Source organism: Panthera pardus, unplaced genomic scaffold (genome assembly GCF_024362965.1).
Source record: "Panthera pardus isolate Hobbes unplaced genomic scaffold, ASM2436296v1 HiC_scaffold_27, whole genome shotgun sequence".
NCBI classification, from domain to species: domain Eukaryota; kingdom Metazoa; phylum Chordata; class Mammalia; order Carnivora; family Felidae; genus Panthera; species Panthera pardus.
In genome coordinates, this window is record NW_026526843.1 from 125,615,962 (window position 1) to 125,678,390 (window position 62,429).

The window sequence follows — 62,429 nt, forward strand, 5'->3', positions numbered from 1 at the left end:
GTTGTTCCACTCTTTGTGCAATTCTTTGCCACCATGGTCACAGGCCACCCTAACCTTTTGGTGGTCCTTACATATGGGGATTAGCCATCTCCTGCTGACCAGGATTCATCTCAACTGGATATCCTTGTTGGCTAATCTCAGGCGAGTCAAAATTTTCATTTTCAGGTGGGCTCTTTGAGATCCTGAGGATTGGGAATAATCACCAAGGGCTGACTAATCCCCACAGCAGGATTCAAACCCCAGTACTGGGCTTAGTCAACAATTAATAAATTGACCATTGGAGGGTTGCCTCCTCTATGTCTTTGCACAGTTTTGGGGTGTGTGATCCCTTCCCACACACAAACCCTTAAGTTTGGGGGAAGCTCCTTTCTCTCAGGTTCGGCACTGGTCAGGATTTCATTTTCTTCTGAAGGCTGGGGCTGAATCAAGCTGTATCCCTTCCGGTTTTCCCCTTTGTTCCCAGTCCTCAAAATCTCCCTTCTCCTTTTACCAGATTTCCAGATTGGCAATACCTTGTCCATCCCTCTCCAGGACTTCCCTCTGGGATGCCTCCTTAAAAATCTCAAACCGCACCCCCCCTCCCCCAAATATCACTTCCAATTAGAACAAGACATTTGGCCCGAATTTCTTATTTTCTACTGCAATACAGCCTGGCCACAATATAAATTAGATGACCAGGAGGTCTGGCCGGAGAACGGCTACCTTAATCACAGCAGTCTTCTCTAATTGAGTTTGTATTGTCATTGCCTGGGTAAGTGGTCCGAGGTTCCTTATGTCGAAGCTTTCTTCGAGCTTGCTTGTTATCCTGACTGTTGTGCTGCCTGTGGTATGCTCCTTCTATCTCTCCAAAAGACCCCTGTCCCTCCCCCAAGTTCTCCTGACTCGGACCTTGACCCTGCCTTGACCCTGCCGACCAATCTCTGCCTTTCCACTCACCCATAGTCGATCCCTCACTTCGCACCTCCACAGCAACTACTCCTTCCCCAGCTTCCCCTCAAGACCCTTTGGCACCCCATCAACATTCCCCTTCAGCCCTTGCCTCCATCTCCCGATCCTTCTCCAGTCCATCCTCATTCTGGCCACTCTTTCCAACCTCCCCATGCTTCTGCCACCCAGTTCCCTCTTTGAGATGTGGCTGGGCCAGAGGGCATTGTTTGAGTCCTTGTTCCCCTCTGCTTGCCAGATCTTTCTCATATAGAATGTAAGATTGGCTCTTTCTCAACTGATCCTGCCAGGTTTACTAAAGAAGTTGAATATCTCGCCCTTTCCTATTACTTATGGTGGAGAGACCTGTATGTTATTCTCTCCACCTATATACCATGCCAGAGTAAAACAAACAAGCAAAAAAACACGCAAACAAACAAACAAAAAAACCCACCAAGATTTGGTCCAAGGCTACTGAATATGCTGATGATTTAAACCACAGACAGCCTGTACCATATGCTCCTGGAAATGCAGTGGTTCCCCTAGTTGAGACCCATTGGAATTACCAGCCCCCTTCTGGAGACAAGGTCGAGCACAACCACATCGTCACCTGCCTCAAAGAAGGCACAAAAGGGACAGCTTCTAAACAGGTCAATGATGAAAGGTCAAGGGAGATCACCCAGAGATCAGATGAAACCCTGCCCTTTTTCTTACTTGTCCATCTGAGGCTCTTTAAAAATTCACCAGGCTTGATCCCAAGTCTCACAAAGGAATTGATCCTGGCTGTGGATTTCATCTCCCAGTCAGCTCCAGACATTAGAAAGAAACTTCAAAAACTACATGAAAGCCTCAGATTCCTCAATCTAACTACTAGACCTGGCCTTGAAGCTTTTTAACAACAGAGAGAAGGGGATCACAGAGAAAAAGAGACAAAGGGATCAAAAGTGATCGCAAGTTTATTAGCTCCTGACTACTGCCCTTAATGGAACTATTCAGGAAAAGTCTTACCCAGCTTGCCTGACCCAAAGGTTCAATAAGCTCCCTCCAGGGCCTTGTTGCACCTGAGGTAAGGCTGGCCACTGGTATGAACACTCTCCCAATAAAAAACTTCCACTAAAGGGGCACCTGGGTGGCTCAGACGGTTAGGCAACAGACTTCAGCTCAGGTCATGATCTCCTGGTCTCGGAGTCCGAGCCCCACGTCAGGGTCTGTGCTGACAAGCTCAGAGCCTGTAGCCTGCTTCAGATTCTGTGTCTCCCTCTCTCTGCCCCTCCTCCACTCACATCTCTGTCTTTGTCTCTGTCTGTGTCTCTCTCAAAAGTAAATAAACGTTAAACAACAACAACAACAACAACAACAACAACAACAACACCCAACTTCCACTCAAAACCCCTTGCCCTGCCTGTAAGCAGGAGAATGGGAGCCTTCTCCATTGGGAGAATGATGACCCACCTTCAAAGTAGGGGGGCGGGACCCACTTCCCTCAAACCTGTCTTTGGGGCCCAAATGAGGGGGAATTAGCTGTATCCCCAGTGGTGGATCTCTTGGGACTTCTTCAGGACAGACTGATACATCTCAGGATTGGAAAAGGTTCCCGTGCATGTCCTCTCCAAGGCCAAGACCAGGGTAACTCTCTCCGTGAATTTTCAGGACCCTCTTTTCTCTCCCCCATCCCTGTTGTCGACATTGACAGCATTTTTTCTCAACCCTTAGCTCCCCCCCTTAGCTCTTTTCATGTGCCCTGACAGATCAGATATTTAGCCATTCCTTTCTTGTTCTGCTACACTGTCCCATCCTCCGTCCTAAAATGAGACATCATGACCAAACTAGCAATCACCTTCATCTGCAACCCATAATCCCCAATCCAATTACTGGGCCTCCTTACTGGACCACACACCCTGCTCCCACTTTACTCTCTCCAGTTATGACTTCAGTTCCCTCATTTGTATAGAACACCTCCAAGCCAAGGAAGCTTACTTGCCTCACCTCCGTCACCATATGCCTCAAGGATCCTACCTTTTCCCTTTCTAAACCCCAATATCCCCTCAAACCTGAGGCCTTGTGAGGCTTACAACCCCTCATTTCCAAATTCCTTACCCCCAATATATTGAAACCTATTAACTCTCCTTCAATATTCCAATCCTTCCAAGTCAAAAAGCCTTCCAAGTCAAAAAGTCATGTAGACTAGTTGAGGATCTGAAAGTCATCAGTGAGGTAGTCATCCCTGTCCACCCCATCATCCCCAATCCACGCACCCTTCTCTCCACCATTCCAGTCTTCGCCATGTACTTCACTGTCTTCAATCTTAAGGATGTGTGTTTCACTATTCCCATCTTCCCAGAATTCCAAGACCTTTTTGACTTACCTGAACTGACCCCGACACCCAACACCCAACACACATGACTGTTAATATGGACATTTCTCCCACAGGGTTTTAGGGACAGCCCCACCTCTTTGGACAAGCTCTAGCATCAGATCTCTCTAACCTCTCCCTTCCGATTGTTCCCTTACCCAATATCTGGACAACTTTCTCTGCTGTAGCCCTTCTTTGCCCACTTTTATTTCTGACACTATCATTCTTCTCACCTTCATACACAAAAAAAGTTGTGGAGTCTTCCTCCCCAAAGCCCAACTTAATCAACAATCTGTCCACATACCCAGGACTTGCTTACACTGGGACACAGGGTGACTGCCTCACAACAAAAGCAACTCACCTTTAATTTATAGTCCGCATCATCCAAGAAGGAACTTCACACCTTTAGTTACTTAAGAATGTGGATTCTGAAAGATGGTCTCATAGCCAAACCTCTCCATGAGGCCCTTCAGGGTCCTGAACATGAACCTCTAGGTTGGCACTCTCCCTCCCTCACAACCCTTCAAACCTTAAAACAAGCCCTCCTCCAGGCTCCAGCTCTGGCCCTTCCCAATCTTCAAAATAATTTTCTCCTATACACAACAGGGGAGGGATAGCTCTAAGACTACTGGGACCAAAACATGGGCCAGACTTGAAAATGCTGGGTTTTCTCTGAAAAACATTAGATAATACCACCAAGGGATGGCGCCCATGCCTCTCAGCTTTAGCAGCCATGGCCCTATTAACTCAGGAGGCTAACAAACTCATATATGGACAACATACAGATGTCATTTCCCCCGCACCAGGTTACAGATATCCTAAACCACAATGCCTAACACTTTCTTACAAGCTCCCAGGCTCACACAATAACAAACAGTTCTTCTGGGGAACTCTGACATCACCATTCTAATACCCTAAATCCTGTCACCCTTCTCCCTACAACAGAGCCAGTAGAACATTCATGCCTGCAGATCCAAGAATACTCCTGAGCAGTCTGAACAGATCTGACAGACCTTCCCCTTTCAGACCAAGAACATTCATGGTTTATATATGGGAGGAGTTTTATATCAAATGAAGAAAGAAAGGCAGGATATACAATTACCACAACCACACAAATCATACAGAGTTTACCCCTACCACCAGAGACGTCGACAAAAAAACAAAAAACAAAAAGCAAAACAAAACAAAAAACAGCAACAACAACAACAAAACAAAACAGAGCTCATTACTCTCACCAGAGCTCTTATCTTCAGCAAGGATAAAAGACTCAACATTTGTGCTGGCTCTAAGACGCCTTCCACATCCTGCACTCACATGCAGCCACAGGGGAAGAAAGGAGGCTCCTGACCACAAAAGACTCCCTCATCAAACATGCTTCCCTTATCTACCAACTCACTCATACCTACACAAGTCCCCACTCGGGTGGCAGTCATACACTGTAAGGGATATCAAGAACATACTTCTCGAAGATATGGATAGATGCTTTTCCAAAGAAGACATCCAGATGGACAACAGACACATGAAAAGATGCTCAATGTCACTCAGCATCAGGGAAATACAAATCAAAACCACACTGAGATACCACCTCACACTGGTCAGAGTGGCTAAAATGAACAAATCAGGAAACAATAGATGCTGGCGACGATATGGAGAAAAAGGAAACCCTCTTGCGCTATTGGTGGGAATGCAAACTGGTGGAAAACAGTCTGGAGGTTCCTCAAAAAATTAACGATAGAACTACCCTCTGACCCAGCAATAGCACTACTAGGAATTCATCCAAAGGATACAGGAGTGCTGATTCATAGGGGCACATGTACCCCATTGTTTATAGCAGTGCTTTCAACAATAGCCAAATTATGGAAACAGCCTAAATGCCCACCAACTGATGAATGGATAAAGAAGATGTGGTTTATAAACCCAATGGAATACTACTTTGCAATGAGAAAGAATGAAATCATGCCATTTGCAGCAACGTGGATGGAAGGTATTATGCTGAGTGAAATAAGTCCATCAGAGAAGGACAGATATCATATGTGTTCGAGAAACTTAACAGAAGACTGTGGCAGGAAGGAAAGGGGAAAACATGGTTACAAACAGAGAGGGAAGGGAGGCAAACCTTTAGAGACTCTTAAATACAGAGAACAATCTGAGGGTGGATGGGGGGTGGGGGACAGGGGAAGTGGGTGATGAGTATTGAGGAGGGTACTTATTAGGATGAGCACTCCCTTGTTTAATCTCTGAGTGGGCGGGCGAGGAGCACAAGTGGTACTTAGAATATTTTCATGAAATTTTCCAAAACAAGAAATTTTAGTGAAGAAGGAGTGGAAAATTAGGCAGTGATGAGAGCCAGAGCAAGTTAAAGACAAGTGTGTAGGAGATGGAGAGCAGGAACAAAGAGCTAAGTGCTCACACCTCTTGGTGCCACTGCACTGCCAGTCCAGTGAAATTATTTACACTACCCTGCAGCCCATGGTTGCCAGTCCTCTTAGTTCCCAATGGTTCTATTACAGGCAGGGCCTTTGGAGGCACTTGTCTGGCCAGTCCTTTAAAAATTTTAGAGGGAAAAACTGAGGTGCGGAACTAACCGGAAAAACACTAACTCTTCAACACCTCCTCAGAGCTTCCAATGGGAAAGCTGTGGCATGCTGAGCCCCAGCCAAAAACCCTTAGGACAATGTCCTCATCCCAGGTAATCCCAGCACGTGGAAGGAACCTGGGCTGCATATTAATCAGTGCTACCTCCTCTCTTGTTCCAAACCATGAAACAAGTGTCCAAATAAACAGAAGTAACACTGCAAAGCCCAGACAAGGTAACAGATGCTGAGCGAAGTGAGAAGGACAGAGAACAACTTCCAAGGATGGGAGTCTATTTTTAATAACAGCCCCATTTAAATGCCCTCCATACACAGAATTCGGCCAGCAACACCAATACAACATCTGCAGTGTCTGTTTTCAGACCCACAGAAGTGTTAGTCAAGTGTGTCTGACTCAAATAGTCAAGTGTGTCTGCATTCGATACCCACCTATTTTTCTGAAATGGGGCTTCCTTATTTTTACTGACAGCCCAGGAACTTCTCCAGGAACCAAATACCACTTGTCCTCCCTTACATCGTCCCCTCAAAAGGAGGGAGCGGAAATCCAGCTGAGATCCAGCTGTCTTCTTTCCTCCCCAGAAATATTTGAGTATTCTACTTTCTTTTTAACATTTGTTTTGAATACACTTGTCCTCGTACTTCAATATACCCCTTTAAATAACCGCCTCATTCTTTTTTTCTACAACCTAATCTGCACACGGTGCTGGCTTGTGCAGGCTCTTACCCTGTACATGGAGAGCACCATGTTTCCTGGGAAAAGCTTATTAACTAAAGACTATGTCTTACATAACCCTACCCTGTAAGCTAAAGGAAGTTCCTATCACCAGAAATCGGGAAAGTGCCCCCAGCCACAAGGAACTCAGGCGGGCTGGGTGAGCATGGGGGTTCCGCTACTATCCTCCACCCCTGCATGTCTTCAGCCTTCCCACGTGGTACACCCCTATTCTGCCTCCAACTGTTGGGATCTTTAAATTAAAATTCAAAACAGCAACGCCTCGAAATGGAAACAATATGCACTTACCTATATGTCTAACCCGATGGCGGATCAACCGAATGGGAACTCCTTAGTGTGTTGTTGCCTGGTGGTTGTTTTTTAAGTCTAAAAGAACCACACTTTTTAGAGCAACAGGAGAAAACCCAAGTCTCGCCACCAACACTGGGTTACGAATGTGCTGGCGTCTGCAGATCTAATACTGGAAGCCTCAGAACCATGCACGCATGCGTGATAGCTTGAATTAGGGCGGAAGTACCTGCAGGCATACCAGGGAAAGCTGCGTGTTGTGCGCTTTCATCCCAGGCCAGAAACAGAGCGTAACGAAACCCGCTACACGCTGTATACCGCTCCAGAGAGAATTTCGCAGGACTTCCCATCCTCCATCTCCCCTCTCTTTCCCCCCAGAAAAACGTCTCCCGCGACATTTCAGTAGCTGAAAGTGGCAGGCTAACGTCCTTTCACACACTTATCTCCCTGGTAACTACAGGAGCTGCTTAGTTGGCCGCATTTTAATTAGTTACAGCTATGAAATAAAAACTAACGTGAGTAATGCAGCCCATGGGAAGTAGGCAGACGAAGGCTTCGCAGGGTAAGTGACAATAAACCTAGACAGGAGCCCCAGGGAAGGCAGCCAACTGCTTCTGGCAACACAGCAGCCCACCACCTGACTAGCGGGATTAACCTGTAATCCTCAAACAGGAAGGAAGTGGAAAGTGTTTGAGATCGAAAATTTGAAGGTTTCATGACAATTCAGAAGTAGCGAAAAGTGCACGGAGAGGACTGTTGCGTGACTGGGGGAAGGTTTGGAGAATGGGAACAGAGACTTTATGGAGCGGACAAGCCCGGCTGACAAGGACTAGGGACAGCCCAAATTAGGCGCCAGTGGATGCCCCCGTGCAGCCGTGGCTTCGTTGGAGGATTTGTTGACAAGACAGCTGCTCTGTCATTTTGCGCTCTAGACTGTAAGCTCTTGGAGGGAATGGGTGAGTGCCAACTACGCCGGGCTAGGCGACTGATCACAGCCCCACGCGACCTTCCAGACTTAAGCACCTGTACTGCGGGGGGGGGGGGGGGGGCCAAGAAGGTTCCTCTGTGTTTCCAGCTATCCGTTGCTGTCTGTGCCCTACTCATCTTCCCCGAAGCTGAAGAGCTCAGCACGCATTAAAACCGGGAGCACGGAACAAAACTTGGCCTTACCTTCGGGTTGCGTCAATTGGCCGCTGCTCGCCAACATATCCACCGGTCTTCCTTCGCTGCTTCTCTGCGCTGTCTCAGCCTGCTCCCTTGTCAGCAGTCCGCAACCACCCCTCTAGGGTGTTCGACCTCCCAACCTCACCTCTGCCGCCTCCCCCAAGCCTTAGGTTACCCTTCCGAGTCTTGGCAGTGGGTTTTCGGAAGGGATGATTGATAATGGAGGGAATATTTGGCTCTTTCACTGACAATTTATCATTCCCAGTCATACCCATTTGGCTTCAGTGGATCGGAACCTAGGATCATTTGGAGGTTATCCTTCCCTTTATCCTGCTTTCGGCTCCCGCACGCAGGCAAAATTGACTGCAGAAAACCAACTGTGCCGGTGGCTAAAAGGTCTGCCAGCACAGCATGAACACTAGGAATAGGGGCTATGGGCTCTCTCTACGATGTCCCTGGACTGCTCTAGCTATTCCAGAAGACTGTGGAAGACTACAACTCCCATAACATACCCAGCAATCCACTCAGCCAAAGATGCGAAATCCAGTGGCAGCTGCCTCCCTCCACCAAGCTTTTCTTGTCTCCTGGTCCATCCTCTTTGGGACTAGCCAGAGTTTGGCTAGTCCAAATCCTCCATTCACCCGCACCCCCTCCCCCATTCCATGTTACAGCTTATCTGAGGAGGCCAATGTCATTTTCCAAGAAAACACCCAGACAAGAGTAGCCATGCGGGAATTCCTCCGACATTACATTCATGTAAGAATTCTGTTTGTTGTTGTCTGAAGTTTATTTATTTAAAGAAAGAGCATGCAAGTTCGAAGGGGCAGAGGGGGGGTGGAGGGGGGGGGGGAAACGGAGAGAGAGAGAGAATCCAAAGCATAGAACCCATCATGAGTGATCATAACCTGAGCGGAAATCAAGAGGCCAAGGTTTATTGGACTTTAGAGCACCCAGACGCTTCTATGTAACAGAATTGTTTTTCTGGTGGGGAGGAGGGTCATATTGGCTGGGGCACCAGGTAGGGGAAAAGGGGAACGGTTGTGACACCAACAGATATCTGCTTTAATTTCTTAAGCTTCAAGGCATTTCACAGATTGGAGGGTCTGCCCTCACTCTTATTCCTGGACTTGGAAGATTTTAATAGGTGTTTCTTTTTCTTTGCTCAGAACAATTTTCTCCCCATTTACCAATGACATTGTCTTTCTTCCCCTGGTAAGTGAAATAATATCTGAAGACCTCTTTCTCAGGGATTTCTGTACTAAGAAGCTTCCTTACTGTGAAATCTACCTAACCTACAACTTCGATGTGGGCCCACAGGAGACTGGAATCAAATGTCATTAGCGTGAAGATAGCTGCTTTTTGTGTCTGTTTGAACATTTATTAAGCACCTTAGGAAAGAGGGCCTGAGGGGGAAGGTCCAACATGGAATCAGCATAAATGTCCCACAATTTTTCGTCTGGGCTCTGTTTAATATTGGGTCTTTACTTCCTCCAAATGGAGGCACCAGTAGGTGAATTGATGTCTACCTGCAGGGTCACCTGGCACCATGCATGTCAGTCAAATGCCCATAAACAAAGGCTGCATAAAAAGGCAACCAACGGAATGGGAAAAGATATTTGCAAATGACATATCGGACAAAGGGCTACTATTCAAAATCTATAAAGAGCTCACCAAACTCCACACCTGAAAAACAAATAACCCAGTGAAGAAGTGGGCAGAAAACATGAATAGACACTTCTCTAAAGAAGACATCCGGATGGCCAACAGGCATATGAAAAGGTGCTCAACGTCGCTCCTCATCAGGGAAATACAAATCAAAACCACACTCAGATACCACCTCACGCCAGTCAGAGTGGCCAAAATGAACAAACCAGCAGACTATAGATGCTGGCGAGGATGTGGAGAAACAGGAACCCTCTTGCACTGTTGGTGGGAATGCAAATTGGTGCAGCCACTCTGGAAAACAGTGTGGAGGTTCCTCAGAAAATTAAAAATAGACCTACCCTATGACCCAGCAATAGCACTGCTAGGAATTTACCCAAGGGATACAGGAGTACTGATGCATAGGGGCACTTGTACCCCAATGTTTATAGCAGCACTCTCAACAATAGCCCAATTATGGAAAGAGCCCAAATGTCCATCAACTGATGAATGGATAAAGAAATTGTGGTTTATATACACAATGGAGTACTACGTGGCAATGAGAAAGAATGAAATATGGCCCTTTGTAGCAACGTGGATGGAACTGGAGAGTGTGATGCTAAGTGAAATAAGCCATACAGAGAAAGACAGATACCATACGTTTTCACTCATGTGGATCCTGAGAAACTTAACAGAAACCCATGGGGAGGGGAAGGGAAAAAAAAAAAAGAGGTTAGAGTGGGAGAGAGCCAAAGCATAAGGGACTCTTAAAAACTGAGAACAAACTGAGGGTTGATAGGGGGTGGGAGGGAGGGGAGGGTGGGTGATGGGTATTGAGGAGGGCACCTTTTGGGATGAGCACTGGGTGTTGTATGGAAACCAATTTGACAATAAATTTCATATACTGAAAAAGAAAAAAAAATAAGTCAGAAGCAGTTAGGACTCAGCACATAGAAGTACAGCATGTCTCTAAGTAATTCTGAAGCACTCACAAATAAGCACAGAATTGAATGGGGTAGGGTAGTTGCCTTAAGAAAGTCACAGTCAGGAGCAAAGCTCAAGGCTTGCACTGGGAATGGGCATGGCTGATTGCTAGGCAGTTTGTGGTAGAGACCTGACAGAACAGTGTGTGTGTGGAAGGGAGGAGGCTAAAGCATCAGGCATAGGGAAGCCTAGCCATCAGAGACCTGTTGGTGGTCTGGTTGTGAAGAAATACAATTTCCTCTGGAGTTTTAATATACCAGAATGGAAGAGAAACACCATAATTTAAAAGTATATTTACCAGAACTGACATATATTTTAATGATTTACAGCAGGTGGCTACTCTTAGACTTGCTCAAAAAAGTGTTCCAATAGTGAGAGAGAATGAAATTAGAAGGAAATAATCCAGTAATTCAACAACAGGGTTTCAGGCATTCTCCTGGTGAATATGATTTTTATTCACTTAGGCTGACTGAAAGCCAGGATGCTTGAAAATGATTTATTCTTCATCCAAACCCATGCTGAGGCCAGTTTTCCTTATCTTAGGTAACAGGTTGGTGTCACTGTTTCACGATGGACTTGTGGGTTGAATCTTATGAGGATGTCAGCATGAGACACTGTACAACAAAAGAAATTTAAAAAAACAAAAACAACAACAACAACAAAAAAACCAACTCCTGACTTTTACAGGCCTTTGTTAATATGGAAATTGGCATCACAAACTTAGAACTGAGAAGCCCCAATAAGGGAATTCTAGACTTTCCAAAAGTTTCTAAAATTCAACCGGTTTTCTGCATAAGAACTTTGCACAGGGAATTCTGGAAGTTTGTATTTGTTGAAGAGTTTCCATGTTGAATTATAGGCCCTACAGTCAAACCTGCAAGGTCCTGCATAACTCAGAAGCTTGCCCCAGATCTCAAACATCAAAGCTGGCCTTCCAGGCAGGACTGAGGTACCTCTGGCAATTAATTACTGCTCAGAGCAGAGGCAGGTACCATTTCCAACCCCAGTCCAGGCTCTGCATTTGGGCTCTCTGTGACTACAGAATATTTTCTTCTGGGCCAGGTTGTAGGACCAAAGCCCAGGAGGAAACGCTTCCTCTTATCCTTCAGAGAAATACCTGACTGTGAGGTAAGTGCTGTGTGATCTGGCAGTAGACAGCCACAACTCACATGCTTATGATCTCCTAGTTCTCTTCCCTCCAGAGAAGTGTCTGGAGAGGCCCCAGGGTTGGGCACTGGGAAGTGGGAGCAGGGGCATGGCTATGTTTGTGATTGTGGGTTTGGGGAGCAGAGTCTAACTGTGGCTTACTAGTGCCATATGTCAGTAGCCCCAATGCGAAGTGGGAAAAGGAGGTATGCATTTACTCCCGTGGGATCGCCAGCTCCCACCTGCTGACCAGTAGGCTAAGACCCCTTGTAACACTTCCTTCCCACTCTTTCTTATGTCTCTCAACAGTGAGAGACTCCTCAGGTGCTGCTGAGGGATGGTCAAAGACAGGAGCTTGTTCCCAACTGGCAGTACAATACCGCTATTATGGTTTCAAGCAACAGCCCATTTCCAGTTTAAACTTTCCATGCAGACCTGGAAGACTTCTTTCTGCCACCTCAATAAGCCTCCTCTCCCAGTTCCCCACCTCTAGCGAAACTCTATAGCTAGGACCCTAGGGGCACCCAGCACTACACTGGCTGGTTGGCATACCAGCTTCCCAACAATGCAGCTGATGAGGTGGGGTGGGACAAACTGCCTTCTCTTCTGTGCACGGGTTGTGTAGGAAAAAGCTGTGCTGGGAAGCCCTAAGGGAAGCTCAGCCTCACTCACGAACCACATCTCCCTCTGGGTGTTCCAGCCCAAAATCACCTTGCCTGCCCGGGTCCCACGTCTCCTTTGGAAGGTTGAGGGTCTGAAGATCAGGGTCTAAGATATGAGGTATTCTTTCACACAAATTGGGTAAAAACCTACTTGGATGCCTTCTGTCACCACAAATGTGCACATTTATTTTCACCTCAGCCCTCAAACTAATCTCTGTTGTGAGTCAGGATTAGGTTGGTCCAAAGCAGCACTCATACCATCTGAGAAGATTCAGCAAAGCATGGAAAGAGATTACTGGGTAACTTCCTTCCTTTATCCTCTCATTCCCTGGGACACCAGAGCACATGCTTACTGCCCTGTCCCTAACTCTCTTGGATGTGAAGAACTGTGGGAGTTCAGTTCCAGTGAAAGTGCACGCAGCCAGGCAGCACAGAGAAAAATTATTCCTAGTCAGGTGAGATACAGACAGAGACAAATAAGAGCAGCTGCCTCCCACTGCCTGAACCTTTGCATTTTAATAATCTATTTTCCATTTTTTCTGTGACTTCACAGAAGTCAATACTGTTTTGAGGTCTATAGAAAATGCCTTCATTTGTCCTGTTCTTTTTTAAAACTAAAGTTTGGGCAGGGGGCATTTAGGTAGCAACAGAGCAAAAATTCATGGGAACAACAAACTGTCCTCCTGCCTGCTAAGTGTATATGCAGACACAAATCTTCCAAACCTGCCCTCCTTTTCTGTCTTTCTACCTCCCTTCCCCAAAAGTTCTAATGGTCCAGCAAGATGATCTGCACCTGAGGAACTATCACCAGTAAAAAGAATCCAGAGTTTGCATCAATCAGCACCTACTTTTTGGTACTGAGTGATCTCAATCTTCACAGCCAGTACCTGCTTCCTTTTTGTCTTTGTGGCCATGTGTTTTTTATTCTGTTTTGTGTTTTTGAAAAGATAACAAAATATGCCATTTAAATTATTTCTAATTACATGGTTACATAGGGTCAACATGGTTGTGCAGCCATTTTCCAGATTTTTTTATAGTCTCTATAAACCAAGCAAAATGTGGATTTCACATAAACTATATATACGTTACATAAATATTTATTATGTATTCCTACAAATTTTTTTGTTGTGGTAAGCATAACATTTTTAAATGTACAATCCATAGGTATTAAATACTGCACTTTCATAATGGACTACTATCATCACCATTTATCCTGCAGAACTCTTTCCATCTTATAAGATAGAAATTATACCAGCTAAACAATAACTCCCCATTCCTTCCTACCCCTCCCCCCAGTAATCACTATTGTACTTTCTGTTTGTATGATTTTGATTACCTTAAGTACCCCATTATAAAAGGAATTGCACTATTTTCTTTGGCCTGGCTTATTTTCTAACATATGTAACTGTTCCTGTATCATATAATTCTTTTTTTAGCTTTGTAAGGAACCACCATACTGTTTTCCATAACAACTGCACCATTTGGATTCTTATCAGCAGTACACAAACTTTCCAGTTTCTCCACATCCATGAACACAGTTGTTATATTCTTTTTTTTTTTTTTTTTCACTTAGTAGGTATGTCATTTGCAAATAGCTTCTCTTACTCTGCAAGTTTCCTTTTCACTGTGTTTATTGTAGTTCGGGTGCACCAAATTTTTTTAGTGTTTATTTATTTTTGAGAGAAACTGAGAGAACATGAGAGAGGGAGGGGTAGAGAGAGAGGGACAGAGGATCCTAGGTGGGCTCTGCACTGAAAGCACAGAGCCCCATGTGGGCTCAAACTCGTGAACATGAGAGATCATGACCTGAGCCAAAGTCAGACGCTTAACACTGGAGCCACCCAGGCACTCCAGTGCACAAAGTTTTTAAGTAATGTGTAGTACCATTTGTCTAATTTTGCTTTTGTTGACAGAGCTTTTGGTGTTAGATGCAGAAAATCCTTGACAAATACAATATCTTGAAGCTTTTTCTCTATGGTATTTTCCTCAGTTTTATAGTTTCTGCTCTTAGATTAAGTCTTTGATCCAGTTTGGGTTTTTGCATGTTCTGTGAAGTTAGTGTCTAGCATCTTTCTTAGCCACATTGATATCCAGTTGTCCCAACACTATTTATTGAATGGACTTTCCCCCCACTAAATGGTCTTATCTCCATTTGTGGGAGATAATTTCACTATATATGGGGGTTTATTTTGGACTTTCTCTTCTGTCCACTTGGTGGATTATCTATCTTTGCTCCAGTATCAGCCTGTTTGATTACTTCCAATATATTTCAAAATAAGGAACTGTGAGATCACCAACTTTGTTATTTTTCAAGATATTTTGGCTATTTAAGGTTAGTGGCCACTTCAATTTTGTGCCTGCCAGTGAAAAAAGAAGAGTTTAAGGTATCTGATTTTAAGGGTTTGTTGATATCCCTCATCCCCAACTGTACAGGTGCATTCCTCCTTTACAGGAAGAGAAAATGTAGGCTTTTGGGAGTAAGAAGCAGAATTTTAGGTTTCTAGATCCAGTCAGCACCCTCACACATTGGTGGGTGATCCCACAGAATCGGGGAAGGCAAGGCCAGGCTCCCCATTCAGGAACTGCCAAACCCCTTAGCTCAGGTCAGGAGTGTAGGATGCCTCCTTTGGCATGTGGTGCACTCCACAGTACACAGCCCTGTTTCTCTACACAAGGACTATTAAGCGTGAAAATTTTAAAACCTGGAAATTTAGGAAGCCATGACATTTCCTCTGCTCATGTAGATTCTTGCAGTCACACACAGTCTTGGAGCTTCAGTCTGATTCCCTATAATTAGTAACTTTGCTCTGCTGCTTTCCTAGTGCAGCACTATAGGCAGCTGGGGGCATTGCTGTCTCGGCACCGGCAGGGAACCATCATGCATCAGGCCTGACAAACGTTAGCCCCTTACCCCAAGTTGAGCTACATCTGAGACATCAAGGGTCTTCCAGTGTGGGTGTGGTACCTCTGACCATCTTGCTTTCACTCATCCTCTGGTCCCTCTTCCCTGCCTGTGACTTCTTTTGGGTGGCATCATCTGCATGAAAATAGAACAAATGTTTCAGTGAGCTGCATGCAGGAGGCAAACTCCTTGTTGATAGATAGATCTGTTTGTACTTTCAATAATGCAAAGATTTGAAGGTGTTTGTGTTGCCAATAATGAAAATTGAGAGGGAGTCATGCCCAATGCCTTTGACAGCACAGGCAGCACAGTGTATCCTCCCTGAACAGTGGAGAACTATCCACCTCCTAGACCCAGGCAAGCAGAGTCTACTATGACAATGTTTGAGCCCAGCCCACTAAAACCTTTGAGACCAGGTGACCTATTCATCAGGTGCCCCACCAGCTTACATGTGGGGCTTCTCCATGCTTCCTTCACTGGACAAGGGCCTCCATCCCAAGTTCCATTCACTTGGCCATAGACTTGTCCTTAGACATTTAGTCAGGGTTAATCAAACAGCTGCTCTTTGCTATCTGCAGTGCAGCTTCCCATTCTTGGTGATCCCCAGGTTCCTAGGTTTTATACTTCTTGCAAGCAACTCAGCTCTAACAAATTGTAAGGAGGGTATCTGTGCAGAGACACTAAGTGAATCAACTCCCTGATGAGGCCTGTTCCACAGAGAGAGCAGTGACCACAGCTGAGTCTGTGTGACAAATGCAAGCCCCTGTCCCAAGCTGGGAACCACACGAGTGCCAAAAACCTGGGAACCTGAGTGAAGAAACTGCGTCCGACCAGGACAGTTGGATCTCTGTAGAAACCACAACGTGCCAGGCCTTAAAGTCCACACTTTGCCTTGCTGGCAAGTCACATTACTGTGGTGATTCAGGGCAGGCTTGAACATTAATGATCCTATCCTTTGCTGTCTGCTCTCCCAAGAGAGCCTACTTCCTTATCTATTACACGAATATAATTCAAACACGTTCTGTGTTGTTCTAAGATATTGCATGAGGTAGAATTCACCTTTGTTATAGAATTACAAACAATCTAAATGTCCAGCAATGACTTAGATGACACACTCATACAATGGAATATTTTCTAGCTTATTTTTTCCCAATGAAATGAAGATCTGTACTTTAAACTGATCCCATGAAGGTGATCCAAAGGAGTCTTGCTAGGGAAAAAAGCATAAGGGAAAGAATAATTGTATTAAACGTGTTTTAAGATTTCATTAGAATAAACAAAATATTGAGGACACACAAATAAGATCTGAAAGATTGGAACTTTCTGCACACATCCTACAGCAAGAATATGAGGTAATTCAATTCATGCTCAGTTTCTCAACAGGTCATCTTTCCTGAATTAGAGTGTATACACAGAGGAAAGGTGGCAGACTAGGGGGATTCTAAAGTCAACTGTCCCACAATGACATATACTATCAAAATGGCAAAAGTAGTGATAAAGAGAAAAATTTTTAAACAGCAAGAGAAAAGAGTTACATACAAAAGACACCACATAAGGCTATCAGCTTATTTTTCAGCAGAAATGTTGAAGGCCAGAAGAGAGTAACATGATATATTCAAAGTACCGAAATGCAAAAATATACACCCAAGAATACTAAACAGTTTCCCAGGAAAAAAAAAATGTTAAAAAAAAAAGTTAAAGGAGTTCATCACACTAAACCAGTTCTACAAAGCAATGTTAAGAGGGACTCTATGAGTGGAAACTAAGGCCATAAGCAGGAGTAAGAAAGGTAGGACATGCAAGAGCAACAAAATTAAGTATCTCTATAAAAACCAGTGAAGGTTTCACAAAATAAAACTATGGGACCATATACCTAAAATATAGAGGGAAGGGGACTAGAAATTTAGAACTTTTAGAATGACTTCAGACTTATGTGACTATTAACTGAATATAGACTGAAGTGTACATGAGATGTTATATACAAACCTAATGGTAATCACAAATCAAAAGCCATTAATAAATATGCACAAAATAAAGAAAAGTAATCCAAGTATGTTGCTAATGACAGCCTACAAACCATGAAAGAGATCAAGAGAAGAAAGGATCAGAGAAAAACTACAAAACTGGCATAAAACAAGTAACAAAATGGCTGTAAGTACATACATATCAATAATTACTTTGAAGATAAATGGATTAAATGCTCCAGAACAAGAATATGGTGACAGAGTAGATAAAAAAAAAAAAAAATAAGACCAATCTATATGTTCTCTCATGTAGAGTCATTTCAGACTCAACGACACCAGGAGATTGAAAGTGAGAGGATGGAGAAATTTTTATCAAACCAATGGATTCAAAAGAAAGCCAGAGTAGCAATACTTATATCAGACAAAATAGACTTTAAACCAAAGACCGTAATAGAACAAAGAAGGACAGTACATAACCACAGAAGGAACAATCCAACACAAAGATATAACAATTTTAAATATTTATGCACGTAGAACGGGAGCCCCTAAATACATAAATCGGCTGTTAACAAACATATAGGAAGGAACTGATAATAATGCAATCATGGTAGAAGACTTTAACACTTCACTAACATCAATGGATTCAACAAACAGAAAATCAGTAAGGAAACAATGGCCCTGAGTGACACATCAGACCAGATGGATCCAACAAATACATTCAGAACATTCTATCCTAGAACAGCCAGAATGCACATTCATTTCAACAGCACAAGAAACATTCCCCAGAATAGATCCCATGTTAAGCCACAAAATAAGCCTCAAAAAATTCAAAAAAGTTTTCAAGTAATACCATGTCTCTTTTCTGACCTCAATGGTATAAAACTAGAAATGAACCACAAGAAAAAAATCCAAAAAACAGGAACACATATAGGTTAAATAACATGACAGTAAAAAGTTAATGGGTCAACTAAGAAATCAAAGCAGAAATCAAAACATATATAAAGGCAAATGAAAATGAAAACAACAATCCAACATCTTTAGAATGCAGCAAAAGCAGTTCGAAGAGGAATTTATAGCAATGCAGGCTTACCACAATAAGCAAGAAAAATGTCAAATAAACTCTCTAAACCTACACCTGAACAAGCTAGGTAGGACAATAAACAGAACCATAAGCCAGCAGAAGGAGGGAAATGTTAAGGATTAGAGCAAAAATAAAATGAAATAGAGACTGAAAAACAACAGAGCTGATTAAAGAAATCATGAGTTGGTGCTTTGAAAAAATAAACAAAACTGATAAACCCCTAGCCAGAACTCGTCCCAACAGGAGGGAGGGAGAGGGCTCAAACAATATCAGAAACGAAAGAAGAGAAATAACAACTAATGCCACAGAAATACAAAGGATTATAAGAGAATACAATGAAAATTATTTGCAACATACTGGACACCCTGGAAGAAATGGATAAATGCCCAGAAACATTTCATCTCCCAAAACTGCATCAGAAATAAATAAAAAATTGAACAGATAAATTACCAGAAATAAAATAAACCAGTAATCAAAGGCTCCTAAGAAACAAAAATCCAGGAACAGCTGGCTTCACAGATGAATTCTACCAAACATTTAAAGAACAGTTAACAGGGGTGCCTGGGTGGCTCGGTTGAGTGTCTGTGAGAGTCTGACTATTGGTTTCAGCTCAGGTGATGATCATAGGGCTTCGTAGGTTTGAGCTGCCTGTGCAGAGCCTGCTTGGGATTCTCTCTCTCTCCTTCTGTCTCTGTCCCTTCCCACTCATGCTGTCTCTGTCTCTCTCAAAATAAATAAACTTAAAATAATGTCATAAAGAAGAGTTAATAACTATTTTTCTCAAACTATTCCAAAAAATAGAAGAGGAAGGGAATCTTGCAGACTCATTCTGTGAGGCCAACATTATCCTGACACCAAAACAGCTAACACTACAAAAAAGAAAACTACTGGCCAATAACTCTGGTGAACATGGGTGAAAAAGTCCTTGACAAAATATTAGCACAAATCCCACAATACATTAAAAAATCATTCACCATGATCAAGTGGGATTTACAGGTGTTTCAATAGTCACAAATCAATCAAGGTGATTCATCACATCAATAGAAGAAAGGATAAAAAACTATATGATCATCTCAACAAATGCAGAAAAAACAATGATAATGCACAATATTCATTTGTGATAAAAATTCTCACAAAGTAGGTTTAGAGAGAGCATACCTCAACATCACAAAGGCCATAGCTGAAAAACCCACAGTGAACATCATCTGCAATGGGGAAAAGCCGGATCTTTCCCACAAGGTCAGGAACAAGACAAGGATGTCCACTTTCACTGCTTTTATTAAGTGTAGTACTTACTGGAAGTCCTAGCCACAGAAATCAGACCACAAAAAGAAACAAAACCATCTAATTCAGTAAGGAAGAAGTAAAATGCTCCCGAGTTGTAGATGACATGATACTATATAGAAAACTAAAGACCTCACCAAAACACCACAAGAACTGATAAATGAATTCAATAAGGTCACTGGTTAGAAAATTAATGTACAGTACTCTGTTGCAGTTCCACACCCTAATAATAAAGCAGAAGAAATAAAAATTAAGAAAATAATCCCAGGGGACATGGGTGACTCAGTCATTTAAGCCTCCAAATCTTGATTTTGGATTAGGTCATGACCTCCCAGTTCATGAGATTGATCCCTGTGTCAGGGTATGTATTGATAGCACCAAGCACACTTGGGATTCTCGTTCTCCACCTCTCTCTCTGCATCTCCCCTGCTCTCAAAAATTAATTAATAAACATTAGAAAAGAAAGAAAGAAAGCAATCCCATTTACAATAAACTTAACCAAGGAGGTGATAGGCCTATCCTCTGAAAAGTATAGAACATTGATGAAAGAAATTAAAATGACAGAAACTAATGGAAAGACATGCTCATGGGTTGGAAGAATAAATACAATTAAAATGTCCATACTACCCAAAGCAATATACATATTTATTGCAATCTCTGTCAAAATATCAGCATCCTTTTTCACAGAACTAGAAAAAATAATCCTAAAGTTTATGTGGAACCACACACACACACACACACACACACACACACACACACACACAGACACTCACTCACTCTGAAAAGCCAAAGCAATCTTGTAGAAGAAAAAAACTGAAGGTATCACAATCCCAGATCGCAAGATAGACTGCAAAGCTTTAGCAATCAAAACAGTATGGTACTGGCTGCAAAACAAACAAATAGATCAGTAGAACAGATTAGAGAGCCCCAAAAGAAACCCACGATTATATGGCCAATTAATCTACAACAAAGAAGGCAAGAATATCTAAGGGGAAAAAATACAGTCTCTTTAATAACGGTGTTAGGGAAACTGGACACCTCCATGCAACAGAATGAAACTGGACCATTTTTTTTACAATATACACAAATATAAACTCAAAATGGAGTTGTGAGATTTGAAACCATAAAAGTTCTAGGAGATGGCACAGACAGTAATTTCTTTGACATCAGCTGTGGCAACATTGTTCTAGATATGTCTCCTGAGGCAAGGGAAACAAAAAGACAACCCACTGGGACTACGCCAAAATGAAAAGCTTTGCACAGCAAAGGAAACAAACAGCAAAACAAAAAGACAACCTATGAATAAAAAAATATATTTGTAAATGGTATATTCAGTAAGGGGTGGTTTCCAAAATGTATAAAGAACTAATATAGCTCAATACCAAAAAATCAAATCATACAATTAAAAATGGGCAGAAGACATAAACAGACCTTTCTCCAAAGAAGACATCCAGATGGCCAATAAACACATGAAAAGATGTTCAACATCACTTATCATCAGGGAAATGCAAATCAAAACCACACTGATACCACTTCACACCTATCAGAATGGCTAAATCAAAAACACAAAAAGAAGTGTTGACGAGGATGTGAAGAAAGGGGAACACTTGTACACTGTTGATGGAAATGCAAACTGGTGCAGCCCCTGAGGAAAACAGTGTGGATATTTCTCAAAAAAGGAAAATAGAATTATTACATGACCCACTAATTCTATTACTGGATATTTACACCCCAAAAAGAAAACATGAATTCAACAAGGTTTAAACACTCCTATGTTTATAGGAGCATTATTTAAAATAATCAAAATATGGAAATAGCCTAAGTGTTCATTAGTAGATGAATGGATAAAGAAGATGTGGTATATATGAACAATGGAATATTTCTCAAGCATAACAAAAAAAAAAAAAAAAAAAAAGAAATCTTGCCATTTGCAACAACATGGATGGATCTGGAAGATATTACATAAAATAGAGAAAGATAAATACATGATTTCACCTGTATGTGGAATCTAAGAATCAAAACAAATGAACAAAATAAGAAGAGACAAACAAAAAACCCAAAAAACCACAGACTCTTAAATTTGGAGGACAAATTGGTAATTGCACAAAGGGAAACGGGTGGGGGAAAAGGTGAAATAGATAAAGGGGACTAAAAGCATACTGATCATGATGAGCATGTAATAATACATACAATTGTTGAATCATTATATTGTACAGCTAAAACTAATAAAACACTGTACATTAATTATATTGGAATTTAAATAATTGATTATTTTTTAAAATGATAATAGGTTATGGGAACTCAGGGACACCATTGAGCATAGTGACATTCGCATTATTCAGATCCCAGGAGGAGAAGAGAGAGAGAAAGGAACAGAAAAAGAAAGAGTACAATAAATTCATGTTTCTCCCTCTATTTTCATAAATAAGAACTGACTGCAATTCTGTTTTATACTTTATCTGTGAAATTACAGCTAGATAATAAAAAATATATGTATTGCCAACATATATATGCTATCTCACAACATTTTGTAGTCCTGACACAGTAGCTATGCACATTTTTTTGGTAACTGTAAGACCTAATTTTCCCATTATAAAAAGTGAATACGAAAACCTATCCAATAGCATTACTTTGGGAATTAAATGAGATGACTTAAAATATACCTCATAAAATTACTTACAACAAAGAAGCCCTCATGTAGAAATTACTCATAATTAAGAAGGACTTGTTTTGCTATCAAATGTGCTATAGAGATACTTTACTGTTTCAAAGAGATACATGCCCCGTGATGTTTAGAGCAGAATTATCAACAATAGCTAAATCATAGAAAGAGCCCAAATAGCCATCAAGTGATTAATGGATAAAGACGGTGTGTGTGTGTGTGTGTGTGTGTGTGTGTGTGTGTGTGTGTGTGTGTGTGTGTGATGGAATATTACTCAGCCATCAAAATAATGAAATATTGCTATTTGCAGTGACATGGAAGGAGCTAGAGTATTATGCTAAGTGAAATAAGTCAGTTAGAAAATGACAAATTCCATATGATTTCACCCATATATGAAATTTAAGAAACAAGCAAATAAAAAGGAACATAGGAGGGAAAAACAAGAGAGGCAGACCAAGAAACAGACTCTTAACTACAGAGAACAAATTGATGGCTATCAGAGGGAAGGTGGGTGGGAGGAATAGAATATAGGTGGTAGGGATTAAGGAGGGCAGTTGTGATGAGCACTGGGTATATATGTAAGGGTTGCATGCCTGAAACTAGTTGTTATACTGTAGTTAACTATACTGGAATTTAAATAAAAACTTTTAAAAATTACAGAATTTATCATCCAAATGAAGAGTTGCTTTCCTCAAAGGATTTTGAGAAAATGGTGAAATATAAAGCAGCAGGAGCCTGTCTCCACCTTGACAGCTATAGCACAGGCATAATCTCTCTATATAATTATTGTGTAACTCTGAAGTCTATTGACGCTTGCAAATTCCAAGGGGAAAATAGACAAAACTTACAGTTAATTTTGGTCAATTTCAGTTCTTAGGAAGGTAGTAGCTATCCAAGCTTTGTTCACTCTGATGGCAGGTGTCTGCCACGTGCCCATCTTCCAGGAACACCCTGCAAACCACTTTCGGAAGTCAAGATTGCAAAAAGGACCCTGACTCCCACTATCAGGGAACGGAACTGATTGCTGATTGTTACTTCTGGTCAACCAGGAGCAAAGAAACTAGCAGTCATTATTATTTCCCCAACTCATTGGCACAAGCCCATTCACCAGTTGAAGAGATTCCCAGAGAATTTAAAGGGCCAGTATCCTTTTCCCTCCTTCATTGTCCTTTCTTCCCTCCAAGAAGTGAACATTACAGATTAGAGCATTAAAAAATATAAGGAAAAATTAGAAAGTGACTGTATATGCCTAAGGAAAGACACAGAGAAGATCTACAATCTACAACAAAGGCTGATCTTTGGCATACAGTTAGCCTACAATAATAAAAAAAAGAAAACCAAGCTAAAACAGTAACAAAATACAACAAACCTGGCAAAGAGAGGAATCTGATTTCTAGGGTACATATCATTAGACTTGCATGTCCAGCTTTTAACAACAATAGCAAAATTAAAAACATACAAAGAAGGAAGAAAGCATGGACTATTCAAAGGGGAAAAAATTAAACTGCCCTTGAAAAATATGGCAGTTATAATAGGTAAAGACATTAAGACAACTATCTTAAAAATGTGCCAAGAACTAAAGGAAAATGTGGAGGACATTATGAAAACGATATACAAACAAAGTGAGTATAGACTCAGTAAAGAGATAGAAGACCTAAAAAGAAACTCTGGAGATGAAAAATATAATAAATGACACATTCAGTAAAGGGTTTCCAAGACAGATTTGAGAAGAAAGAGTCAGTGAACGTGAACATAAAACAATGGCATTATCAGGGTCAGAAAGAAAATTTGAATGCTATCAGGCAGTAATTTTTTTGACTTTGGCCATACCAACTTTTTCTAAATATATCTCCTGAGGCAAGGCAAACAAAAGAAAAGTTGCACAGCAAAGGAAACAATCGGCAAAACTAAAAGACAATCCAATGAATAGGAGAAGGTATTTACAAATGGCATACCTGATTAACGGGTAGTATCCACAATATAGAAAGAACTTCTAAATTTCAATACCAAAAAAAAAAAAAAAAAATCAAACAATTCCATCAAAAGATGAGCAGGGGCCTTGAGTAGACATTTTTTCAAAGAAGATATACAGATGGCTAAAAGACACATGAAAACATGATAAAATCACTAATTATAAGGCAAATATACATCAAAACTACAAAGAGATGTCACCTCACATCTGTCAGAATTGTTAAAATAAAAAACACAAGAAACAACAGATGTTTGTTTGTGGAGAAAAAGGAACTTTGGACACTGTTAATGGGAACATGCAAAACGATATGGAGTTTTCTTAAAATATTAAAAACAGAAATACCTTGTGATCAAAATAATTCCACCACTGGGCACTTATTCAAAGAAAATGAAAAAAAAATTAAAAAAATTATATGCACTACTATGTTTATTGCAGGACTATTACTATAGCCAATTATGGAAGCATCCAAAGTGTCCATTACTATGGATAAAGAAATTGTGGTTTATATACACAATGGAATACTACGTGGCAATGAGAAAGAATGAAATATGGCCTTTTGTAGCAACGTGGATGGAACTGGAGAGTGTGATGCTAAGTGAAATAAGCCATACAGAGAGAGACAGATACCATATGGTTTCACTCTTATGTGGATCCTGAGAAACTTAACAGAAACCCATGGGGGAGGGGAAGGAAAAAAAAAAAAAGAGGTTAGAGTGGAAGAGAGCCAAAGCATAAGAGACTCTTCAAAACTGAGAACAAACTGAGGGTTGATGGGGGGTGGGAGGGAGTGGAGGGTGGGTGATGGGTATTGAGGAGGGCACCTTTTGGGATGAGCACTGGGTGTTGTATGGAAACCAATTTGACAATAAATTTCATATATTGAAAAAAAAGAAACAAAAAAACAAAAAAAAAAACCCAAAGTGTCCATTAACAGATGACTAGGTAAGGGAGATGGAGTGTGTGTGTGTGTGTGTGTGTGTGTGTGTGTGTGTGTGTGTGCATCCATACATACAACATCCTATTATGCAGCCATAAAAAATATGAGATCATGATTTTGTGACAACAGGGATGTATGTAGAGGGTATAATACTAAATGGAATAAGTAAGACTGAGAAATGTAAATACCATAGGATGTCACTAAAATGAGGAATCTAAAAGTACAGAATTAGACCTGTAAATACTGGGAACAAAGTGATGGTTGACAGAAGGGAGGGGGGGTGGGACAATGGGCAAAATGGATTGATTAAGTGGAGTGGGGGGCACAGGCTTCTAGTTATGGAATGAAGTCAGGGGAATAAAAGATGCACATGAATAATATAGTCAATGATATTGTAATAGTGTTGTATATGGACAAATGGTAGCTACGCTTGGGTGAATATAACATAATGTAGGAGGTTATCCAGTTACTATGTTGTATGCCTGAAACTGATGCAACATGTGTGTCAACTACACTCAAAAAAAAAATTAAAAGGAAAAGAAAATTAAACTTAAAATTTTAAGATTTTAAATGTGACCTCCATGGTAACAATGAAAGAGCTATGAATATATACAAAAAGAAAAAAACTGACATTTCATTACAAATATTAAGTAAATACCCAAGAGATAAGAATGTAGGAAACGAGGATCTAAAAAACTATAAGGCATATAGAATACAAATAGCAAAATGACAGAAGTAAGTCCCTCTTTATCAATACTTAATTTAAGTGTAAGGATCAAATCCTCCACTTTTGCAAAACTCAGAGATTGGTAGAGTGGATTTTAAAAATCTGGATCCAACTATATGCTTTCTATAAGATATTAATTTTAGACAAAAAAAAGTATAGACTGGTTGAAAGTGAATAGACAGAAAATATATTCTGTGTCAATAGTAAACATGGAAGGGCAAAGATGGCTATACTAATATCAGGCAAAATAGCCTCTTTCAAAAACGAGAACAAGAGACAAAGAAGGACATTATATATTAATAAAAGTTTCAATATAGCAGAAAGACATACCATTATAACTATTATGTTTCTAGTGGCAGATCATCAAATATGAAACAAAAACTGATACGATGGAAGACATAGACAATTCTACAATAAGCGTTGGATGCTTCAATACACCACCCTAATACTTAATAGAACAACCAGACAAAAGTAAGGAAACTGAACACAGTACAATAAACCAATAGGTCCTACAGACAAATACAAAAAATTATGTTTGATAACAACAGCATACAGATTTTTCTCGCTTGCACTATGGCTGCATAGATTATAGGTTAGCCCACAAATTAAGTGTCCATTGATGTAAAAGATAAATATACAAATTATCTTCTCTAATTACAACAGGAACTTAGAAATTAATAAGAAACAAAACCAGAAAATTTGCAAGACTGAGAATTAAACAACACATTTATAAACAACCAGTGAATCAAAGAAGAAATTATGATGAAAATTAGAAAACACCTAGGGCTGAATGAAAATACCAAAATTTATTGAACACACTTAAAGCAAATCAAAGGGCAGATTTATAGGTATAAGTTCTTACATTAAAAAAACAAAAAAGATATCAAATAAACAATGTTGCAAATTGAGAAACTTGAAAAAAAACAAACAAACAAATCTAAAGGACAAAGGAAATGATAAAGCTTAAAACAGAGATAAATGAGACAGAGAATGCAAAGGTAGCAAAAAATTGAATGAAACTAAAATTTGTTCTTTGAGAAGAACAACAGAATCTTGAGCTACATGGACTAAGAAAAAAGAAAAATTTCAAATTATTAAAATCAGAAATAAAAGTGGGGACACAGCTTCTGATTCCACAGAAACTGCTGATTCTACAGAAACAAAAATGATTATAAAAGAGTGCTATGAATAGTTACACACTCACAAATTCGATAACTTCTATGAAATTAATGGATTCCTAGAAGTATAAAACCTACCAAGATTAATTTACAAAGAAATACAGGATGTGGATAGACCTATAAATAATAATGAGATTGAAAGAGTTATTTAAAAAAAAAAAAAAAAGAAACAAACTAACAAAAAACTCCCAACAAAGAAAAGCCTGATGTTTCATTGGTGATTTCTACCAATCATTTAAAAAAGTAAATATCACTTATTCTCAAACTTTTCCAAAATCCTGAGTGGGGAAGAAGGGGGAAAACACTTTCTAAGTCAGTCTGTAAGGCCAGCATACATACCCCGTTACCAAAGCCAAACAAAGACACTATAGAAAATAGACTAATATCCTATATAAATATTGATGCAAACTTCCTCAACAAAACACTAGCAATCTAAATTGAGCAGCATATTAAAAAGAATTTTAAACATAGAAAAGTGGGGTTTACTCCTTGCACTTCAAGATTGGTTCAACATAAGAAAATCAGTGTAACACCCTACATTAACAGAATAAAGGGGGAAAACCCACAGGATTATCTTAATTAAATAGAAAAACACTTGACAAAATGCAAAACTACCTTATGTTTAAAAAAAACCAACAAAAAAAAATAGGAATAGAAGAAAACTACCTCACATAATAAAAGCCAAAGATGAAGAACCCACAGCAAACATCATATTCATTGTTGAAAGACTGAAAGATTTTCCTGTAAGACAGTAAGGCAAAGATGTTAACTTTCACCACTTCAGTTCAATGTGGCACTGGAAGTTCTAACCAGAGTAATCAGTCAAGAAAGGTATAAAATCACACAGAAAAATAGAACAGATTAAAAAGCCCAGAAATAAATATGCACAACTCTCACAATGACCTTTTCTGTGAGCACAAGCCTTTCCCTGCTTTACCCCCTCCCCCGCCCCAGCCCACTAGCAAGGGGCACTGTACACTCATATACCTAATGCCTGACCTACACTGTCCCACCTCACCGGTCCTCATACCCCTAACACAGGCATGCAAGTCTTACTCAAGTAAAAACTCAGTCTTTTCTAACCCACTCCCACAAAGCTAAGCTGGTGTCTAGTCTCATCTCTTCAGTATCCTTATGGCGATTGGGTTAGGCCCTCTATCTTAGTGCCGGAACTCTCTGTTTCTTTTCGTCAACAAGTAGCCAACTTGACTTCCACACTCCAAGCAAAGAAGAGACACATTGATTCCCTGGCAGGAATAATTCTTCAAAATCATCCAACTTTAGACCTGTTAACTGCTAATGGGGTGGGGTGGGGGGAGACTTATGCTTTACCAAAAAAAAAAAAAAAATATATATATATATACACACACACACACACACACACACACACACACACACACATACATATGCATATATGTATATACATATACGCACATATATATGTAAATGAGTTCATATATGTGTGTGTGTGTGTGTGTGTGTGTGTGTGTGTGTGTGTGTGTGTGTATAAATGAGTCAGGCCAGGTCTTAGACAGTCTTGATAAAATCATCAACACAGCTAAAGACAATGATGAAAGATATAAAAACTGGGGAGCTGATTGTTTTTCCTGGAAACTAGATATCTGGTCTTGGGTCTCATGGTTCACTCATTTACTGGACCTTGGAAGTTATTGGACTAGCCCTTACTTCAGGGCTCTGTATTTTACAATATCTAATCTCTTCAATACAGGACTGAATCTCAACTCATGGTACCTCTCTAAGGTCTCAACAAGCTCACACTCAGGGGCAGTCCAGTATCAACCTTTTCCTCACTCTTGGTCTGTCTTTACAGCTAGGTAGGGACAGCTGTAGGCTGTCTGCTCAGCAGGAAAGAATTTGGAAGAACAAGCTTCTCCCATATTCCCAATCAAATATAATTTTAAATAAAAAGATGAGGGAATCTATTCAAACCCCACTTCCAGCCCTAGCTATAGTTATGGACAAAACTCACAGATGTCTGCACTTGGCCCTAACTCTGTTTTTCTAGGTCACATTGATGTCCATTCTCATAAACTAGATGCCACCTGCAAAACATATTCTTGTCTAGCATGATCACAACCCACATCCCAGTTGAGGCCCAGACCGAGCCCCTGCAGAAACCTGCCACCTCTTGTTCTACCAGACCAAGAGTAGATCCCCCTCTCCCCTGACCATGGGCACAGCCACAATCCTCTCACATCCTTCAAACCCCTTAAAAGCCTCAGCCTGACAGAAACTTGGGGTCAACATCTCTCTTGATATCTGGCCTCTCTCCTCCCTTGGAGAGTGAACAAAGTCTGTCCTGCTTGTCGCTTTACTCTTTGTGCAATTCTTTGACATCCGTGTAACTAGCCAAAGGCAACTTAACAGCTGTAAAAGCTTACTGTCTCTTCGGTTTGTTTCTGAGTGTGTATCCAGCACTGGACATGCATGTGCTTTGTAGATCCCTGTTATTCTGGGGGTATTTTCAAGGCTGTTTGCTATTCCTCAAAGTATCTCATTCCCCATGGGTGATTCTCCCAGGGTTTCAAACTGTTTCTTGTTGATTGTTATTTTTTTGCTCCACAGAGCAATGCCATGTTGCTTTTCAGTGTTTTGAAGACAACTGTGTGTAGCCACTCTTTGGGCCTGAAAGAGTGTGGAGTCAGTGGCTCCTCTACTTCATCATTTACTTATTTGCTATTAACCTCTGCTCTCTTCCAGAGTTCTAATTAATTTGATTATCTCAGTTTGTTGGTGCTGCGGTGGTTTGTTGTTGTTGTTAATGTTATTATTTAAATTCCAGTTAGTATACAGTGTAATATTAGTTTCATGTGTACATGATGTCTTTTCCGGATCTAGAAGGGTAGCTTGGTGGATGAATGTGGACAGATTCTTAACTTCCAGCCAGGGGCAGTTATGTGAGTGCCACCGACAATGAGACACTCCCTCACGTACAAGGTGCGGTTATGCACATCACCCGGAATATCCTTTTATGAATTGAAGGATTAGTATGGAAATAATGACAGAAAAGTAAACTCACACGGAGAACATGCTTATTCCCAAGAACATGCTCCAAATGCTGTTTGAGAAAACCTGAAGTGGATCTATTTTTTTCAATAATTTTTTGGTTTGTTTTTCAATGTTTATTTATTTTTGAGAGAGAGAGAGAGAGAGAGCGCACAAGCAGGGGGCACGGGGGAGCGGGGAGGGAGGCAGAGAGAAAGGGAGACACAGAATCCGAAGCAGGCTCCAGGCTCTGAGCTGTCAGCACAGAACCTGAGGTGGAGCTCGAACTCACAAACCACAAGATCATGACCTGAGCTGAAGCTGGGACTCAATTGACTGAGTCACCCAGGCACCCCTGAAGGAGATCTGTTTTTTAGGCTACAACTCTGTTACCACCCATGCTTGTCTTCCTCCCTCGTCTTCCTTTCCTCTGAATTCTGGTGGGGGTGGCAAGGATTTCTGTATTGGGAGTGGAGGAAAGAGGGCTACTGGGGTGGGGCTGGGGACATAGATGTAAAACACGCCCCCGGCTCTGTGTGCTCTTCCATGAAGTTCTGGGCGATGAGTAGGTTTAACACACACTTAGAAATATTGGGACATAATCTCAATTGCCTAAGAGAAATAAGTGACTTTTCTTTAATTTCAGGTGTTGGACCTTCAGCAAATGCAGGGGGTAAGCTGATTTGAGACTGGGTGCGAGAACCTGACAACCGAGCCTATGGGAAGTGAGTGCCCAGAGCCGAGGTCCCATCTCACCCGCATCTGGCGGCAACTGTGTATTAGTAAGACGTACTCTTGCCGCATGTGGAGGATCACGTCAAGTTATCTCATAAGTTAAAGAAAGTAAGCCTATGTTAGGAGTGACTGCTTAGTGGGTAGGTGGTTTTCTTTCGGGGTGACAAAAATGTTCTGGGATTAGATCATGGTGATGGTTGCATAACACCAATGTAGTAAATGTCACTGAATGGCACACATTCAAATGGGAAATTTTATGTTGTCTGGATCTTACCACAAATAAATCTTTACAACCTCATTGAAGGGCGGGGGGCGGGGGGCAAGTAATTTGGAGTAACCTCAGAGACAAAGAACGGCCACTGAGGCCCTCTGGATAGAGACCTACAAGCCTGTGAGTCCTAAGGGGAGGAGGTGGAACTGAGAGCCAGACAGCGGGCCAGTCCTCACAGTCATCCTGTGGGGAGCTCAGCGTTGGTGGGCCTGGCATTCCCCAACGGTTTTCTGCACACACAATGATTTCAAAGTTCTAATATAAAAATGCCAACAAAGGAAAAGGAGCAAAGGCGAAACCTGCCATTAGGCTGCCTTATCCTGGCCCCAAACAACGTGCCTGTATTTGGCACGTCTACTGTCCAAAGTTTCTAAAAATGAATGACGCTGAATGGATGGTGGCCTTGAGGTAGGCAGGTATAGAAGGAACGCATCAACTCAGCCAGGACCCTACTGGGTCATCAGGGAGGACTCTGCCGGCCCTACACCTTGCTCCTCTCTGTGAGGCAAGTTTTCAGTCTGCCATCATTTTAGAATGTCCACTTTTGCAATGATGCTTAATCATGTGACCACCCTACAAGAACGCTATCATGCCCCCTCACAGGCTGTACTTTCTGCAGGGCAGGGAACTAAAAGGCAATGTTTATTGGTCATGGATGAGAGGTGTATATATTATTTTTTATTTCTTAATTTAAAAAATTCTATTTTAGAGAGAGACAAAGAGAGAGAGAATAAGCGTGCACATTAGCAGGGGAGGGGGCAGAGTAAGAGAGAGAGAGAGAGAGAGAGAGAGAGAGAGAATCGTAAGCAGGCTCCACATTTAGCACGGGGCTTGATCCTGTGACCCTAGGATCATGACTTGAGCCAAGATCAAGAGTGGGACGCTCAACCCCAACTGAGCTACCCAGGAGTCCCAGGGATGTGCATATATTTCTAACCTGAGTTAATCACTCAGGTTTGATTAAGACATTTGGCTTCACCCACTAATGGTAGGAAAGCCAACTTAATATGGATCAAATAGAGTGCCACGCTAGGTCCCATTAGAAGAAATTGGAACTGGGGCACCTGGGTGGCTCAGTCGGTTGGGCAACGGACTTTGGCTCAGGTCATAACCTCACAGTTTGTGGGTTCGAGCCCTGCATCCAGCTCTGTGCTGATAGCTTAGAGCCTGGAGCCTACTTCGGATTCTGTGTCTCCCTCTCTTTCTGCCCCTCCCCAACTTGTGCTCTCTCTCTCTAAAATAAATAAACATTAAGAATAAATAAATAAAAAAAATAAGAAATAGGAACTTGGTTCTTGAGTCAAAATGGAAGGCACCTTAACTAGACAACCGACCAGAAGAGTCTACAAAAATTAACAGGAAGAAAAGATGATCTCCAAAGGAGGAAAAGCAGACTTTGCCAATGCCTTTGTCAAAATGAACAGCGTTAACGTAAGGAGTATTTAAATGTGTATGGCTGTGAGTGGGTGCTTTCTCAAACCATCTCAGCCCTCAAAAGAGAGGATTTTGACCTCCACCCCGTTCAAAGGCACTACCAGCCATCCAGGCAAGGAGACCAGCAGGCAGCAAGGGGGTGACTCCATGAGAACTGGGAAGGGTGGGGTGCAAACACACCCACCAAGTGAGCATCAGTCCGCACCTCAGTGGGGAATGCCTCTGTGCTGCCGTTCACTTCGAAGGGCAACTCTTCAAAGTGGGATCAGTGCACCAGAAGGTGCCTGCAGTGGTTACGGGCCACCAAAAAGCCCTCCAGAGAGGTTCTGCCAAATTCCTCTCTCTTCACCAGCCACACTCAAGGATGGCCGCCTCCCTCTTCCTTTTATTTTAAATCCTCCCGCAACGGGGCGCCCGAGTGGCTCAGTCCGTCGAACACCGGACTTTTGATTTCAGCCCTCGTCATGATCTCATGGATCGTGAGTTTGAGCTCTGCATCGGGCTCAGCACTGATGGCTCGGAGCCTGCTTGGGATTCTCTCTCTTTTTCTCCCTCTGCCCCTCCCTTGCTCTTGCTCTCCCCCACTTCAAAATAAAGAAAGAAAGAAATAAGCAAGTAAATAAATATTTAAAAAATTTTAAATGCTCCCCTATCAGGTGTGGCCTCAGCCACTCAGTGATGGGGTGACACTTCCTGAGAGGGCCGATGTAGCAGACAGCACTGGTTTAAGGTATAAGGCAGAAACGACATTCCTCCCAGTGTTACAGACTCACTGTATCCCCCTAAAATTTATACGCTTGCGTCCTCACCCCCAGGACCTCAGAATGTGACTATTTGGATGGAGGGTTATTGAAGAGGTAAGTAAGGTAAAGTGAAGTCATCAGAGGGGACCCTGATCCAGCCTGGTGCCTTACAAGAGATCACGACACAGACACGTGGAGGGAAGACCATGTGAGGACGCGGGGAGGAGGTGGCTGTCTGCAAGTCATGAAAAACGCCTAGGGGGAAATGAGGCTGACATCTCGAACTTGGACTTCTGGCCTCCAGAAGAGTGAGAAGACAAATTTTTTTTTTTTTTTTTTTTTTTTTTTTGTGGATGCTACCCAGTTTCTGGTATTTTGTTACGATGGCCAGAATAAGCTACTGCATCCGACTTACGAGGGACCCCAAGTCAGTGGGGGAGCAGCTTTGCAGGAAGCAGACTTGTGCTGGCCAGAATGATGGGGCTTGGAGAGCTGGTACAAAACCTCAGAGAACAGAAGCCAGGAGACTGAGGGTCGGATGTGGGCAGGGGACGCTGCCCACCACAGAGAAAGCTGGTACTAAGTGCACGCGATTGGATTTGCTCTCATGGGAGTGGGCTGATTTCATCTCAAACCCCCGTCTTCCCCAGGACTCATCCAGAAGTCACCCCATCCTCTTTCCTCCAAGATTCTGAAGCACCACATAACTTTTCACCCAAATTATACTTATGTGTCACCTCTTCAGTGGTTAAGTATGGGTGTCTGTCCTTCCCTCCTACATTGTGAGGTCCTTCGGGAGCAGAACCTTTGTCCTATTTATCTTTATATAGAACAGAACCTTGACCCTCACAAAAATGTTCTCTATGTGGTTTGCGTAAACAAGTAACTCTTATCTTGATGCCCTACTGTTGTCTCAACAGAATACAATGAAAACCATTCATTATCCTGCCCCATTATCAGATCAGTAATTTTTTTTTAAGATTTTATTTCTAAGCAATCTCTACGCCCAGTGTGGGGCTCAAACTCACAACCCTGAGATCAAAAGTACCATGCTGTACTGACTGAGCCAGCCAGGCACCCCAGTGATTCATATTTTTTATAGACACACTTATATTGTTTTAAATTCATGCAGGGCACCTGGTGGCTCAGTTGATTGAGTGTCTGACTTCGGTTCAGGTCATGATGTCACAGTTTGTGAACCCGAGCCCCACGTTGGGCTCTGTGCTGACAGCTCAGAGCCTGGACCCTGCTTCGGATTCTGTGTCTCCCTCTCCCCCTCTGCCCTTTCCCCACTCGTGCTGTTTCTCTGTCTCTCAAAAATAAATAAAACATTTAAAAAATTTATGCAAAACATTAGGTATCTTAAAATCTTTGTATTACAGGATTTTATTTTTGGTGAGCAAAAGACAGTCCTTAACCTGAGTTTTCATTTCTTTTATTCCCAGATTTAATGTTTTAAGTACATTATTTCTTACTGATACTTCAAAAAACAAACATTCTCTGAAAAAAACTGGGAATGGCTTTTCAATGCTCCTATTCTAGAATTTCATTGAGTCCTGCCACTCTTTGAAAGTGCACACAATTCTGAAAATTGCTGGGTCTGTAGCTCAAAAGCAGAAAGCTTCTGGAACTAATTTCTTCAGGGTGGTTACACAGTCCGCTAGAAGACACAGCAATGATAAATGAAGCATATGGTCCCTCCCCCTGTTCCTCTTGACCCTTTCACTATTGATAGTGCCATTTACCACACACACACACACACACACACACACACACACACACTGTACATTAGAGCTATTCATTAGGACTCTGTTCACCGCAGGGGCGCTAACTCTAACCACCACACAAACCCTCTGCAGGATCAGTGAAATACATACATGGCAGGAGCACAGGGGTGAAACCAGAGCTCGCACATGCAGGGTGCACCGAGCGCTCTCACAACTGCAACACAGCCTAGAAGTGGGCTTGGAAGAAAGAGTACAGCTGGTGCTGGGTACGCGACTTACCCAGAATGTATAGTAATAAAGCTGTGATTGTGTTTCTCAGAAACTGCTCGATTCCGTAGGTGTATTATTCAGCGGCCATTCCTTCTTACCCAGGGATTCTTGGTTTTAGCCATGCAGATAATTACACAGACTTCCTACACAAAATACCACTCGTGTCCCCTCAGAGCCACGTAAAGATTGGATATTCTCCTGTAAGGCTAACAGCACTCGAGTTCAAAGCCAAACGAAATAAAACCCCAGTATAGAAGGCTCTCAAAAGCAAACATTTAAATTGGTTATTTCTGCAACAGAACCCTGAATTTTGAGGTTAAGTGTTTAAATTTGAATATCACACCAATCACCAGAGATTCTCAAAGCATTAGAAAGATCTGTATTCAGTGACCCAATTGTGTAGTTTTATTTCCACTGTTCTATCAACCCTCTTTTTTTTTTTTAAATGTTTTATTTTTGAGAGAGTGTGCATGGGGGAGGGGCAGAGAGAGAGGGACAGAGGATCTGAAGCGAGCTCTGAGCTGACAGCAGCAAGCCTGATGTGGGGGTTGAACTCACGAACCGTGAGATCCTGACCTGAGCTAAAGGTGGACCCTCAACCGACTGACCCACCCAGGTGCCCCTATCAGCCCTCTCAAAATAAGCTGATACCACAGGTCCTACAGTGTTCTACGCTTCCATCTCCCTCCCTCCTCGTGCATATCAAGGGCGAGATGACACTATTGATTCATTTACTTAATCAGTCTAAATTCTATCCTCACTACAGTCAAACAGCTACACTGGCCACATTTGAGAACTACGGCACACAACGTGTTAATAACACTGCTACCATCCACCAGTCCTTCAGATCCTCTTGAGGAGCCAACGGACTTGATTTCTATTTTCGAGCTCGAAATAAGCCTGATTTAGAAAGGCTGGCTCCATTCCTTTCTGACAATCTTCGCAGGCAACTCCAATTTGGAGACCACGCCCCGGCAGCCCAGCTGTGTACTAGATCATTAAAGCATCCTTTCAACGAGCATTCTGGATAAAGCATTTCATTCAAGCACATTACACTGGATTTCTCATTCTGTGAACATAAAGAACCGTACTGTACAGAAAACACAGCAGCCATTTTAAGAACCAAAAAAAAAAAAAAAGCCACGATGGCATCAGAAGACATCTTCGCCCTTGAGACGCTTCTGCTGGAGGCGGCGCAGGGCTACAGGCTCTGCTCAAACGGCACCACGTCTGCAGCGGGGACGCTGAGGTGCTGGAAACTGCATCCAGTTAGCAGCCATGCTGGGTTTGGCAAAAAAACCACCAGAGGCCCAATCACGTGAACCAAGCATTCACCCACCATCGAGAAGGCCACCTCCAAGATGTCTTCTTAGCAACCCCAAATCCAGAATTCACCCACCTCGGATTAGGGCGTCCCTCCTCGGCCCGGACGGTGGCAGAAAGTTGCCTGTGCTCACCAGCGTCCCCCACTTGCTGTTGTGGTTCGATGGCAGCTTCCTGCCAAGAGCAGCACAGTGAGACACCGAATCATCAAGCTGCCTTCCTCAAGACATCTATTATTATGAACCCCCTCATTGTGGGTTTGCCCCGCGAGCCTGTGCCGCGGAGGCGAGGATGCAGCCTGCCGCCTTGTAATGACACTCAGCCACAGGGCTCACAAGCTCCGCTCTCCAAACTGTTGTTTTTTAGTATTTATTTATTTTTGAGAGAGAGAGAGAGCGAGAGAGCGAGCTGGGGAGGGGCTGAGAGAGAGGGAGACAGGATCCGAAGCAGGCTCTGCACGGACAGCACACAGCCTGACACAGGGCTTGAACCCATGGACCGTGAGATGGTGACCTGAGCCGAAATCAAGAGACAGACGCTTGGGGCACCTGGGTGGTTCAGTCGGTTAAGCGTCTGACATTGCCTCAGGTCATGGTCTCACCGTCCTTGAGTTCGAGCCCCGTGTCAGACTGTGCTGACAGCTTGGACCCGGCTTCAGATTCTGTCTGTCTGTCTCTCTCTCCCCTCCCCCGCTTGCACTGTGTCTCTCAAAAATGAATAAACATTAAAAAAAAAAAAGGTGCTCAACCGACTAAGGCTAGGCACCCCCTGAATATTGTGTATTGAACCTACTACTGGTTCTTTTTTAAAAAAAATTTTTTTTAATGTTTATTTATATTTTGAGAGAGAGAGAGAGAGAAAGAGGCGAGATGACACTGGAATGTTTTCTTTAAATTTCCTAGAAAGCTTGAAGTCAACTTTCAGCATTAGGACTCTTAGCTCATAGAAGCGCCTGGGTGGCTCAGTTAAAGCGTCTGACTCTTGGTTTCAGCTGGGGTCACGATCTCACAGTTTGTGAGTCTGCGACCCGCACTGGGCTCTGTGCTGACAGCATGGAGTCTGCTTGGGATTCTCCCCCCGCCCCTCCCCTGCTCATTCACTCGCTCTCTCTCTCAAAATAAACTTAAAAAATTCTTTTTAATAAAAAAAATAAAAAGAATTCTCACCTTATAAAAAGTGCAACAGTTTAATGCATTGCATGTTTAATTACATTTGTTCTGGAGGAATCCAAACATATTTGAAAAAAAATACTACAAGGAACAAATATTAAAAATTTTAAAGGCCTCAGCATTTGAAGAGTGGCTATCGTGTATCATACACTGTCTTCACCCCTTTGCATTTCAGAGAACTGACCATTTTCTAGGCTTCCCCCCAAATTCTTCACGTGGTGTTAAGGTTGGGGCAAGCTAATTATGAGGAAAGACAGCCGAAGCAAGTGACGATGGGGAGGCCGGGGACTCAGGACGGGCACACGGATACGGAGTTAAATTGTCATGGATGTACCTGTTTAGTCCCCAGGTACCTTTCACACAAGTTGAAACGAGAAGAGCCGGTGCACACAAACGATGCCCAAACGGCGGGACACAAGCGACACTGACATTGGGCCATCGTATTTTCAGGGCATCCTACATGTGCCTTAAGACAGCAGCCCGGGGCAGCTCTTCCTTGGTTGGGGCACAAACCTTACCTGTTTGTAGGGGTCTGTGGATGGTGAGGAACGGGACCTTCCATGAACGTACTGTGGCCTCTCGTGTTGATCCAGACCTGCGTCCAAGATGTCATCCGCTGAGTGATACCGCCCAGAACTCCTGGCTTCTAGAGTGTTTCTCTGTTCCCTCCAAGAGGCTTGATACTCAGCAAAGGTTCCAAGTCTCTGAGGCGGTTCTGGTTTTCCCATGTTCGCCGTTTTTCCGTGAGTGCTGGGGTTCTCTCCAAAGGAGGTCGTGTGGGCCCTGTTCTGGAACGAAGGCTCTGCACCCTCGTACCCGTGGCCCGCTGTCCGCGGCCTCTCCAGCTTCTCCTTCGGGAATCCACAGAGCGCTTGCCTCTGCCCAGGTCTCTGGTGAATGGGTCTGCTGCTTTCCTCAAAAAACTTGCACCTGTCGGCGAATGTGCCCACGGTGTCCTCGGACGCACCCGGGTGCCGGTGGGGGCGATCGGGCCCTGCGAGCCCCACCTCGTTCATTTTCTCGGGTTCGGAGTACGATTTCAGCTTCTGTTGCACCGTGAACCGTTTCCGGCCCCCAATGCGGGGAACGTGCGGCAGGCCCCCTCCAGACGGGGACGGCTTGGGCAGGCTCCCCTCCCAGAAGTGGGGGGCGGCATCCAGATGTGTGCTGTGCTCCTCAGTCCGCGGCTCTGCTGACCCCGCGGGACGATCGGCCGGGCTGGGCTCCAAGTCGCGGCGCTTAAAGGACGTGGCCCTCAGGACCCGGGCTTGGGCCTCCTTCAGGTGGTCTTTATAGGTGCCCCGGAAGGAACCTTCTGGGGAGGCGCCGGGGACGCCTTCCGGCTCCACCTGCCAGCCGCCGGCCTCCCGAGCCGCCTCGTCGGCCCCAGCCAGCGCCACCGTGCTTCTGCTCTTCTGCAGGTTGGCTCGGCGCATCTGGACCTCGTTCCTCAGGGTGGTGGCGAAGCGGTCGCTTCTCCGGGTGGCTCTGCCCACCTGGCCATCGAACGGGGGCGGCCTTTCGGCACCAGCTCCCGGGCCGTCGTCGGGCGGGCGCGCCCCCTCCCGGGCCAGCGAGTGCAGCATAGGTGTCTTCTGAGGGGAGATCTTGCCGCTTTCTCCCGCGGCCCACAGGAAGCCGTCGGCGGCTTCCTTCCCCGCGGCTCCTGCCCAGTGGGCGGCTGTCTGTGGCTCCTCGCTTCCCATGGGGTGGCCCTTGGCTGCCTGGTCGCTCTCACGGGTGTGCGGGGCCTCCTCCTCGTGCTGGCGGATGTGACCCCAGGGCCCGTGGCCCATCGGGTGCTCAGTGGGGAGTTCGTGGGCTTCTGCGGCCCTGTCAGACTGCCAATATTCCTCGTGGGGCTGTCCCGCCTGGGCGCTTGCCTGCGGGCACTGTCTGCTGGTCACACAGTAGTAGCGGCTCTGCCCACCGCTGTCGCCCTTCTGCTCAGTGGCACCGGGCCACCTGAGCCGAGCGGGACCATCGTCCTGGACACAGTGGGCAGAAGGCTCCTGGCGGCCGCCAGCGACGGCCACACAGTGCTGCTCCCTCAGCGACGAGGCGGCCCTGGGGCCGTCATGACAGAAGGGACTCTCGACACTGTACTGGCGCGGGTGCTGGCAGCCACAGGAGGCCTGCGGGAAACGCACGTCCGTGCTGGACAGAGAGGCCTGAAGCCGGCCAGGGGCCCCCGGGAGGCCGCCCGGCTTGTGGTCAGGGGTCGGCACCCCACCGTCCAGGGGGACGTGGGGCGCAGGGCCCGAGCTCCCGACTCTCTTCCCATTGCCGGGCCGTGCCGGCCTCCACTGCTGACTGGCGGGCTCTGGTCTCCAGTCACTGCGGGGCTGGGCCCGGGGCGGGCCTGGAAAGTGCTGCACACTGGCGGTGTCTGAGAGTGGAGGGCCCTGGGCCTTCTCGTGGCTCTTGGTGGCAGCGAAGCTGTCACTGCGGAGAGGGGGAGGCGGTGGAGGAGGGGAGGAAGGTGCTTTTCTCTTATCGGGGACATACCAGACCGCTCCCAAATTTGATTTCCCAGGGGTGGCCAGCTTGGTCTCAGGACTGTCCTCTGGCCTGGGGCTTCTGCTGCCGTCACGGGGGGCCCGAGGTGGCAAGTACCCGAGCCTGTCCTCCAGGCCCTGGGGGTCACTGGCAGCCTGGCCCTGCCGGCCGCCCGGCCTGGAGGCCTCCCCCAGGCCCACGTTGTAGAGGATGTTCTCTGCAGAGGACGCATCAGCCTTGGGCAAGGTGTGGTCGGGCGTGCTGGAGCTGGTGGAGAATGAGCCGTAAGCTGAGTCCCGCTTGCTCGGGCCGCCCAGGTGGTCGATGCTGCCATTGGACCTGGTGGCGGAGAGGCGTCCGGAGGGGTAGGGCTGGGAAGGGTGGTCCAGGCTGTCGACGCTCCCCAGGGAACTAAAGTGGTCAGAGGTACGCTGCAGATTCGTGTGCTCCCACGTGCCAGACAGGTCATGGGAGGAAGAACTAGGAGGAAAGAACCAGAGAGAAGAGTTTGCTTTTGAAGCGAGCAATAGTAAAGGGGACAAATGAGGAGAGCAGGACCAAGAACACAGATGGCCCCACACAGAAACGTCCAGATGCTGGGGCGCCCGGGTGGCTCAGTGGGTTAAGCGTTCAACTTCGGCTCGGGTCATGATCTCATGGCTCGTGAGTCTGAGCTGCGCGTCGGGCTCTGTGCTGACAGCTCAGAGCCTGGATGGAGCCTGCTTCGGATTCTATGTCTCCCTCTCTCTCTGTCCCTCCTCTGCTTGCATTCTGTCTCTCTCTCTCTCTCAAAAATAAATTAACATTAAAGACATTTTTTAAAAAAGATTATTCTGTGACCCGTGAAAATGACAGGAAATTCACATCGCAGCACTCACAGATAAGCTGTGATTGGAACACAATTATGGCCATTTGTTTACACACTGTTTGTGAATACTTCTGAGCTACAACGGCAGAGCTGGGTACCTGCAACCGACAGAGACCCATGAAGCCTAAAATATTTCCTACCTGCCCCCTCAAAGAACAAGACTGTGGACCCCGGGGTTTAGCGTATAAAAGGATTCTTCTTATGGATTACTAAAACCAAAGAAGCAATCAAATGACAGTAATTTTCTCTTTTCTTTTTAAAATTTTTTTACGTTTATTTATTTATTTTGAGAGAGAGAGAGAGAGAGAGAGAGAGCAGGGAGGGGCAGAGAGAGAGGGAGAGAGGGAGAATCCCAAACAGGCTCTGAGCTGTCAGCGCAGAGCCCGATGTGGGGCTCGAACTCACGAACAGTGAGACCAGGACAAGTTGGATGCTTAACCGAGTGAGCCGCCCCAGTGCCCCAAATAACGATAATTTTCAAATTAAAAGGGGAAATCCAGAGATAGCGTTACTTTTCCACACCCAAATATTAAAGTACCAAGAGCTCCTCTTAACTCTCAGTTAATGGAATATTTGATAAAGGACCCAAGCCACAGGCTTTCTTAGCAAAACAAACACTGCCGTGCTCAGGGGACTCATTAACTTGACAGAGTTCACTGGAGCTGTACCTGAATGCCAAAAATACTGGTTCTGAAGCAGGATGGGGCCTAAGACAGGGAAATACAAAATCAGGTTTGTTGCTACAAGCTGGGAGATATGTTTGTTAAGGAATCAGTTATTCTATGAGGTAGTGACAGTGTATATAGGAGGCTAATGGCTCTCGATGGTAAAACTACTTATCCAAGCATGTTAAAAATGCTTCCGTGGGGAGCCTGGGTGACTCAGTCAGTTGAGCATCCCACTCTTGATTTTGGCTCAGATTACGGTCTTACAGTTTCTGGTTTCAAGCCCCGTGTGGGGCTCTGAGCTGGCAGCGTGGAGCCTGCTTGGGATTCTCTGTCTCCCTAGCTCTCTACCTATTCCCCTACTCTCTCTCTCTCTCTCTCTCTCTCTCTCTCTCTCTCTCTCTCTCACTCAAAAATAAACATTTAAAAAAAGAAAAAACTGTTTTCATTAAAGTTCAACAAAGCTGGAACATTCAGGCTTCAAGGTAAGAAACAAAAAACAAGAAAAACTACCACAACCCTGGCGACTTTAGGTTTGGGGAGAACCAGGATGAATGGGAAAAATGTGTGATTAGGGCAAGGACACAGGAAACCGAACTGGCGAAATCACTCTTAAAACAAACACAAGGGTTGGGATGAGCACTGGGTGTTGTATGGAAACCAATTTGACAATAAACTTCATATATTGGAAAAAAAAAAATAAATAAAAATAAAATTGCAACCCACTCCCCAAAAAAAACAAAAACAAAAACAAAACACAAGGGGCGCCTGGGTGGCTCAGTGGGTTAAGCGTCTGACTCTTGATGTTGGCTCAGGTCACGGTCTCAGGGTTTGTGAGTTGGAGCCACAAGTCGGGCTCTGGGCTGACAGCGCAGAGCCTCCCTGGGATTCTGTCTCTCCCTCTCTCTCTGCCCCTCCCCTGTTCTTGTGTGCTCCCTCTCTCACTCTCTCTCTCTCTCTCTCTCTCTCAAAAAAAACAAACATTTAGAAAAGCACGTCACTGACCATTTATAAAACAAACAAATGAACAAGAGAACCAACGAAAACACACAACAAGGGCTCCATCTAAAGTTCTGAGGATACGGCAGCTACCGGGGACAGTGACATTGTCCTGAAGGCAGGGGACCGTTGGCTTGTATACCCTTTCCTAAAAGGACAGAGCAGTGCCCCTCTCAGACAGAACAGGAGGCGGTTCTCCTGCACCCTCCCCTCAGTGCCCTGGAGGTGATTTCTCTGTAACATTTGAGGTCTGGGCAGCTATAAATAGTGCCCAGCACCGTTCCCACACGCATGTGGGCAGCAAACGTGATTCTGTCATCAACAAACCACCAAATGGGCTTAATGGAAATCGTATTACTTTACGTCACTTTGATAATGAAAATAAAAGGCCCACTTTTCACTTAACTTTTACTACGCAGTTGAGAATCTGTGGTTTTTCAAAAATACCCTGGACTCCAAATACCATCATCTCTTGTCACTTTCAACAGGTCAATGCACTGAGATGTATTGCCTTCACAGAAGTACTTCAGAAGTTTGTAGCAGACCGGTGTTTACTAACGATCAAAAACTGATTTTGAGATGGTTACGTTAGCTCTACACACACAGGCACAAATGCCCTTCCATAACAGATATGCACGCACACTCACATACACAAACACATACATTCAAGCACACACGCGCAAGCATGCACTTGCATACATGTGCACACGCCACACTTACAGATACACCTGTATATATACATACATATACACACTCATACATGGGCTCGCACACACCCAAAGCCACCCTGCTTAAAAAATATTAAGTTTACTTATTTATTTGGGGGGGGGGGGGTGAGAGAGGGTGAGAGGGAGACAAGAGACAATCCCAAGCAGGCTCTGCACTGTCAGCGAGAAGCCCGAAGCTGGGCTTGAAGCATGAGATCGTGACCTGAGCCGAAGTCGGATGCTTAACCCACTGAGGCAGCCAGGCGCCTCTCCCCTCTCTAAAAATTTTTTTAAGTTTATTTATTTATTTTGAGAGAGGGAGACAGAGCCATCATCCTTTTAATATGAGACTTGTGAGGACGCTGGCCACTCACCCAAGGTGGCCAGGAGAGGCCTCCTCCAGCCAGCAGGTGTGGCCACACACCTGCCTGACACATTAGCCCTTCTGGCCCTGAAATGTGGACTCCAGGTAGCCCAGAACTCCCCCTCCATCCACTGACCTACAACTCCCAGCATCTGGGTCTCCTGCTCAGCGGGAAAGCACCCCTGGGCCCCCGAGGCTGGATGGCACCCTGGCATGTGGGCTGTGAAGCCCTGATTTCCTCTATAAGGAGAGCCCTGGGGGCTGGGGAAAGGGTGTTGATGCTTAAGAGAACGGCCTGGGAGCCTCGCTGGAATACACTTGCCGAACCCTTAGGCAGAGCCTGTCTTCTTTTTCTTAAGATTTTTTAATGTTTATTTATTTTTGAGAGACAGAGAAAGACAGAGTGTGAGGGGGGAGGGGCAGCAAGAGACAGGGGGACAGAATCTCAAGTAGGCTCCAGGCTCCGAGCTGTCAGCACAGAGCCCGACGTGGGGCTCGAACTCACGGACCGTGAGATTATGACCTGAGCCCAAGTCAGAGGCTCAACCAACTGAGCCACCCAGGCGCCCTGCTTCTGCCTTCTAATGTGCACATAAAAGTCTCAGAAGAAGGGTGGTTGCTGTAGGCACATGGGTGGACGGACAGCCCTCCCACTCAGCTCAGGACCACCGACCTGGCTGGCCCAAAGGGATTCAGCCCAAAAAGGTAAGTCCCCAAGCTCCTGATTTATTAAACAACATAAATGAGAAAGCACATTTGTTCATCCTTGCCCTTGGTGTTTTAGTTTTTGTTTTCTTTTTTTTTAATGTTAATTTTTTTTTTTTTTTGAGAGAGAGAGAGAGAGAGAGACATAGAGAGAGAGAGAGAGAGAGAGAGAGAGAGAGAGAGACACAAAGTGTGGGCAGGGGCGGGGGAAGAGAGAGAGAGAGACACAGAATCCAAAGCAGGTTCCAGGCTCTGAGCTGTCAGCATAGAGCCTGACATGGGGTTTGCGAACCACGAGATCATGACCTGAGCCGAAGTCAGACGCTTAACCAACTGGGCCACCCAGGTGCCCCTAGTTTTTGTTTTCAAGGCTTGGACACCTACCTACCCAGTGAAGAATTTAGACATTTCTACTGGTAATGGTGTGTCAGCAGCTTTTCCTCATCAGAAAAAAAGCCTCTGACTGTTGATTTCGGCTCAGGTCATGATTGTACCGTTTGTGAGTTAGAGACCTGCATGGGGCTCTGCGCTGACAGTGCAGAACCTGCTTGGGATTCTCTCTCTCTTCCTCTCTCTCTGCTCCTCCACCACTGGCACGGTGTCTCTCTCTCTCTCTCTCAAAATAAATAAATTAAAAAAAAAAAGAGGGGTGCCTGGGTGGCTCAGTTGGTTAAGCATAGGACTTTGACTCAGGTCATGATCTCACTGTTCATGAATTCAAGCCCCAAATCGGGCTCTATGCTGACTGCTCAGAGTCTGGAGCCTCCTTCAGATTCTGTGTCTCCCTCTCTCTCTCTGCCCCAACTCTGCTCACTCTTTGTCTCTCTGTCTCAAAGACAGATAAATGTTAAAAAAAAAAAAAAAAGAAAAGAAAAGAAAAGAAAATCACGCTGAAGTCAAGAAAGGTGCTGTTGTGGCAGGGCTGGGAAGTCATGGGCGTTGGTGGAATGTCGAACACCGTCCATCCCAGTGGGAAACAGTGCCTACCTGGGGTGGTGACGGCCGTGCCAGGAAGGACAGGAGCTGGCAGAGGGGAACGGAGATGCTGATGTGTCGGGGTGGCTATCAGAGAACTTGGTGGCATGCCAGGAGTGAGGCCTCCAGCTCAGTTCATTCTTCCTGAAAAGAACAAAAAAACAAAAAACAACGCAGACAACTCAGGAATTGCAAATAAAGGACAACCCTGTGCCAAGACGGGAGTGAGACACGGAAATATGTTACAGCTACTCCCGCGTGACTGATAGCATTGATTCCGGGGCTTTCCACGGTATCTGGATATGAAAAATTGTTAACTTTTATTAATGCAGAACCCATCCTAAGGCAGAGTGAGAGTCATGAGCTCCAAAATGTGAACTAAGCCTTATTCTTCAATTTTTGCTCTAAACAGGTAAATAAATCTTGTCCTCGCCTCACCCATCAGTAGGACCCCGGAAGGACTCTTCTGTCTTTCCTGTTTCAGCATAGCTAGGCACACAGCCGTCAGCCTCCTTGAGGAGGAGAGATGCACTAGAGAGAAGTGCAGGGGGTCCCCAGCTCAGCCGCGTCGCACACAGTTTAGACCACTTCCTTTTTTTTAAAGTTTATTTATTTATTTTGAGAGAGAGACAGAGAGCAGGGGAGGGGCAGAGAGAGAGAGACGGAGAGAGAGAGAGAGAGAGTCCTGAGCAGGTTCTGCACTGTGAGCACAAAGCCCATTGCAGGGCTCCAACTCCTGCACCGTGAAATCACGACCTGAGCCAAAAGCAAGAGTCAGATGCTTAACCGACTGACCCCCAGGCGTCCCTGGATGACTTCTATTTACTCACTTCACTAAGTAAACGCAGACATCTTGACATTAACTGAGACTAGCAGAGGCGCATTCATTCCTCTGAGCCTCTCAAGTGCCTGTGAAGTCAGCTAAGGGTCTCCATCGTGTGAATTCATGATGCCCTAGAACGACGGCTCTAGTCCGTTCAGCCAGGACTTGTGAACACAGTATGCAGCGTCTTCCTGGGCTCCTGCGCCCCTGTCCGCACCCTCCCATCGGTGGCTTATTCTTTTTTTGGCTACACCACCTGGAAATGATAAGGGAGGTTCAGTCGCAAATCCCTACAGCTGCCATGTAAATGTTCACAGAGCATCCAAGAAAACGGTGGTGTGTGAGGAGAGCCACGCACCTGCTTCTCCCAGTCTCCATGTCTCCACGTCTCCAATTTGGGACAGAACTCACTCACTGTGGCCAGTCTGCAGCTCAAGAGGCTCAAACTGAGCCTCTCTAGGTGCTTGACAGAGAGCAGACATTCTTCCAGGCAGGCAAAGACATTAAAGGATATTAATGTTAAAAGCATATTAAAGAAACCCGGGGTGCTTGGGTGGCTCAGTCAGTTGAGCGTCTGATTCTTGACTTTTGCTCAGGTTGTGATCCCAGCGTCATGAGATTGAGCCCCACGATGGGCTCTGGGCTGGGTGTGGAGCCTGCTTGGGACTCTCTCTCCTCCTCTGCCCTTGCCCGGCTCGTGTGTTCGAACACACACACGCTCTTTCAAAACAGTAGTAAAGAGGATTAAAGAAATCTGAAAAGTATGTATAACTTAAACCTTCTGGCAACTCACGGGGCGCCTGAGTGGCCGAGTCACTTAAGTGTCTGACTCTTGATTTCGGCGCAGGTCGTGACCTCACGGTTCCTGTGTTCCAGCCACGCTGACAGTGTGGAGCCTGCTTGGGATTCTCTCTCTCTCCCTCTCTCTCTCTGCGCCTCCCTCAAAAACAAATACATAAACGTTAAAGTAAAAACGTTCTGACAACTCATAATTAAGGAGGAAAAGTAGATGGGTGGCAAAATGTGGAATGTGTTGACTTCAGGAGTTTCCCCATGAACAAGAGCAAAAAAACAGACAACTTCATCACACCACAGAAGTAAGGGGATTGCAATCCCAAAGTGTACCTCGTCGAGTGTCTCCAAATCCTCGTGAGGAAGGTTCTGGCTATGAGAGTCTCGTGTTCAGGTGGCATTTTCTGTGCTATCGCATCAAGGATGTGTTTCATCTTCCTTTATACTTAATTAATGAAGGAAATAAACTAGACTGAGAGTGGAGGCAAAGGAAACAAATAAAAAAAGGAAGCCTGAAAAAGAAAATGCCTTATAATCTGTGGCAACATGTTCCAACCCAGCACATGGCAAGACTGGGATATGTGCTGGCTGACTTGGGGGGGTGGGCAGCAGGGCTCCAAGAGTGCACACACTCCCTCCTTTTTAAAAAGACAATACAGGGGTGCCTGGGTGGCTCAGTCGGTTAAGTGGCCGACTTCGGCTCAGGTCATGATCTCACAGTCTGTGAGTTCGAGCCCCGCGTTGGGCTCTGTGCTGACAGCTCAGAGCCTGGAGCCCGTTTCAGATTCTGTGTCTCCCTCCCTCTCTCTTTCTCTCTCTCTCTCTCTCTCTCTCTCTCTCTCTCTCTCTCTCTCTGCCCCTCCCCTGCTCATGTTCTGTCTCGCTCTCTCAAAAACAGCTAAACATTAAAAAATAAAATAAAAAGATAACACATATAGATGCATGTCTATTTCAAGAAGACATAGTTGACAACCACAGTAGAAATTAAGAGCTTTTTTAAAAAAAAATCACCCAGTGAAAAGGTTGTACCTATAAGCTACACATAAGGATATTCTGGCTATTGGGGATAGTGACGTTTTCCTAAAACATAATGGGCTTTTCATCAGGTCCTTTGAATTTCCTAGTGCATAATGAATGTATTTGGGAAGGTTCCAGCTACCTTCTGTTTCTCAGCCCCTCTGACTACCTAAAACGGCTGGATTCATGCCAATAAGAGAGAGGACGACGTTCTGGACCCAGAAGTGTTCATTCAATCACAATGCTGTGAGGATGCTGGTCTGGCAGGCTGTGGGGAAAGAGCTCTCTGGCGCCACCTAGTGGTCTCACACAGCCACTGTCCCTCTGGCTGCGTTTCAGACAGACCCAGATGAACAGAAACAAGAACAGATTTAAGGTCTTCATTTTCACAAGATCGTGGGCTTTCTTCTCGCACAAGATACACACTCAGGTGGCTTTAAGCCATTCAGCCGCCAGAAATGTGGGGACCCTGAGGAGTGCACAGGCCACAGGATGTGCCAGGACAGGAGAGCACAAGTCCCCAGTTTGAGGGCCTGGGTGAAACCACTATGCCATACTTGGTTCTTAGTGGTATCCACCCTGGCCACCCGCAGAGCCATGAGCATTAGAAGTGAGTAAATGCGGGGTGCCAGGGTGTCTCAGTTGGTTAAGCATGAGACTCTTGTCTTCCACTCAGGTCATGATATCTCACGGCTCGTGAGTTCAAGCCCCACATCGGGCTCTGTGCTGATGGTGCAGAGCCTGCTTGGGATTCTCTCTCTCTCCCTCTCTCTCTGCCCCTCCCCTGCTCCCTCTGTCTCTCTCACACACAAAATAAATAAATAAACTTAAAAATTTTTTTAAAAAATAAAATACAGAGGTGCCTGGGTGGCTCAGTCGGTTGAGCGTCTGACTTCAGTTCAAGTCTTGATCTCACCGTTTGTGAGTTCAAGCCCCGCATCGGAATCCGTGCTGACAGCTCAGAGCCTGGAGCCTGTTTCAGATTCTGTGTCTCCCTCTCTCTGCCCCTCCCCTGCTCATGCTCTGTCTCTCTGTCTCAAAAATAAACATTAAATTTTTTTAAAGTAATAATAAAATACAATGAAATCTCAACAAAATTGTACCGACATTCTTCTCAAAGCTAGAACAAACAATCCTAAAATTTGTATGGAACCACAAAAGCCCCGAATAGCCAAAGTAATATTGAAAAAGAAAACCAAAGCAGGAAGCATCATAATCCCAGACTTTAGCCTCTACTACAAAGCTGTAATCATCAAGACGGTATGGTATTGGCACAAAAACAGACACATAGACCAATGGAATAGAATAGAGAACCCAGAATTGGACCCACAAATGTATGGCCAATTAATCTTTGACAAAGCAGGAAAGAGTATCCAATGGAAAAAAGACAGTCTCTTTAGCAAATGGTGCTGGGAGAACTGGACAGCAACATGCAGAAGAATGAAACTAGACCATTTCTTACACCATACACAAAGTAAACTCAACATGGATGAAAGACCTAAACATGAGACAGGAAGCCATCAAAACCCTAGAGGAGGAAGCAGGCAACTACCTCTTTGACCTCAGCCCCAGCAATTTCTTGCTCAACACATCACCAAAGACAAGGAATTAAAAGCAAAAATGAACTATTGGGACCTCATCAAGATAAAAAGCTTCTGCACAGTGAAGGAAACAATCAACAAAACAAAAAGGCAACCGACGGAATGAGAGAAGATATCTGCAAAGGACATATCGGATAAAGGGCTAGTACCCAAAATCTATACAGAACTTATCAAACTCAGAACCTGAAAAACAAATAATCCACTGAAGAAATGGGTGGAAGACATGAACAGACACTTCTCCAAAGAAGACCTCCAGATGGCCAACTGACACATGAAAAGATGCTCAACGTCACTCACCATCAGGGAAATACAAATCAAAGCCACACTGATATACCACCTCACACTGGTCAGGGTGGCTAAAATGCACAACAGGAGACTATATAGATGCTGGAGAGGATGTGGAGAAACGGGAACCCTCTTGCACCGTTGGTGGGAATGCAAACTGGTGCAGCCACTCTGGAAAACAGTGTGGAGGCTCCTCAAAAAATTAAAAATAGAACTACTCTATGACCCATCAATAGCACTACTAGGAATTTATCCAAAGGATACAGGAGTGTTGATTCATGGGGGCACACGTACCACAATGTTTATAGCAGCGCTTTCAACAACAGTCAAATTATGGAAAGAGCCTAAATGTCCATCAACTGATGAATGGATAAAGAAGATGTGGTTTACATATACAATGGAGTACTACTTGGCAATAAGAAAGAATGGAACCCAGCCATTTGCAGCAACGTGGAAGGAACTGGAGGGTATTATGCTGAGTGAAATAAATGAGTCAGAAAATGACAGATACCGTATGTTTTTGCTCATATGTGGATCTTGAGAAACTTAACAGAAGAGCATGGGGGAAGAGAAGGAAAAAAATAGTTACAGAGAGGGAGGGAGGCAAACCATAAGAGACTCTTAAATACAGAGAACAAACTGAGGGTTGATGGAGGAGGGGAGAGGGGAAAATGGGTGATGGGCATTGAGGAGGGTGCTTGTTGGGATGAGCACTGGGTGTTGTATGTAAGCGATGAACCATGGGAATCTACCCCAAAAACCAAGAGCACGCTTTACACACCGTATGTTACACAATTTGACAGTAAATTATATTACAAAGATTAAAAAAAAAAATCCCTCTGGAAAAAAAATAATAAATAAAATAAAAACAAAGAAAGGAGTAAATGCAAAATGGCATACAGCAAACCAGTCCCGAATCACTCCTTCCTGTGGGATGTCTGCTACGGTCGAGACAGCCCCAAGACAAATATTGAACAGGAATGAATAGGGACGCTACCGAAAGAATGCTCCCTCCTTGGCCGCAGTCAGATGTAAGCCAACTGGAGAGACGGGTAAGAAACCCCATTCTGGGAGGGAGAAACACAGAGGGTGATTTCTGGCCTCGCAAACAGCCATGAGGGGCGAATGGGAGCGCTAGAGCCACAAAGGCCTGTGCAGCCCAACCCAGAGACGCCGAAGGTCCTGCTTCTGAGCAGGTGCTGCGGGCAGGGATGTGACAGACGGACCAGCAACGCCCCACGTTGAGCCTGGGGCTGCGCAATCCCAGAATCACTGGATAGGCAGTGGGGCTTCGTCCGTGCTCACACCGGGCCAGGGTCAGCCCAGTGTATGTAGGAAAGGAATCCTGTTTGTTCAAACGGCTATTGATGTTTGGAATCCTTAAAACACATGCTTATTGTAGAAAATATGGAATATTTAAAAATTAAAAGGCCAAAAAGACGCCCAAGGAAAAGAAGCCATGATCTAAAGACAGCCCTCTGCATGACCTCCTCTCTGTCTCTAGACAATTTGGAGAAGCCTGCAGACTCCGTGTCTCCATTTCACTCTGCGGCCCGCCTGGTTTTGGGAGTATTCTCTCATGCCACTGTCACTCTTCCCAAATGGCACCTCTAATCAGTGCTTACTATTCCTTTCATATAAATACAGAAAAGCCATAGTACTGGCTACGAACATTTTCTGCTCCTACAGATGAAATTATTCATCCTAATGAGGGTTGTTCCCCCGAAGCCTTTCCCACAAATTACATACCAAGATTAATAAAAATTTACTTCAATTTTTAGAAATAATTTTATAAGCGAGGTAGTCTTTGGGGGATTTTTGGAAGGACAGGGTTTACACCACAAATATGAAAAATGCTAGCATATCATTTAAAATTAAGAATGAATCCAGGGCCGCCTGCGTGGCTCAGTCGGTTAAGCGTCTGGCTTCAGCCCAGGTCATGATCTCATGGTTTGTGAGTTCGAGCCCTGCATCGGGCTCCATGATGACAGCTCAGAGCCTGGAGCCTGCTTTAGATTCTGTGTCCCCCTCTCTCTCTGCCCCCCTCCCCTGCTCGTGTGCACTCTCTCTCTTAAAAAAGGAATTATTAAAATAAATGCTTCAGTGAAATGTTTGTCATTCTCATAAAGAACAGAATCCCTTCCTTGCCTAAAAAAAAATTTCGTGACTGCTGGGTTATTTTCATAACCTTTTAGAATGAAGCCAACAGGCACCACCTCACAAAACAAACAGTCTGTGCTTGGTCACCACAAGCTGCGTCAGCCTTACCGTACCGGACCCGCTGGCTGGGAGCCTGGGGAGGCCAGAGGGGGAGGCCAGGTGCCTTGGCTTTGGGTGTGCATTGTGCCGGGGGTTATGATGGGATCTGGGGCTTTTAGGCAACCCTGGGGTTGGAGAAGTCTCCTTGGCGGGAGGAAATCAATAGTGATCTGTTGGGGGCATCTTAGAGAAAAGAATCGGGGGCCCGGGGGGGGGAAGAGGCCTGGATTTCAGAGAAGGGGTGGTCTGGGCAGGACTGCAAAGGTGCCTCGGTGACCCGTGGGTGAGGGGAACAGCCCTGTGTGAAGACTTTAGAATTCAAGGAAAGGAGGGGGTACAGGCCAGCAGGGGAGGTGGGAGGTGGAAGGTGGAGGGGGGGAGCGTGCACTGGAGAGAGTGACTGCAAGCACCCTTTTTAGTCCTTCAAAAGGAAACACATAAAAACTAGCACTCTACAAACACAAAATGAACCTTGTTCTGACCCAGCCAAGCCTGTGGATGACTACGTCCTGACCAGCCTCTCCCTCTGCTGGTCTGTCTACCTCCTGCCAGATCAATCTCCTAGCCACGCTGCTCTAGACAGCTCTTGCTCTCACTCCAGAACCTTCAACTGCTTGCAGCTGCCACGGGAGCCCAAGCTCCCACATTCTCCGGCATCTAGCCAAGCTGTGGTCTGGAGGGTGCCCCTGGGCCAGCAGCGTGGGCATCAGCTGGAGACACATGTGGGCAGGCTGGTGGCCTTGCACTAGCCCTCCCGGCAGCTCAGAGGCAAGCTCAGGGCCAGCACCGTTCTGCCCCCAGCCACCTAGTCACCCGTCCCCCTGCAGTCCGTTTGCCTGCACCCCCTCTGCCCTTCCCTGGTATTGCCGAGGTAGGACCAGATTTGCGGCTCAAACCTGGCTCAGCCTTCCAAGGGCAGGTCAGTGGCCCAGCCTCAGGTAAGACTCTGCTGCAGTCTGCTTCCCGGCCTCCTCACATCTGTTGGCTCACCACCTGTCACAGCTTTCCCAATCCAGGCCTATGAGAGCACCCTCAGCAGGCAGCTCCTGGACGGCAGCACCTAATGGTATGATCGCACGGAGCGCTTCTAACACGTTACACGAATGTATGAAGACACAGGGCCGAGCACTCGAGAAACGGCAAAGGGCTCCCTTCCCCGGCGGTGGTCAGACAACATACTGCTGTGGACGGTGATGTCATGCTGGATTGAATCCATATAGTCCTATGGGATGCGAGCCACAGAGTTCCCGCCTTTATACATGAGAAGAATTAAGATAAAAATTCCCAAATGGCCTACAGAGCTGAGACTGATACAGGACATCAAAGCTGCATTTGGAACAAACGCCAGGCTGAGAGGCAGCATTCCCACAGGATGAAAGAGGCGGGGCGCCCTAGCCCTGCCTGTAACCCTGCCGCATCGCCACCCATAGCTGCTTCCAAGAACATCGCTGCCAACCAATGTCAGGGCTGCGTGCAGACCCACCTGCTGCAGGATAGCTCCAAGGAGCCAGGAGCAGAGGGGCTCCCAGCACAACACAGGGGCGGTGCGGAGTTCACTGCAGCTTAGTGGCATCCAGAAAACAAAGCAGGCTGCAAGAAATGTGCTCGTAGCGAGCACAGCTGTTGTCACTAGATTTGAAAGCCACTTTCTTGAAATCTCTAACTCGGCCCGAAGTCTGGCTAACCCTTTCAGCCTCCAGCGAAGAACCTCTACCCTTGGGTGTTAATCTGCTCCTGAACGCAAGCTTAGGGGCTGTAATTAGAGACACAAAAGGATTTAAGGCCGCCGGCAAAGAGGCAGAAAATCACATGAACCAACCCTATCGATAATCCGGACCCGGCAAAACTACCTGCAACACCGGATGATGGTTTGAGAGTACCATAAATGATGAGGTGGGCAGGCGTGCTTCATTGTAACCAAAACTATCTGTTCCCATAGGAAGTTGAAAAAAAAAAAAAAAGCCAGAGCAGTTGCAAGCTTTCCAAACTAATGGATAGCGTGGTATTTAAAAGAAATTTTCCCGAGGATATTTGAAATTATATGTACATTTTAGAAGCTGAGGCTATGGTAATTTTGCCTCCAAAGAGAGAGAGGAGGACTGTGTCCCAGCACTCTTCATGCCATTTCAGTGCACATTCGATACGATCAGAGCGCAGCAGCCTTAACCCCAGGTCTGAGCAAGACGCCCCCTTTCCCAACACGCTGTGCGCATCACGCAGACCCTGAGCACATCTCCCACAACCGAGGCTGATCTACTCGGCTAGTAGGATCGGGAAAATGCCACAAGTGACCCGGTTTCTGGTGTTCACCTGTTCCGAGCCCATCTTAGGCCATGGTGTACCCTCTGTGCCTGCCCAGGACAACAGCCGTGGCTGTCTGTGAAAACACGGGCACAGGAGCCACTCCAGACCCGCCAGGCAGCCCTCCCAGGGAGGTGGCCTGGACACACAGGACAAAGGTGCAGATGACGACTGTCAGCGACACAGAAGGAAAGGTTACCGCATCCGCCCCGAACTTTCCAGTGAGTAGCACTTCCTTCCTCCGCCAAGCAAAGTCGGAACAACAGAGTAGCCCGGAGGGAAGATCTAGGAAGGAGCTTTCGGCTCAGACTCTCTTCATGGCCTAACAGTTCACCTGACTCCCGGGCAGACACCCCCGCCCCCTCCTTGACCACCTGGGCATCGTGCAGGAGAACAGATGTGCACTTGGTGGGGATCACGGTTACAGGTCTCTGTTTCCAGCTGACCCCACACGGGGAGAAAGGAAGCGCTCTCTCTCTTGAGCCTGGGAAAGAAACTTCACCGGGAGAGATAAAGAGCCACTCGCACCTCCTGACTCACCTTCCCTTCCCGGCTCCTAAGCGATGACAAGATAGCACTGCCCATGGCCCAGGAAACCAGATGCCATGGCTTTGTCCAAGCGGCCCCCCTCAATCCCATCCTGCCTGCTCGCTCCCCTGATCACCACACACAACAAAACAAAACAAGCCTACGGGTAAGAGATACACTAGCAGGAAGGAGTTAGCATGTGAACCGCTGTTTCTACTCATGAAACTCTGGGTACGTAGTTTGCACGGAGGTACATTTCCCCAGAACCTCCGAGAACCACCATACCTGCACTGGCCACCCTCAGTCTTTGCCATAAATGTCAGCCCTTCTCTGGGCCTCTGAGGACGGGCTGGGAGTACAATCAAGTTAAATAAGAGTTGAGCAAGCTAATTCATCATTTGGCCATACTCTCCGGCGGGGCAACACAGGATATTTACGTGTTTGTGGTTCAGTCTATGAATAATTTACAGAGTGCCTTTTTTTTTTTTTTTTGAGAGAGAGACAGAGAGAGAGAGAGAGAGAGAGTGAGAGAGAGAGAAAGAAAGAGAAAGGGGGCACAAGTGAGTGAGGGGCAGAGAGAAACAGAAGCAGGGCTCACCCGAAGCAGGGCTTGAGCTCACTCGATGTGGGACTCGAACTCACAAACTGTGAGATCATGACCTAGGCTGAAGTCAGATGCTTAACCCACTGAACCACCCAGGCGCCCCCAGAGTGCTTTTCTATAAACTGGTCGGGTTTTGTCTGTTTGTTCGTAGTTTTAAGAGTACATGATCTACTTTGGAGCTGTACATAAAGTTCTAGAAAATGCTAATTGATCTGTGAGACAGAAGTCCGATAAGCGGTTGCCTGGGGATGGAGAAAGAGGAGAATGGCAGGCTTTAAACACAGATTTAAATTTCGGCAGAGAAGAATACACGTTACCAGTTCCAGAGAAATTGTTTTAAAAGTACCTACTGGTGCCTCTGTAATAAGGACAATGTAAAACTCAGTTTGAAGTTTTAGTGGTCCTTCCTCTGAGCATCTTCAGGATTTTATAGCAGTGAGTTGCCATGTGCTGGGTGACAGCAACAGACCCTAATACTAACTAATTAACCAGGTTACAGAATTTCATTCATGTTTCTGAACAAAGCACCATTTCAGACTTTTTATTTTTATTTTTTATTTATTTTTTTTTTGAGAGAGAGAGAGAGAGAGAGCAAGCAGGGGAGAGGGGCAAAGAGACTGACAGAATCTCAGCACAGAGCCAGACGTGGCTCCACCCCATGACCCTGGGATCATGACCTGAGTTGAAATCAAGAGTTGGATTCTTAACTGAGCCACCCAGGCACCCCTTAGACTTTTTTCTATTAGGCAAAAAATAATATCGACATATCGTATTAAAAATTAATACAAAGTTATTTAAAAAATTGTTGTAATACCTAAGTGTTATTAAAAGTATTTCAAATTGCACAATGGTATATGTCAAATATATATTTTTAAAAATGATCAAAATAAAGTATGTTTTCATAAAAACAGAAGTGAACAATCATTATCTTGTTATACGTATTGCTTAAAACATTAATTCCCATCTAAACCAGAAAATTATCCTGTGCACCCCTCATTTAAAGAAAACTGGACATACAGAATGCAAAAGTGGAGTTCTACACAGTGGCTCCCATCAATCCTTTGGGGCAAAAGTCTCTTCCTTCTCCCCAAGAGTCTTTTAGATAACTTGTCACTGGGGCGCCTGGGTGGCCAGTCAGTTAAGCATCCGACTTCAGCTCAGGTCGTGATCTCGCGGTCCGTGAGTTCGAGCCCCGCGTCAGGCTCTGTGCTGACAGCTCAGAGCCTGGAGCCTGTTTCAGATTCTGTGTCTCCCTCTCTCTGACCCTTCCCTGTTCATGTTCTGTCTCTCTCTGTCTCAAAAATAAATATTAAATTTAAAAATTAAAAAAAAATTTAGATAACTTGTCACCTCCGTCAGCTAGCAGGCGCCCTGCATCTCCTCCCTGTCCCTCCACTGACCAGTTCTCTGTGGCATAGATGCTTTGCTTGGAATAGAATTCAGATCATTCTGATATCCTTAAAGATGTTCCTCTACTTAAAAAAAAAAAAAAAGCTTCTAAAGATATGGGAAGACGCCCAAATTCATTCATAATGAAAAGTGCCCATTTAAATTGTTTTGAATTTTTAAAAATGTTTATTTTACTTTTGAGATAGAGTGTGCATAAGAGAGAGAAGGGGAGGGGCAGAGAGAGGGAGAGAGAATCCCAAGCAGGCTCCACGCTAACAGCACAGATGCAAGGCTCAACCTCACAAACCGTGAGATCATGACCTGAGCCGAAATCGAGTCAGATGTTTAACTGACTGAGCCATCAGGTGCCCTAAAAATGCGCATTTAACCAATGAAGCCATTTTTCACCCATCACATTTGAAAAGAGTACAGAACTAAACTGAAAATAACCTCTGCTAGAGTGGACCTGAGCCTGAAAAGTGGTCCGAGAAATTTGGAGGTGGCTATCACAGTTCGTGCTCCCCAAACTTCTGATTCAAGAACCCCAGGTTGGAAATGGACTGCAACGACCTGTACGTACAGGTACACGGACTCGGGTACAGTTACAGGCTCTCACCAGAAGCACCAGAAATATCCGTCTACAGAGGTTCTGTAGAACAGCGGAGGATCCAGACTGTGGAGCAGCGTGGGGTCGTTAAGAGAAATCGCGATCAGACCTCAGCGCAGTCAACCCAGAACGATCTCTGCGGATACAGACGTTAGGTGCACAAGAACGTGTATGATACAAAGAAGCCCAAGATCAGCAGTGAGTGCCAATGCTGCTCTCCGGAGACGCACAACAGAGGTGCAAGGCCCCTGGGCCACCCAATGCCCTTCTGAGCCCGGGGAGTCGACTGCACCCTGGTGTTACTTTAAGAACTGAATAAATGCAGAATACATGTTAGCTTTAGAATATATCGGAGCCAGCACTCCAACACCCGCCTTCTTAGGGTCCTTCTTCTTGTCCCGATCACAGAGCAATAAACAGACCTTCTCTGGGGCACTGCCTAGAACAGAACAGGGTGCACAGCTGACGGTTTCCTGGGGACCAACCCTCCTGCTGACTCCTACGAGCACAGGCACACTGAACCCCCAAAGCTTTTCCTCTTTAAAAATGCAACGAGCTGGGGTGCCTGGGGGGCTCAGCTGGTTAAAGTGTCCGACTCTCGGTTTCAGGCTTAGATCATGAGGTCATGGTCTCACGAGTTCAAGCCCTGTGCTGGGCTCTGTGCTGTCAGCGTGGAGCCTGCTTGGGATTCTCTCTCTCCCTCTCTCTCTGCCCTACCCCACTCACACTGTCTCTCTCAAAATAAACTTAATTTAAAAATTGTTTTAAGTTAAGAAAAAAAAATTTAATATAAAAAAATTAAAATAAAAATACAGTGAGTTTTTTTAATGCTAGTTTTTATTGTTATAAACATAACTTGTGAGTATAATAATATAATTTATAAAGTTCTATAAAAGTAATAAGTAATACGTTACTTAAATGTACATTTAAAAATGTTTAAGATGGTAAATTTTTTTTTATTGCTCACCATGATAAATATACTTTTATTTATTTTTTGATTTTTTATTTTTTTTAATTTTTATCCAAATTAGTTAGCATATAGTTAACAACAACTTCAGGAGTAGATTCCTTAGTGCCCCTTCCCCATTTAGCCCATCCCCCCTCCCACACCCCCTCCAGTTACCCTCAGTTTGTTCTCCATATTTAGGAGTCTCTTCTGTTTCGTCCCCCTGCCTGTTTTTAGATTATTTTTGTTTCCCTTCCCTTACGTTCATCTGTTTTGTCTCTTAAAGTCCTCATGTGAGTGAAGTCATAGGATATTTGTCTTTCTGTGACTGACTCATTTCACTTAGCATAATACCCTCCAGTTCCATCCACATAATTGCAAATGGCAAGATTTCATTCTTTTTGATTGCCGAGTAATACCCCACTGTATATATGTACCACATCTTCTTTATCCATTCATCCATCGATGGACATTTGGGCTCTTTCCATACTTTGGCTATTGTCGATAGTGCTGCTATAAACATAGGGGTGCACGTGTCCCTTTGAAACAGCACACCTGTATCCTGTGGATACATGCCTAGTAGTGCCATTGCTGGGTCATAGGGTAGTTCTATTTTTAGTTTTTTGAGGAATCTCCATACTGTTTTCCAGAGTGGCTGCACCAGCTTGCATTCTATTTTTAGTTTTTTGAGGAATCTCCATACTGTTTTCCAGAGTGGCTGCACCAGCTTGCATTCTATTTTTAGTTTTTTGAGGAATCTCCATACTGTTCTCCAGAGTGGCTGCACCAGCTTGCATTCCCAAGATGGTAAATTTTCTGTTATATGTATTGTACCACAATATCTTTAAAAATTAAAACTAAGAACAGGGGGCATCTGGGTGGCTCTGTGGGTTAAATGTCTGACTCTTTTTAAAAAAAATTTTTTTTCATGTTTATTTATTTTTGAGAGAGAGAGAGAGAGAGCACAAGCAGGGGAGGGGCAGAGAGAGAGGGAGACAGAATCCAAAGCAGGCTCCAGGCTCTGAGCTGTCAGCACAGAGCCTGACACGGGGCTCAAACCCACAAGCCATGAGATCATGACTTGAGCGAAAGTCAGATGCTTAACCAACTGAACCACCCAGGTGTCCCATCTTTTTCTTTTAATGTTTATTTTTAAAAGAGAGAGAGAGAGACAGAGTGACAGAGAGATACAGACAGAGACAGTATGAGTGGGGGAGGGGCAGAGAAGGAGGGAGACACAGAACCCGAGGCAGGCTCTAGGCTCCGGGCTGTCAGCACAGAACCTACACGGGGCTCGAACTCACGAACCATGAGATCATGACCTGAGCGAAGGCAGACGCTTCCGATTGAGCCACCCAGGAACCCCCTTAATCATCGGACCTTTGATCTCAGTTCAGGTCTTGGGCTCATGCCCTATGCTGGGCTGCATGCTGGCGTGAAGCATACGTAACAAACCAACCGACCAACCTTGTAAGAATGGGACATACACGGTTCTCTGACTGCTCTTATGTGTTCCGCTCACCTGGACTTCGTGGGGCGCCTTCCCATGTCAGGAAACGCTGACATCATTTGTAACAGCAGCACTTTACAGCTTGGGTGGTCTCTAATTCATTTCAGTAATTTCCCTTTGCTGAGTATCTAGGATCCCAGAAACGAAAACTGTGGGTCCAAGACCTGCCTTTTGAAACATGTCGCCAAACTACTCACCGGAAAGTCTGTCTAACCTGTAGTCCAATCGGCATTGTATCAAATACATGCTGGTTCCCCACAATCTCACCGATGGGTCTTGCTAACTGTTAGATCTCTGCCAACAAGACAGCCAGAGCCTACCATCTCAGGGGGCGCCTCCGGGGGCGGGGGAGGGGGGCTGGCTCAGTTTGTCAGGCGTCTGACTCTTGGTTTTGGCTCAGGTCATGATCTCACAGTCCGTGAATTCAAGCCCCGTGTCGGGCTCTGCGTTGGCACAGCGGAGCCTGCTTGGGATTCTCTCTCCCTCCCTCTCTCTGCCCCTCCTCCCTCCTTCCCAAAACAAATAATAAATAAACATTAAAAAATACTACTGTCTCATTTTCAAGTAAACCCGCAGATTCCTATGAGAGACGACAGAGGCAACCTCAATCAGCTGGGGAGCTGGTAAGGACTCCCCGAGGCAGTTGATAACACCCAGCTCACCTCTGTGGCGCTTCCCTTCGCATCATCATTACTGCACTAAGCGCCACTAAATCCTAGAACACGTATCCTGCCTTAGAAAGGTCGTTAACGTGACCACAAAGGAATAATTATACAATATGACGGTGTCTCCCCTATCTCATCCTCTCCAAAGGGCTCCCAAACTGCCCATCTAAGAGTTTATTTTTCTGATTTACAGAGAGGGTAGTCTGTACCACTTGGAAATGAAGTTGTTAATTCAGTGTGGCAATGAAATAGAGTTTTTTCTTCCTTGTTTCTGAGCCTCCTCCTTGGATATGGTTTCAGTCACAAAAAAAAAAATTGAGGGGTGCCTGGGTGGCTTAGTCGGTTGAGCATCCGACTTCAGCTCAGGTCATGATCTTGCAGTCTGTGGGTTCGAGCCCCGCGTCGGGCTCTGTGCTGACGGCTCGGGACCTGGAGCCTGCTTCGGATTCTGTGTCTCCCTCTCTCTCTCTGCCCCTTCCCCGCTCATGCTCTGTCTCTCTCTCTGTCAAAAATAAATAAACATTAAAAAAAATAAAAAATAAAAAGTGAATTCCTTTGGGAATAGGCTTTCAAGTCTACTTGTACTAAAAATGGAAGTAAATGCTTCAGTCCATTTATTTTTTAACACACTTTTAAAAAATGTTTATTTGCTTATTTCTGAGAGAGAGAGACAGAGAGAGAGCGAGCAAGGGAGAGAGAGAGAGAGAGAGAGAGGGCGACACAGAATCCGAAGCAGGCTCCAGGCTCCGAGCTGTCAGCACAGAGCCCGACACGGGGCTGGAACCCACAAACCCATGAGATCATGACCTGAGCCGAAGTCGGATGCTTAACTGAGCCACTCAGGCTCCTGAGTCCATTTATTTTTTAAAATTTACAGTTAAACTTGAAAGAATACACTAATTCCACTTAAAAAAAAAAAAAGAGGAGGGGCATGCAAACACTTTAGTGTCAATTAGCCAACTACAAAATGCAAGGTAGAGAATTACTTCTATTTGAAGACAAGAAATCACAAGTACCTTTACGGGGGTTCAGGGTCGCTCCTGTGCATAAAAACATCACGCCCCTCATTCCACTTTTCTAACCACTTCAAGTCCTCCAAAGTTCTGCAATCTGATTTGCAGGAACAGGCAGCGCGCTCCCCCCAGACCTCAGCACTGCGCTAGAAACTCCCGGTAGCTGACCAGTGTACAGGCAGCCCTGCACCATTTTCACTCAAAGGCGAAAACGCAGTAGCCTGCCACCTTGTGGAAACAAGAGGTAACAACACTTCATCTGAAGCGTCAGTGCAGCTCTCTAACAGAAGAACCTACATATGCCTGAAGAAAAGAGAAAAGCATTCTAACAGGCACATGAAAAGATGCTCAACCTCACTCATCATCAGGGAAATACAAATCAAAACCGCAATGAGATACCACCTCACACCGGTCAGAGTGGCTAAAATTAACC

General features: G+C 44.8%; 1 protein-coding gene across 1 annotated transcript; it reads right to left on the minus strand.

Annotated features, from left to right (window-relative positions):
* Positions 1-36,332: 36,332 nt before the first annotated feature.
* On the minus strand, positions 36,333-60,564 carry LOC128773799 (protein Shroom2-like). The gene is made up of 8 exons (XM_053891390.1): positions 60,516-60,564; positions 58,166-58,301; positions 57,872-57,928; positions 56,884-56,988; positions 45,669-45,800; positions 38,393-40,853; positions 36,782-36,879; positions 36,333-36,663 (listed from the first exon to the last, which is right to left on the minus strand). Exons 1-8 carry the CDS (start codon positions 60,562-60,564, stop codon positions 36,597-36,599), a joined length of 3,105 nt encoding a protein of 1,034 aa, XP_053747365.1. The 3' UTR covers positions 36,333-36,596.
* Between the last annotated feature and the right edge of the window lie 1,865 nt (positions 60,565-62,429).

Coding starts and splice junctions, on each gene's coding strand:
- LOC128773799 (XM_053891390.1), bottom strand. CDS start 60,564: ATGTATTTGATACAATGCCGATTGGACTACAGGTTAGACAGACTTTCC. Junction 58,302..60,515: donor CAGGTTAGACAGACTTTCCG/GTGAGTAGTTTG, acceptor GTTCTGTTCTAG/GCAGTGCCCCAGAGAAGGTC. Junction 36,880..38,392: donor CCACAGACCCCTACAAACAG/GTAAGGTTTGTG, acceptor TGCTCTTGGCAG/GAAGCTGCCATCGAACCACA.